The 72,089-nt window shown below is 40.3% G+C and overlaps 4 protein-coding genes across 4 annotated transcripts; 2 read left to right on the top strand and 2 right to left on the bottom strand.

The window, feature by feature from the left end:
• Positions 1-36,796: 36,796 nt before the first annotated feature.
• LOC120948060 (zinc finger protein 14-like) lies at positions 36,797-47,147 on the bottom strand. Its single transcript, XM_049605224.1, has 3 exons — positions 47,051-47,147; positions 44,622-46,963; positions 36,797-37,618 (listed from the first exon to the last, which is right to left on the bottom strand). The coding sequence occupies exons 1-3, from the start codon at positions 47,059-47,061 to the stop codon at positions 37,344-37,346; spliced, it is 2,628 nt and encodes an 875-aa protein (XP_049461181.1). The 5' UTR covers positions 47,062-47,147; the 3' UTR covers positions 36,797-37,343.
• Positions 47,148-50,935: 3,788 nt separating this feature from the next.
• LOC120948056 (spindle assembly abnormal protein 6 homolog) lies at positions 50,936-53,044 on the top strand. Its single transcript, XM_049605243.1, has 3 exons — positions 50,936-51,218; positions 51,308-52,475; positions 52,587-53,044. Exons 1-3 carry the CDS (start codon positions 51,048-51,050, stop codon positions 52,670-52,672), a joined length of 1,425 nt encoding a protein of 474 aa, XP_049461200.1. The 5' UTR covers positions 50,936-51,047; the 3' UTR covers positions 52,673-53,044.
• Positions 53,038-53,808, bottom strand: LOC120948063 (coiled-coil domain-containing protein 12). Its single transcript, XM_040364041.2, has 2 exons — positions 53,487-53,808; positions 53,038-53,427 (listed from the first exon to the last, which is right to left on the bottom strand). The coding sequence occupies exons 1-2, from the start codon at positions 53,618-53,620 to the stop codon at positions 53,070-53,072; spliced, it is 492 nt and encodes a 163-aa protein (XP_040219975.2). The 5' UTR covers positions 53,621-53,808; the 3' UTR covers positions 53,038-53,069.
• A 5,396-nt stretch (positions 53,809-59,204) lies between these two features.
• LOC125906445 (uncharacterized) lies at positions 59,205-64,599 on the top strand. The gene has a single exon (XM_049605251.1). It carries the CDS (start codon positions 63,111-63,113, stop codon positions 64,230-64,232), a length of 1,122 nt encoding a protein of 373 aa, XP_049461208.1. The 5' UTR covers positions 59,205-63,110; the 3' UTR covers positions 64,233-64,599.
• Positions 64,600-72,089: the final 7,490 nt, after the last annotated feature.

The following is a 72,089-nucleotide window of genomic DNA, read 5'->3' as shown; positions in this document are numbered from 1 at the left end:
TGCTCAAAGAAATGTCAAATTTTGAAAACCGCGTATCTCCGAATCCGCGTATAAGAGGTACCGTGTATCTCGGACATATAATCTTGAAAATTTATGCGCTATCTTGGCGCAATCTGAAAATGTATGGAAATGACGTTTATAGCTCAGGGTTGGCTACGCGAAATGACTTATGTTTTGATAAAACGAATATATGCGCAATCTGAGATTGCGCATCGTGTATTAATACGGTAATAACATCGACAAACCGACGTGACGCCAGGACTCCACAGAGCATAACACGGAGCGCAACATAACAACTGACAGCTGCCAAACGCTTCAGAAAACGCTTTATTGCTGGTATCATATTTTGAACATCCTTAGTAGGCCACTCATTGCTCGTAGAAAAATTACCAGCCTACTGCGATGACCGAAAGTTAATGAAACGCTTTACCTCCTTTCCCAAGCGTTTTGGGAAGCGTTTGGCAGCTGTCAGTTGTTATGTTGCGCTCCGTGTTATGCTCTGTGGAGTCCTGGCGTGACACTTCGAACAAAATGAGCTTCAAAAGTTGTCTCCTGATTTCAAATGAAAATACGTTAAACACTAGCGCCATCTCTATAATGATTCGCTTACTACACTGACACAGAGAAGAAACTGCTAAACCCCCTTTTTGTTTTTCTTCGCAAATTCCAATGCGTATTTTTTTATGTACTTCTCACATCTTTTGCATTGATTTGAAAACTTATAAAATGATTTTCCTGTGTGTTTTGTCCAATTATTCTCACAAAATCTTGCCTCACACTTTCTTCGCCATTTGTATTTAGAAAAGTTGTTTACATCGAAGCAGCAGTGAACAGAGCTTACTTTGACAGAAGTGTTCGCCTCACTGGTAAATGACAGTACTTTCGTGTGGGACACTTTTGTAACGCCAGTGTCACGTCGGTTTGTCGGTGGTAATAAGTCCCCTGCAAGGGTAATAAGAAGTCCCCTGCGAGGGTAATAAGAAATCCCCTGTGAGGGTAACAAGAAGTCCCCTGCAAGATAATAAGAAGTCCCCTGCGAGGGTAATAAGAAATTCTCTGTGAGGGTAATAAGAAGTCCCCTGTGAGGGCAAAAAATAATAATAATAATAATAAATAATAAAAAAAAAGTCCCCTAAGAGAGTAATAAGAAGTCCCCTACGAGGGTAATAAGAAATCCCCTGTGAGGGTAATAAAAAGTCCCCTGCAGGGGTAATAAGAAGTCCCCTGAGAGGGTAATAAGAAGTCACCTGGGAGGGTGATAAGAAGTCCCCTGTGAGGGTAAAAAGGAGTTCCTTGTGAGGATAGTAAGAAGAAAGTAACCGTATCCAAGGAATGACAATCGATGGTGTGAGTTCTAGGTCTATTCCCAAGCGAAATTTTTCGGGGATAATGAACATAAACTCATGCCATCTCTTTCTATTCATCAGCTCTACTCTCTCACACGCATCGATGAACTTTTACACATCTCTTTGTTCATTGTGCTATATTTGAAGGGCTTAAAACTGATAGATGACGATTCATGTTCATGAACTAGTAGTGGTCAAATGGTAATGGTGTAATGTTTGCACCATGGTCGACATGAGTTCAATTCCATTTTTATTGTTTTCATCGATGATTTAAAGTTTTGATTTCTTTTTAAAACATGCAGCTCCAGTAACTTCAGACCCCTTTACTCATTGTTAGAAATGCGTGTTTAATAGTCAATCTATTATTTTTATTGTTTTATTTATTTCTTTTAATTCATTTTGTATCAGTACCCCTTCATACAACAAAACAAGCAAATAGCACGATCATGAATAATAATATGGTGGCGCAACTGGCAAAGTGATTCGAAGTAGAATTAGCGATGTGGTTGGTAGCATCAAGGATGAAGCATGAGCATGAATTGGAATATGAGGGAAGGGAATGAATCCGAATGTTCATTTCTATTTTTAGCTCTTTTTTGCATGGGTTCATCCTTCACGTGTGTTCACTATCCCCGAAAATGATCTGTATTTCGCTGGTCTTTTCGGGGATAATTCGTTAACGAATTATCCCCGAAAAGACCAGCGAAAACCAGCGTGGTCGGGAGCTTGGGTTGTTCTCCATCTTCCGTTAGTTAAAACTTGTATGAGTGTGTGTGCGTACGAGCCATATATATGCGCGTGTGTGTCGTACGTGCGCGTGTGTACATTTATATAGATATATAATAACAAGTGGCACGTACGGCTCAATTGTAATGAACAAATGCTTACCATCATATCACATGAACGTTAGAAAAAAGCGGAACAAAAAGCCCACACAGTCACACAAAGCATCCCCAAGCTCCCGACCACGCTGGTTTTCGCTGGTCTTTTCGGGGATAATTCGTTAACGAATTATCCCCGAAAAGACCAGCGAAATACAGATCATTTTCGGGGATAGTGAACACACGTGAAGGATGAACCCATGCAAAAAAGAGCTAAAAATAGAAATGAACATTCGGATTCATTCCCTTCCCTCATATTCCAATTCATGCTCATGCTTCATCCTTGATGCTACCAACCACATCGCTAATTCTACTTCGAATCACTTTGCCAGTTGCGCCACCATATTATTATTCATGATCGTGCTATTTGCTTGTTTTGTTGTATGAAGGGGTACTGATACTAAATGAATTAAAAGAAATAAATAAAACAATAAAAATAATAGATTGACTATTAAACACGCATTTCTAACAATGAGTAAAGGGGTCTGAAGTTACTGGAGCTGCATGTTTTAAAAAGAAATCAAAAATTTAAATCATCGATGAAAACAATAAAAATGGAATTGAACTCATGTCGACCATGGTGCAAACATTACACCATTACCATTTGACCACTACTAGTTCATGAACATGAATCGTCATCTATCAGTTTTAAGCCCTTCAAATATAGCACAATGAACAAAGAGATGTGTAAAAGTTCATCGATGCGTGTGAGAGAGTAGAGCTGATGAATAGAAAGAGATGGCATGAGTTTATGTTCATTATCCCCGAAAAATTTCGCTTGGGATCTTGATGCCGTTGAGAAACGGCGTTGATTTCGATTATCCGTGTTTTCGGCCGCGCTTAACCCGGCGCTCTAGCACCAATCGAACACGACATCGAACATGAAAAATGTATGGGATTTGACATGTTTGTCTTGTTTGTTTGTTTGTGTCTGACAGTGCACCTCCATATGATTATATGGGTTTGTTCGAGTCGATTGTCGTGTTCGATTGGTGCCAGAGCGCAGCCTAAGGCGGCGCTCTACCAGCAATCCAACACGATATCCGACACGAACAACAGAGTGACCAGAAATACCGATTTATCTGTATTCATACCGATTTTTTATATGCCTACCGATTCACAGATGACCGCCCTTAAACTACCGATTTTCCATTTATCCTACCGAAAATCACAGATATTTGATTTTTCAGTCGTTTTAGCTTAATCTGTGGGGCTTGGGATGCTATTTCAAGGATTGCTAACCTCATTTGTTACTTATCGCGCTGATGCACGTTTGTTTGCCTGGCACTTTATATTTTTATCCGTTAAAATTTAATGTTCATAATAAGTAGAAAATGTCAGTTGCGTGGATTCCGAGAATTGCTCATCAAAGAAAATCATTAAAAACTCAGCCAAACAATTAAATCAGTCTAAATAATCCAGCAAAAATCAAATGACACCACGTACGATTAAATCGTATCCAATGGAGCACTGCTGCGGCCCTAAGCGGTCGCGTGGAGCCTCGAGAAAAAGAACTTGTCACCACTGAGAAAAAATGTGCATCTTAGAATTGGCTTAGAATTCCAATTTTCAGATCGACACTTCAGAAAAATCTTCATTTGTGTAATCGCTGAACCAAATCTAATCCATATCCTAGATAAAGGATGCATATTCTCGTGAGATGGAACTTTCATTTTGCGCATTAGCACCCCCCCCCCCCCCCCCCCATCTCGCTTAACACTTCTTTCGCTTTTACTTCTTTAAAGTTTCGAGTTTTAACCTACCGAAAACTACCGATAAAATTTTGATGCGCCTACCGAAAACCGCCAAAATAATCTGGCCACACTGACGAACAAACCCATATACAGGCGGTCCCCGAGATACACGGTACCTCTTATACGCGGATTCCGAGATACGTGGTTTTCCAAATTTGACAGTTCTTTGAGCAAATTGTACTGATTTGACACATCCATTGTGAAATACCAAATAATTTCCGTATTGATCGAATGTAAAATACCATTTAAAAAGGTTTAAAACTGTTCAATTCATCAGAAACATATCAAATAATTAATTTGGTGGCTAAAACTAGCCCCTACTTGCAAAATTGCACGAAAATTAGTGATATTTTGGCTGGAAATCACGAGATTCGACTTACGCGGAAATTCGAGATACGCGGTATTTTGCGGCCGTTTTCGGTCCCCAATAACCGTGTATCTCGGGGACCGCCTGTAATCATATGGAGGTGCACTGTCAGACACAAACCAACAAACAAGACAAACATGTCATATACCACGTCACACGAGGCGTAAACTCAAAAAGTTTACGCTTGATTTGTATGGGAGAGCGTAAACTTCCTGTCAAAAGATTTCAGGGTTGTATGGCTGAAATCCAGTTTACGCCAAAGTTTACGCTTCGTGTGACGTCCGTATAATACATTTTCACGTTCGATGTCGGTGCTTATCCGTAGAGTTAATTCAAACTTACAAGAATTGAACCAAAAGTTATGGGGTTTTAAAGTTGACAACCTAAAGGTTAACGAGAGCCGCACGACGTAACGCCAGGACTCCACACAGCATAACACGGAGCGCAACATAACAACTGACAGCTGCTAAACGCTTCATAAAACGCTTTATTGCCGGTACCATGTTTTGAATATCCTTAGTAGGCCGCTCATTTTTCGTTGAAAAGCTACCAACCTACTGCGATGACCGATAGTTAATGAAACGCTTAACCTCCTTTCGCAAGCGTTTTCTCAAGCGTTTGGCAGCTGTCAGTTGTTATGTTGCGCTCCGTGTTATGCTCTGTGGAGTCCTGGCGTAAGAAAAAAATCCTTATGAGTTGAGCTTACTACCAGTGAGCTGGGAGGGTTCGAGCAGTGCACAAAATTAGGATTACTTAGTGACATAAAAGTTAACAAGGGGAATACACTTGGAAATGGAAAGAATCATTAAAAAAAAGTCTTTTCTGATTTTTGCTATTTAAGTTTGCTATTTAAGTTTAGAGTATGTGCTAAGCGGAATATTTTTCATAGATTTTATCTTCATGAAATTGTAGGTGGTATTTTTTTAAAGGACCATAGACGTGTCAATTATTACTAGCATTCCGTTTTTATCCTTATTTATATTTTTTTTACCATTTCCGACAAATTTTAACAAATAAATATATTAAAATAATTTTAAATATTAATAATAATTGTTGGAAAAACAAAGTAGACCATTGCATATACGACGGGTATAAAAGAAGCAGCTAGCTTCAGTGATGTAGTAGTTTAGTATAATAAACTGTAGAGACACATTCTAAACTCTTTTGGTTATGGGCTCTCCACGTCTCTAACTAGTGTGTCGCGGATATAAAAGGGATTCATTGAAGATCATTTTATTGTTCGTGGTCGTGTTCATTCCGGTCGATATTATCGAAGTACTCTGGAAAAATCAACATGGAGGAAGAACGAATGCAACGCGTGTATCTTTTTGATGGAACGAATTTTTCGAATTGGAGTTTTCGTATGGAATTATACCTGGAAGAATTGGGGTTACTCCATTGTATCGAAAAGACTCTGGAAGAAGAAGATTTTTTTCAAGTGAATCCGACGACAGTTATTGAAGCGCTAAATGAAGAAAAACGGCTAAAACGGAAGCAACAAGATGCGAAGTGTAAATCGGTTTCAATTCATAAAATAGCCGATAATCAACTGGAATATGTTCGAGGAAAAACATCTCCAAGAGCAATTTGGTTGACGTTAAAGGAAAATTTCGAGAAGAAAGGAGTTTCCGGAGTGTTTTACTTGCTGAAACAGCTATCTACGATGAAGTTCGATGAAAAGCGAACATTGCAAGAACATATTTTATCATTTGAAAAGCTCGTCAGGGAACTTGAATCGGCTAACATCAAGTTGGATAAGTCAGTATTAGTATTTTTTTGCTACAATCGATGCCGAAATCATTTGAACATCTGATTACGGTATTGGAAACGTTGCCGGTTGAACAGTGCTCGATGGAATTTGTCAAAGCACGTTTGCTGAATGAAGCCGTTAAACAACAATTCAACGTGGAAACAGTCGAAACCAGCACAGCCTTTTCTGGAAGAGTTGGAAAAGCTGGAAATACTGGAAGATTTGTTTTCAAATGTCATGCTTGCGGAAAACCTGGTCATAAGCGTATAAATTGTCCGGAAAACAAAGGAAATGAAAGACACGTAAAGGCGGAAAATCAGAAGGAGAAAAGTACGGCACATTATGCGGAAAACCAAGACGACACGGCTTTTATAACTGGTGATGTGAATTTACATGAAAATTTCCAATGGATACTCGATGGTGGTGCATCGGAACATATGATTAACAACAAAAAGTTACTGCAGAATATTCGAAAACTGAAATCACCGATTGTTACAAATGTGGCCAAGTCGGGAGTATCACTAACCAGTGATGTAATTGAAGATATTTGTGAAAACTCAAGACAAGCAGTTGCCATATACAATACACGATGCATTGTATGTACCTGGACTTTTTGCGAATTTGTTCTCCGTGAAACGAGTCGTTGAACGAGGAATGGAAGTAAAATTCAGCAAAAATGGTGCAAAAATCATGCGTGGATCTAAAGTTTTGTGCACTGCAAGTCGAAAAGGTCGATTATATGAATTGGATATTTTAACACCAAATATCGAATCTGCCATGGTTACTGATTCTCAAGATTTGCTGACAATATGGCATCGTCGGTATGGTCATATTGGAAACACGGGTCTAGTGAAGCTCATCCAAGCTGAAATGGTTGAAGGAATCGACAACTGTGGAAATGTGAAACCGCACGCAGGAGTCTGTGAATCGTGTATGATGGGAAAACAAACAAGGCTACCATTTGAAACAGTTCCTCGACCTCGATCATCGCGACCATTGGAATTGATCCATTCCGATGTTTGTGGACCGTTCACACCAGCTTCCTGGGATGGTAAGAAGATGTTCGTTACCTTTATTGATGATTACACGCATTTTACAGCAGTGTAGTGCTGAAATCAAAGGCGGAAGTCTTCGACGCTTTTGTTAAGTACACAGCGATTGGCTACAGCTCATTTTGATCGTCGAATATCCCGAGTAAGATGCGATAATGGCCGTGAATATATCAACTCAAATTTTACACATTTTTGTGAGGAAAAGGGCATTGTAATGGAACCAACCGTTCCATATACACCGCAGCAAAATGAAGTTGCTGAACGTATGAACAGGACGATTATGGAACGTGCACGAGCTATTTTGGACGATTCGAAATTCAAACGATCGATGTGGAATGAAGCGGTTTTGACGGCAGTACATCTGATCAATCGAAGTCCGTCCTCATCTTTAAGTATGAGCAAAACTCCATACGAATTGTGGTTCGGGCACAAGCCAAATGTGTCTCGTTTCAGAATATTCGGAAGCAAGGTATTTTGTCACATACCGAAAGAGAAGCGAACGAAGCTTGATGTCAAGAGTCAAGTAGGATTTCTTGTTGGCTACGGAATCAATGGCTATCGTGTGTGGGATCCTGTACATCGGAAGATTATCGTTGCTCGTGATGTTGTAATCGAAGAATTAATGTCGAATCGTCGTTTGGAAGAATCCACTTTTGGCCAAGAAAGGATGCTACCAGAACAGGTTAGTGAAACAAATCGTGATATTGAATTTACTGTTCGACATCTAGAAGATTTTGGCGATTATTTGAACACATCGACTGAGGGCATTAAAAACGTGAAAAATACAAATATTGAAACTACGAATAGATCGGCTGATATTGTTGGAAATATGGAAGAAACATGTCATGAAAACTCGATGTTATTGACAACACAGAACATAACGAAGTAGCAGTTCGTCGTAGTGAAAGGCTTCGAAATCCACCTGTGCGCTTTAGTGATTATGAAGCTAATGTCGCATTTGCACTGAACGCGGAAAATTACGTGGAAGATTTACCCGATACGATTGATGCACTTCGGAAACGTGACGATTGGCCTGAATGGAAACAAGCGATCAATGAGGAGATGCAAGCGCTCGAGAAAAATAAAACATGGGATCTAGTAGAACTTCCTATTGGCGCGAGAGCAGTTCCTTGTAAATGGGTATTCAAAATCAAATACTCGGAGAATGGTACTGTGAACAGATACAAGGCGCGGCTCGTTGCTAAAGGATGTTCTTGTTGGAATTTTCTAATAAAACAATGGACACAACTTAAACTGTTCTGTATCCTTTTAAGTGACACAGAAAACTAAAACCTTTTATTCTATACTATAGTCTACTTTGATTCAACAACACAACGTTGTATACTATGATATCCAACACTCCTCCTCAACGCTGTGTTCTTACTTGCAATATTCACTATGCAAATACTAAACCACACAATTGTCTCAGAGTCTGGATGCGGATTCTCGATATTGGTTTCATTAACATGTCAGCAAGCATTTCTTCAGTCGGGCAATACACAAATTTCACCATGCCAAGTTTCTTCAAATGTTTCGTAAAGTGGTACCTAGTATCAATGTGTTTCGTCCGATTGCTATATTTCTCTGATTCTAACATCTGCAAACAGCTTTGATTATCTTCATACACGATAATGTTAAAATGTTCTTCTCCAAGATTTTTCAACAACTTTTGTAGCCAAATTGCCTCTAGTGACGCTTCAGATAACGCAATAAATTCTGCTTCTGCAGTTGATAACGCAACACAGGTCTGTTTTCTACAACTCCAAGATATTGTTCCACCACAAAATTTAAATATGTATCCGCTGTTTCATTTCCGATCAACTCTGCATTCCGCCCAATCTGCATCTGCGTAACCAAAAAGTCCAGAATCTGTATTGCAATCGGAAAGACGTAACTTTAGATCAGTTGTTCCTTTGAGATACCTTACTATCCTTTTCAGTTCTATCCAATCATTTTTCGTGGGTTTCGAAATTTTTTGGCTCAGGATCGATACAGGGGCTGATTTATCTGGCCTAGTATTGGTTGAAATGTACAGCAATTGTCCTACTAACTTACGATATAATTCGTTATCTTCTAGAAATTCTCCTAGTTCGTGTTTTCCGTATCCCGTATCCAATGGAATATTCGAAGGTTTTGCTTGTTCTAATCCACTTGATGCAACTACTTCGTTAATATATTTTTTCTGATTTATATAAAAATCACCAGATTCATTTCGCTCAACTTCAATTCCAAGATAATAATGAATGTCACCCAAACTTCTTATTTCAAACGATCTTGAAAGTGTTTGAGCTACTTGATTGATAATTGTCTCATCTTTACAAGCAATTAGCAGATCATCAACATAAACTAACACATAACAGTGTATGTCATCCGTCAACTTTTGAAATAAACATGGATCTGCATCGCAAGCACTGAATCCTTCCTGCTGTAAAACTGTATTCAAACGATCGTTCCAAATTCTAGCTGCTTGCCTTAATCCATAAATATTTTTCTTCAAATGGCATACCTTATTTTCTTCACCTTTAATTATAAAGCCAGGTGGCTGTTCCATATGAATCTCCTCCTTAAGGTTGCCATGTAGAAAAGCTGTTTTTACGTCGTATTGCTTTACAAGCATTCGTCTTTTTCCGGCAATGCACAAGAATGTCCTAAAAGTAGTTTGCCGAACGACTGGTGCAAAAACTTCATCATAATCTACTCCATAACGCTGACTAAAACCTTTTGCCACCAATCGTGCTTTGTATCGACAAATGTTTCCTTTCTCATCTCGTTTTATCTTATATACCCACTTGCAACCAATTGGACGTCTTCTGTTTGGTGATTCAACTAAATCCCAAGTGTCGTTAGTTTTCAATGCATTTAGTTCTTCTAGCATTGCTTTTCTCCATTCTTCTTTGTCATCACTTTCAAGAGCTTCTTTTAAATTTCGTGGTTCTTTTTCTTCTGGTTTCACTGTACATGCGTATCGTGCTGGAGGTAGTCCACGTGTAACTCTTGTAGATCGACGCAATTGTTCTTCATTCGACGTTTCATCTGAATAATTTTCTTCCGATTCGGATATAGTATCATAATCTGTCTCGCTATCAGTTAGTATTACATCCCGTTGAGCTTCATCATCTTCATTAGGTTGAAATTTAGTTTCTTCAGAATTATCGAGTAGTGACACAACTACTTCATTACATTTTTTTGATTTTTCTAAATTGGGTTGAGGTATTTGGTAATTGTGCGATTCTATAAATTTAACATCACGACTTATAGTAATCTTACCAGTTGTAGTGTCTATTAAACCGCCTAGTGTAGTGTCTATTAACTTTACCGCCTTATCATGCAATTTACCACGATGCATACTTGGTACATGACAATATACCTCTGTTCCGAATGCTCACACGTGTCCAAGATCAGGTTTTCGTCCAAACCACCTATAGTACGGGGTATCCTCTATAGCTTTACTTGGTAGGCGATTCTGTAAATAGTTTGCTGTATTAATTGTTTCACCCCAATAACATTCGTTCAAACCTGCATCAATAAGCATACATTTTGCCATTTCAACTAACGTGCGATTCTTTCTTTCCGCTACTCCATTTTGCTGCGGGGAATAAGGGGCTGTTAGTTGCTGAATTATTCCCTGATTTGCAAGAAAATCCTTGAAAATCTTTCCAGTAAATTCACCACCGCGATCAGATCGTAATATTTTGGGTTTCTTGTCAAATTGAGTCTTGACCAGTTCAACATATTGTTCAAATTTTTTTATTGCCTCGGATTTTTTATGTAACATATAGATGACTGTATATCTGCTATAGTCATCTATAAATGTTAATAAATACCTTTTTCCTCCCAAAGTGGCATTGCGCATAGGTCCACATATATCTGTATGAACTAGATCCATCACTGCATTGGTTTTACGTTCAGATTGCTTCGGGAACGGAATACGCTGCATTTTTCCTTTCAGACAAATTTCACAAATATCCGAACAAGTACAATTCTTGAATATAATTCCTCTTGATAGTTCCGTCATTTTTGAAATACTGTGACATCCAACATGTCCCAAACGACGATGCCAAACGTGTATACAATCAGTTGAATTAACCATAGCTACTGAATTTTCTTCTCTTCCTAGGCATAATACGAACAAATTACCAAAAATCTTAGCTACTGCACCAATTATTCCACCACGTTGGATTTGTGCACCAGCCTGGTTAAATGTAATGGTGTATCCTTCTAGTACTAGACGTTTCACTGATATTAGATTTGATTTCATACTCGGCACGAATAGCACATCCTTTAACGTCACAATTCGTTCATTTCCGCTTCCATCCAGCACGATCAGCCTACCTGATCCACATCCTTTTGATTTTGATTTCATTCCATTCGCTACGCTTACTTCTTCATCGAAAGTTTCATCCAAAATCTCAAAAAAACTTCTTTCATTCGAGATGTGACAAGTAGCGCCCGAATCTAGTAGCCACAGTTTCTCTGATAGAGATATTTTTCTGGTTGTAAATGCCCAATTTTCTCCGCTATCTTCCTCTGATATAATTGAAACAACATTGGCTTTTTCTCTGTCACTAACCTGCTGATTTTGCTTTGCTGATTTGAAGTGCTGTTTCCGTTAATTCAAAATCAGCTCGATTTTTTTGTTTTTGCCACTCGTCAATAAGCTTTCCCTTCACTAAATTCAACGTCAAGTCTTCATCCGGACGAGCTTCTAATGCTGTTACAAGTACATCATACTCCTCGGGAAGACTACTAAATAAAATAGCAATCACCCATTGGTCATCAAGTATTTTTTCAGGAGACAAATTATTCAATTTTTCAAATAACTCCGTTAGTTTCGTATTGTGTGCATCCATATCGCCACTTTTTTCTAAACGCGAGCCACAGATTTTTCGCATTATCGATACCTTCGTCGTCATAGTTTTCTTCACATGGAAGTCTTCCAGTTTTTTCCATGCATCCGCTGCATTGCTCGCCTTTTTTATATGAATCAACTGGTTGTCTTCCACGCATAATCCAATATGAGCCATGGCCAGCTCATCCAGTTTACTCCAAGCTGCCGTTATTGGTTCCGGTTTCTCTTCTTTCACGACTGACCAACATCCTTCCTTTATGAGAAGAAGTTTCATTCTGAAACTCCAATTCTCGTAGTTGGTACCATTCAATCTTGCAAACCACACTTTATCAGCCATTTTTCCTCGAAAAATCCAATACCTTTATCAGCGTAGACGGTCTAGGCCCATAACCTTTTGGAATTTTCTAATAAAACAATGGACACAACTTAAACTGTTCTGTATCCTTTTAAGTTACACAGAAAACTAAAACCTTTTATTCTATACTATAGTCTACTTTGATTCAACAACACAACGTTGTATACTATGATATCCAACAGTTCTCAACGTCAAGGATATGACTATCAAGAAACGTATGCTCCAGTAGTCCGAATAACAACAGTGAGGAACCTACTGGCAGTAGCAGTGCAGAAGAAGTTCTATCTTCATCAGATGGATGTGCGGACCGCCTTTCTGAACGGAAATCTTTCAGAAACAGTATACATGCTACAACCACCAGGATTTGAGAGGGGGAAGAAGGTATGTAAACTGAACAAACTGAACAAATCTTTGTATGGTTTAAAACAGGCACCGCGGAGCTGGAATGAAATGTTCCACAATTATATGTTGACACTGGAATTTGTACGGTCAGCATATGACAGTTGTTTGTACACTCGGAAATCTACGAAAGCTGTGATGTATCTAATCCTATACGTCGATAATATAGTTTTGGCATCCACTCTTTGGAGGAAATTCGGTTGGTAAAGGAACAATTGAAAAGGAAATTCGAAATGGACGATATGCAAGAAATAAGCAACTTCCTTGGAATGAAAATTGATTACGGCATGGCTCAAGGTACGTTAAAAATTAATCAATCAAAGTACGTGAAGGACTTGTTAAAAAGATTTGGTATGGAAGATTGCAAACCATCGTTAGTACCCCTAGAAACCAATTTGAAGTTAACACGCACCCTAAACATCGAGGGAACAACACAGCATCCGTACTGTGAACTTGTAGGATGTTTAACCTATTTGATGATTACGCCCGCTTGGCAAAGAGTAACTCATTTTGATGCCTCTCGCTACCCCTGGCCCTAGTTTTAAAGGAATTATGCGACACACTCGCACTCCACTACCCCATCCCATGGAAAAACGCTCCCACCATCGAGGTGTTGATCAAAATTTCGCTGTGTGCATGAGACACACACTCGCACTCCTCCAGCCCTGCACAGCTGAACGCTCCCACCGTTGCGAAGATGCGAGAATTTTTGCTATGAGCGTGAGACCCTGATGCGCAAGAGATGACACTATGTGTAAAGACGATCATAATTCGATATGGTCAAAATGCGTGGATTGTCGTTTCATTTATCTGGTAATGATGATTTCACTTCATTAAAATTTTAAACATTAACAACTAGGCTGATAACAATATTTGAAATGTAAATCAGAATAAAATCAATTCATTTGAAGTAAAATAAATACCATTATACTCTATTTTGTCCATATGATCAACACTTGTACATAGTGCCATTTACTTTGTGTACGCGCTGTGTGGTGATCGTTCGAAACTCATCGCCAGAACGAATGCAAATTTCATATGGGAAGGATTGGTGCCGGTAGATGCGAAAATTATTAAATGTGAATAGAAAAGTGGTTAAGTAAATCGTGAAAGATGTCAACGCAGGCGTAAATGCAGTATGTTTTGTTACATGATCTACGGGTAAGTGCATGCATAAGAAGAAGAATCTTCCAAATGATGTTTGTGTTCAAACAATCGTACTGCTTTCAATGTTTGTTTATTCTTCTATTATTTTCCATCACACCTAGCTATTTCATTACCAAAGCTCTTGATAACAGATCAAAGCAGATGGATCGGGCATACAGAGTCGCCGTTTAATTTAAAATATCTGCGTGATCGGTAAGTTTTAAATAGTACTAGTTTTGTTCACCATTCTAAGCAAAATTGTGTAGTGTGTGAATAGTATGAGTGTATATGTGTAAGAGTAGGCGTAAGTAGTTGTAAGTAGTAATAAGAGTATTGGTGTATAAGCAGGAAATACAGTCAGTCGCATACGAACAGTCGAACAGAAAAGAGCTTTTGTGTTGAGATATAACAGTTGGCGACGAGGATAATTCGGTCCGTGTGCTAAAGTCTATAGTCAGCAGAAAGTAAAATAGTCCAAAAATGTCGTTGATTGGTGAAATAGAATCCTTCGTCATGGGGGAAAGTATTCGGGAATATTTGGAAAGAATGGACATATTCTTTCAAGTGAACGAGATAGAGGCGCCTAAAAAGACAGTGATGCTGTTAACACTAGGAGGAGCGTCACTATACAGTCTGATATCGAAGATGGTATCACCGGAGGAGCCGAAATTGTGCAATTATGAAAAGCTGTGTATAAAGCTTAAAGAACAATTGGAGCAAAAAGTGAATGTGGTGGCTGAGCGTTACAATTTCCGTCACTGCATGCAGAAAGAACATTCCATTGCTGAGTACGTTGTGGAATTGAAGGCTAATGCACAAACATGCAAGTTCCAATCGTTTTTATCGGAGATGTTGCGTGATCAATTGGTGGCTGGTGTACGAGACGACGGTCTGAGGAAGCGCCTGCTAAGAGAGTCTGACCTGACTTTCGAGCAAGCCGAAAGCATCGCGAGAACGTGGGAAGCGGCGGAAGAGCAGAACGAGACTTTTGCAGTAAAGGTGCAGCCTAGAGAAATGGCGGCAATTAGGCACGCGCCAAGAAGTAGCGTCGGTGCGCAGCACTACAACCACGTCGGGAGCAGTTATCACCCACACAAGCAGAGCAACGTGCACGCAATCGAGAGAAAGTGTTACCGGTGTGGGAGACTACACAATACACAAACATGTCCAGCACGATCGTGGCAGTGTTTTATATGCAAGAAGATCGGGCATGTGTCGTCGTGTTGTAGAAATAAGAATATGCGAGTGCAAAGTTTGAAAACGTACGAGAGAGAGGTTTCGCTAGCACACATATCAAACGAATATAAGTTAAGTGAACCAGAAGAGTGTGTGTTAAACGTTAACGGTATCGATGTAGTATTCGAGATTGATTGCGGAGCGTGTAATACGGTGTTACCAGAGGACATTTACCTCGAGAAATTTAGAAATGTGAAGTTAGAACCAACACAATTACGTTTCATAACGGCGTCAGGGCAAAGGTTAATCCCCTTGGGTAAAATGGTAGTGGATGCGACACGAAATAATAAAACGGTTAAATTGCAAATTGTAATAATTCCAACTGGAGATAAAGGAAGTGCATTATTAGGGCGAGATGGTTTAGATGTCTTATTCCCGGAATGGAGAAAAACGTTTAAGTTAAACCAAATCGAAGAAAGTAATTGGAATAATGAAATGAGAGAGAAATTTCCTAGTTTGATTGATGGTAACCATAAAGAAACGATCGAAGATTTCGAAGCAAATTTGATATTAAAACCAAACTACACTCCAATATTTCATAAGGCATATGCGGTGCCGTACGCACTTGTGGCAAAGGTAGAAGAAAACATAGAGAATTTAGTGAAAGATGGAATATTGATACCAACCAGATCATCGGCTTGGGCAAGTCCGATAGTAGTGGTGGAAAAGAGCGATGGCTCGGTACGTATTTGTATTGATGGAAAAGCGACAATAAACCGATATCTTTCCGTTGAACACTATCCATTGCCTAAAATAGATGATATATTGGCTAAGATTGCAAACTGGAGAATATTTTGTAAGATAGATCTTACCGGAGCATATTTACAAGTGAGGTTATCAAAAAATGCGCAAGATATTTGTACCATAAATACACATAAAGGGTTGTATAAGTACACAAGGATGCCGTTCGGAGTGCAATCAGCTCCGGCTATATTTCAATCAATCATTGATCAAATACTTATACGAACACCAGGTATAGCATATATGGATGATATTTTGGTAGGAGGAAAAACGAAAAAAGAATGCATGGAAAATCTAATGGAAGTGTTAAAGAGGCTTGAAAAATACAAAGTTAAGATAAATGAAAAAAAATCGGAATTTTTCAAAACGAAGATAGAATACTTAGGTTACGTTATAACGGAAGACGGAATTACGCCAAACGCAGAGAAAGTTAAAGCGATTGATAATGCCCCAGCACCTGTAAACGTAATGCAATTACAAGCATATTTGGGGATGTTAAACTATTATGGAAGGTTTTTGCCAAATTTAGCAAATTTACTAAGACCATTACACGAATTGTTACGGAAAAATGTTAAATTTGAGTGGTCCAAAGAATGTCAGGAGTCTTTCGATAAAACGAAATCACTGCTAAAGGCAAATCACGTATTACAACCGTATGATCCTGAAAAACCGATAATATTAACGGTAGATGCTAGTCCCTATGGGGTAGGTGCGGTATTATCGCATGAAATAGGTGGACAAGAGAAGCCAATTTATTTTGCGTCTGCGACTCTAACACAAGCACAAAAAAACTATGCACAAGTTCAAAAAGAAGCGTTAGCGGTAATTTACGGAGTGCAAAAATTCCACAAGTATATTTACGGGGTAAAGTTTAAACTAGTAACGGATAATGCAGGAGTGAAGGAAATTTTTAAGCCTTCAAGAGCAACGTCATCAATAGCTGTGGCGAGATTAAGCCGTTGGGCATTAATATTAGCGAATTACGAGTATATAATTGAGCATAGACCGGGGAAAAATATGGGTCATGTAGATGCTATGAGTAGGTTACCATTAGCAGAAGAATCAATAATAGAAGAAGTAGAAGTTTCATTGAATGCACTATCATCAAATGAAATTTTAGACATTGAGATGATAAGAAAATATCAGCAGAACGATGTATTATTACAACAAGTTTATAAGAACGTAAAATACGGTTGGTCAAAAAATGAGTCAGTTCAGTTAAAAGAGTATTTTAAAATCAAAAACAATTTGGGAATCGAAAATGGAATACTTCTATTCAACGATCGAGTGATAGTCCCAGAAAAACTGAGAGAAGAAATAGTAAAATTGTTCCACGATAATCATGATGGTCTAGTGAGAATGAAAATGGCAGCAAGAAAATTAGTTTGGTGGAAAAACATGGATAAGGATTTTCATAATTTCATTACGTTGTGTCAAATTTGCCAGTCAAGACAGATCATTCCGAAGGAAGTAGTTACAACAAAATGGCCAAAAAGCTTACGTCCGTTTGAGAGAATTCATATTGATTTTTTTTATTTCGAAAATAGTACGTTAATGATAATGGTAGACAGTTTCTCGAAATTCATAGAAGTGAAAATTATGAAAAGTATAAGAGCAGAATATGTAATTGAAGTCATAGAAACATTTTTCGCATGTTTCGGAGTGCCAGAAGAGATAGTATCAGACAATGGGCCTCCCTTTAATTCAGAAAAGTTTGTCATGTTCTTAAAGTCAAAAGGTATTAAGGTCAGTAAATCACCACCGTATCATCCACAATCTAATGGATTAGCTGAAAGGGCAGTGCGAACGGTCAAAGATGCATTGAAGAAATATCTGTTAGATGCAAGATTTAAAGTACTAAATCTACAGAGGAAACTAAATCAATTTTTGTTAAACTATAGAAACAATCCATGCACAGTAACAAAAGCGACACCAAGCGGAAAAGTGTTTTGCTATGTACCACATACCATTATCGCAAAAATTAACCCTACAACAGCACACAAAAGAGAGATTAACGATGAATGCAAGGAGCAAACAAAAGATAGTGTAAAAAGAACTGTTGAAGATGCATTTCATGAAGAAGAAGAGGTATATTACAGGAATCATTTTAAAGAAATTCTGAGATGGATTCCAGCGGTAGTGAAAAAGCGAATAGGCGAAGTCGTGTACCTAATAAGCATTAATGGAATAATACGTAAAGTACACAAAAATCAATTAAGACGAAAAACAATGCATGATAAGTTTATAGTAAATAGAATACCTATATCAAACAAATGGTCTTACAAAAGAAAAAGAAGTGAGTCGAGTCCACCACCCGTACGAAGATCAAAAAGATTAGAAGGGCAACCGCGTTTTAAATACCCAAAATAAGTAAACTTCGTTTAAGGGGGAGAAGTGTAAAGATTGGATAGAAACTTCGTTAAGGGGGAGAATGTAGTGTGTGAATAGTATGAGTGTATATGTGTAAGAGTAGGCGTAAGTAGTTGTAAGTAGTAATAAGAGTATTGGTGTATAAGCAGGAAATACAGTCAGTCGCATACGAACAGTCGAACAGAAAAGAGCTTTTGTGTTGAGATATAACAAATTGTTCCTCAAGCAAACGCATCAAACAGCAAGTGTTTTTCTTCCAACAGCACGCACCATCGGTGGTGCAGCAGCTAACGTTTTGTTCGCCTAGCGCGCACCATCAAGAATTGATATTTTGCCAAACAGTACTGTGAATAAAAAACTGCACACTTACTGTAGGAATTTCCTGGAATTTTTTGGTCGGCCTACGCTCGCGGGAATGGTGGGTTCGTTGAGGAGAAGGAAAGAAAGGGTGGGAGCGAGGATTAACCAAAAACGCGGCATTGCCCTCCCGACAATGACACTCAAATTCTCTCATTTTCTCATGCCCTCTCTGTCACATTCGTAGCTCGATCTCCCTCTTCTGGGACTTAGCGTTCTGAGCATGCGGTTTTTGCAACGGCCATTTCGTACCGCTTCGATCTCATCACCTTCTCTCCCCTCCCATCTTCCTTTTTGATCCTCGCTTTGGGGCTTGCAAATTTTTGACATGTCAAATGAGAGCGAAGCCAAAATGTAAACAGCAAGTGTTTGCGTGTGCGGTGATTTTCTAAGTATTTTATGCAAATTTTATGATATTTATCATAAAAAAACGTTTTGTTTTGTAGAATAAACATAAAATCAACCACGGAAGCATGATTTAGTTGTGGTGGAAGCGAAAAAACAATGCTTGGAGCATGGAATAAAGCCGAATGAAATTTGTAACCTTCACGCACGACGCCGCCGCTAGGTAAGGTATGTTTATGTGTAGTTACGACCATTGTTCCATTTTAGGGTGTGATTTGTGCAGGTTTATAGGTTTATAGGTTTATAATGCAGGGATTTGGGGATTGAAGCAGACCGAAACGTACCGCAGAGCCGCTGTAAAGCAATGCGCGTGACGTCACGGATCGTTGCTCATTTCGCCTTGTTCTCTGAGTGACTGCCATACCATCAAGGCCAGATCAAGGCGAGAACAAGGCGAACGATTTCCATACAGATTCTCTCTGAGACTGTTGAGAGGGTGAGAATGAGGTGAGCGCTCAGCGCTCACGCTGCGACACTCACGATGCTTGAAATAAAATGTTAACAAGCATCGATTTCAAGCATGCATGTCGCGCGACATTTTGCCAAGCGGGCGTCTCGTCCAGACATTAGTATTGCAGTTAATTATCTTACCCGCTTGGCAAAATGTCGCGCGACATGCATGCTTGAAATCGATGCTTGTTAACATTTTATTTCAAGCATCGTGAGTGTCGCAGCGTGAGCGCTGAGCGCTCACCTCATTCTCAATGCCGCGTTTTTGGTTAATCCTCGCTCCCACCCTTTCTTTCCTTCTCCTCAACGAACCCACCATTCCCGCGAGCGTAGGCCGACCAAAAAATTCCAGGAAATTCCTACAGTAAGTGTGCAGTTTTTTATTCACAGTACTGTTTGGCAAAATATCAATTCTTGATGGTGCGCGCTAGGCGAACAAAACGTTAGCTGCTGCACCACCGATGGTGCGTGCTGTTGGAAGAAAAACACTTGCTGTTTGATGCGTTTGCTTGAGGAACAATTTTGCTTAGAATGGTGAACAAAACTAGTACTATTTAAAACTTACCGATCACGCAGATATTTTAAATTAAACGGCGACTCTGTATGCCCGATCCATCTGCTTTGATCTGTTATCAAGAGCTTTGGTAATGAAATAGCTAGGTGTGATGGAAAATAATAGAAGAATAAACAAACATTGAAAGCAGTACGATTGTTTGAACACAAACATCATTTGGAAGATTCTTCTTCTTATGCATGCACTTACCCGTAGATCATGTAACAAAACATACTGCATTTACGCCTGCGTTGACATCTTTCACGATTTACTTAACCACTTTTCTATTCACATTTAATAATTTTCGCATCTACCGGCACCAATCCTTCCCATATGAAATTTGCATTCGTTCTGGCGATGAGTTTCGAACGATCACCACACAGCGCGTACACAAAGTAAATGGCACTATGTACAAGTGTTGATCATATGGACAAAATAGAGTATAATGGTATTTATTTTACTTCAAATGAATTGATTTTATTCTGATTTACATTTCAAATATTGTTATCAGCCTAGTTGTTAATGTTTAAAATTTTAATGAAGTGAAATCATCATTACCAGATAAATGAAACGACAATCCACGCATTTTGACCATATCGAATTATGATCGTCTTTACACATAGTGTCATCTCTTGCGCATCAGGGTCTCACGCTCATAGCAAAAATTCTCGCATCTTCGCAACGGTGGGAGCGTTCAGCTGTGCAGGGCTGGAGGAGTGCGAGTGTGTGTCTCATGCACACAGCGAAATTTTGATCAACACCTCGATGGTGGGAGCGTTTTTCCATGGGATGGGGTAGTGGAGTGCGAGTGTGTCGCATAATTCCTTTAAAACTAGGGCCAGGGGTAGCGAGAGGCATCAAAATGAGTTACTCTTTGCCAAGCGGGTAGTCGCTTTCAGAGTGGTGCAACAGATGAACACTGGACACATCTAAAACGTGTACTAAGGTATTTACAAGGCACAAAGGATTATTTCCTAGAATATCGACTTAATCAAGAGGAGCCAATTGTAGGATTTGCTGATGCAGATTGGGGTAGCGACATGGAAAGTCGTCATTCCACAAGTGGCTACATATTTCAAATTTTTGGAAACACTGTTCTATGGACCACAAGAAAGCAAGGAACCATTGCATTGTCATCAACAGAAGCGGAATATGTTGCGTTAAGCCAATCATCCTGCGAAGCAATGTGGTTAGAAAATCTGCTTACCGGATTTGGCGTGCATTTGAATACTCCGTTAATTATATACGAAGACAACCAGTCGTGTATGTATATTGCCGAAGAGCCTCGCGAACAAAAACGGATGAAACATTTAGACATCAGATACAACTTCATACGAGAATGTATCCAGAACGGAAGAATCCAACTGAAGTATATTCCAAGCGAAAACCAACTTGCGGATATGTTTACGAAAGGGCTTTCTTCAGCAGTTTTTACGAAACATCGATTTGCGATAGGTCTAAGAGGGGGTGTTGGAAAAACAAAGTAGACCATTGCATATACGACGGATATAAAAGAAGCAGCTTCAGTGATGTAGTAGTTTAGTATAATAAACTGTAGAGACACATTCTAAACTCTTTAATAATAATTAAATCAATACAATAATAAATAAATAACATTAGATTCACCCAAATGATTCCCACACTTAGCGTTGCCCGAAACAGACGTGTTTTTTTGTTTGAGGAGCTCGAGTGGCGTATACAAATCGTTCAGAGTTGTAACAGTGTTAGTGTCCGTGCAGAACAAGGCACTACATTGCCGAGCTTTAAAAAAAAATCGCTCACCCGATCCATCGTCATGGATTGTGGTAAAAAGCGACGTGGAAGACCACCAAAAGCATCAACAATACGTCACAATATTGGCAACAACAATGTGACGGTAGAAACCAGAAATTCGTTCGAGTTACTAAGTGATAGTGAAGATCTTCCTCTCTCCTCGTACAATGCGAGAGCAAGTGTACGTAAAACCGAACGTGTACCTCCAATCGTCGTGACCGGCACATCTGTAGGCGATGTCCATCGTAAAATAACTGGTGTTGGTGTAGTTAATTACACAACAAATACTACCGTGAAAGGTATCGTAGTGCATGCTACAAACACGAGTGATTTTCGTAAAATAATCGAGGAATTCAAAAAAAACTTCGACGCACTTCTACACGCATCAGCTTGATGACGAAAAAACCACAAAAATTGTCATCTTTGGCCTCCCAGATTATCCTTTGGAAGAAATCAAAACAGCACTGGAAGAAGTGCATGTAAAACCAACGGCGATAAAAAAATTGCAAATTCGTAGAAAGAAATTCGACGATCAGATGATGTATCTATTACATTTTGTGAAGAGTTCAATAACCCTTAGTGAACTCAAAAATATTCGAGCAGTGAACCACCATCGCGTATTTTTTGAATATTACACATCTGCAAGCGGGCCAATGCAGTGTAAAAATTGCCAGCGTTATGGTCACGGTAACGCAAACTGCCACCGCCCACCTGTGTGCGTGAAATGCGCTGGTTCACACGCATCCAAATCCTGTCCGCTTAGCTAAACTACTACTAGCCCAGACGGTAAAATAGCGCCGACAAAGCTGCGCTGCGCTAATTGCGGTGATCACCACACAGCCAATTATTCAGGCTGTCCTACACGTGTAAGCGTAACTAAAGCAACTAAAGCGCCACCTAAGGCAGCGCTCTAGCAGCAATCGAACACGACATCGAACATGAAAAATATATGGGATTTGACATGTTCGATTTGATAAACAACAAATCGAACATGTCAAATCCCATACATTTTTCATGTTCGATGTCTTGTTCGATTGCTGCTAGAGCGCCGGGTAAGACGAAAGAATTCAAATACAACGAAAACAGTTTCCCCTCAATAGGAAATCCGCCCAAGCCACGCCAAGTGCCGATTAACTATTCAAATGTGTTCAATTCAAAGAAAAACACTTCTACAGGAGATTTCGACATAAATTTTGAAGAAATAGGCCAAATTGTCGAAGACGTATTTACACATTTAAGCGAATGTCGCAACAAAAAAGATTTAATTTCCGTAATAGTACAGATAACAGCTAAATATTGTTTCTCCAATGGCAAATAAAAAGGGTTTAAAAATCATGTATTGGAATGCCAATGGCATAGCCAGCAAACAACATGAATTTTTCAATTTCATGGATGCAAATAAGATACAAATAGCAGCTCTGAATGAAACATTCCTTAAATCTAATATGCGTTTTTCACATTGCAATTATATTATACATAGACTAGATAGAGAAACTACAACAAAAGGTGGTGTAGCTATAGTAGTCAGTAAAAATATCACCCATAAATTACTTCCTTCATTCAAATTGAAATCACTAGAAGCCATAGGCATACAGTTACAAACTGATAGAGGAAAAATAAGTATAATATCAGTATATAATCCTGGAGCAAACAGAGATTGTGAGAGTTTTAAAGCAGACGTTAACCTATTGAGTGCTATCCCAAACAGTTATTTCCTTTGTGGCGACTTTAACGCTAGACACAGGCTATGGAATTGCCAAAGTGCAAATCGGATGGGAAAAACCCTTTTTGAAACTTTACAAAGAGGAAATTTTTCGATTCACCATCCACATAACCCTACATACTTTCCCAGTGATGAAAATCGAAACCCATCCACTATTGATCTCGTTCTCACAAACAATTTACACCAGATAACATCACCACGAACAATAACCGAATTTACATCCGACCATCTTCCGGTTATCTTTGAAATTTCCTTAACCAATAGCTTTAAACCGTGTGGCAACAGTATTCCAAACTACTCCAAAGCAAATTGGACAGGGTATCAAAAATACATTTCCCAACAAATAGAGCTGTCAAACTTGAATTTAGCTAAAATTAACAATGATAATCCCTGAGGCTACACTAAACAAAATGAAATACAGAAACCAATTAAGGCGCCGATGGCAAAGAAATAGGTGGAACCATGCTTTAAAAAATGTGTACAAAACATTAGCAAAACAAGTTGAAGAGGAAATATCCCTGATCAGAAACAATGCTTGGTCTACCAACTTAGAAAAAATTAACAAAACACGTAATAATACTAGGCTATGGAGATTTGTTCGGATCATGAATGGAGACAGTAAAACTATACCCCCAATTAAAGAACATGAAAATTTCTTACTAACAAATCCTGAGAAATGTGAAGCCTTAAAAGCTCACTTTGAAAACGCTAACAATACCACAATACAAACAAAAAGCTCTCAGGAGCGCTTAGTTAAAAAAACACTAGATGAATTCAACAACTTTCACTCCTTACCAGCTAACTTAGGTAAAGAATTAATTAAACCAAAAAAACTTTGTCAAATAATTAAGAAACTACAATCAAAAGTATCAGTAGGTATTGATAACATTAATAACACAGCTATAAAGAAAATACCGATGTAGGGAATAATTTACTTGACATTTATCTTAAATGCATGCTTAAAATTATGCTACTTCCCTAATGATTGGAAAAAAGCAAAAATAATTCCTATTCCAAAACCAAACAAAGATTCCAGCGATACTAAAAACTATAGACCGATAAGCCTCTTGAGTTGCCTGGGAAAAATCTTTGAAAAACAAATTGCTGATCGCATAAAAAAACACATTGACATTCACAACATTATCCCAAAGTACCAATTTGGTTTCCAAGCTGGACTATCCACAACTTACCAATTACACAGATTAACAAACACTATAAAATCACAAAGAGACAATAAGAAGTCAACAGGATTAGCATTACTAGACCTAGAAAAGGCTTTTGATACGGTTTGGCATGAAGGATTGTTATTCAAACTTGTATCCTTCAATTTTCCTCCAAATCTGATTCGACTTATCACTTCATTTCTCAAAACGCGAACAGGCTCGGTTCACATAAATAATTTTACCTCCACACCGTTCTACCCATTAGCAGGTCTTCCTCAAGGAAGCGTACTGTCACCGATTCTGTTTAATATTTACACATGCGATATTCCAAAAATGAAAAATGTCAAACAATACTGTTTTGCCGATGGCTTTGCGATTAGTTCCTCTGCCAAATGTCCAAGAACAATTATAAAAAGCCTAAACAAAGGACTAAATGAGTATGCAAGATACTGCAAAACATGGAAGCTGAAAGTAAATGAATCTAAAACGGAAGCTATTTTTTTCTCGCGTTGCACAAGTAGAAGAAAATTGCCAGATAGAAAATTAAACATTAATAATAATGAAGTGGAATGGAAAAATGAAATTAAATATTTGGAAGTTACACTCGACAAAAGGTTAACATTCAAAAAACATATTGAAAATAGAATACTTTCTGCAACAAAAACCTCATTATCTCTATATAGCTTTACTACAGGAATTCAAAACTAAACTTAAAAAATAAGCTTTTGCTTTATAAACAAATCCTACGACCTATATTATTATATGCATACCCATTTTGGGAAAAAAGTGCCTCAACGCACTTAAAGAAAATCCAAGCATTCCAAAACAAATTTCTCAAACAAATCCTTAATTTACCACTTTGGCATAGTACTAGTAACATTCATCAAAGAACAAATATGATAAAAATAATACAATATGCTGATCTACTATTAGAAAAGTATAAAACAAATTTTACGTCCAGCCCGTGGCGATTTGTAAATAGGTTATATTAAAGTAAATAGACTAGATTATAAATTTATGTGATAGAGGAAAGATTAGTGTAGATAAGGTTGAGACTAGATTCTCTTTCGTTATCATTTTTTCTTAGACTATAAGTGCTCAATGTGACCAGGGTTTTTTCAAAAAAACGTTTCCCTGCAGAAGAACTCCACTCTAACGCGATGGCTGAAACATGATCTATATCATGACGTGTAAACTGTTAAATTTATCCAGTATATTGTGTAAAAGGCACAAAAGGTCTAATATCAATCAGAGCTCCACTATATTGTAATTAAAAATAGTAAACAATGAAAAAATAAATAATAATAAAAATGAAAGCGAAAAAAAAAGATTCACCCAATATTGGACACTTATCATACCTCAATATTGCTAGACAACCTATTAAAGTACAACGTTGAAATATTATACTCACATAAATCAAGTAGCCGAACTTAGTAACATATAGAGCAAAATATAACATATACATTGCGAATAGGATAGGTCCTAAATGAGTGGCACAACTATTCTCAGTGATGATTTTCATCAATTGCGGTGTTTTTTTTCTTTGGTGTACTGTTAACTAGTAAGTAATTAAATGCGCAAAAATCTGCAACTATAAAAAAGATCAATTACTGGAGACAGTCGTCGACGTTACATCCACACACGCTACAAACGCAAAGGTGCGAGCAATCGGCAGAAAGCAATCGGCAGTTCTTCGGAAGAGCGTGTCACTCGTCGATTTTTTAGATCGTGTGCGTGCCTGCGAGATTGAAAGCATAAATGAAGAGACATTCGCTATAAAACATCAACCAAACAAAATAGGAGAAATAGCGGCTGTGTCTTATGGATCTCGCTCAATTGATTCGTACAGAAAAGGATACCAACACAGTAATTCGTATCGGCGGAGCTACTCGACCAGGCAACCGACCAGCAGTTGGAACAAAGGAGGGTCATCACAACATACAACGGATCGTTTTTCTTCAAATCGTCGCGAGCGTTGTTGGAGATGCTCGGGAAATTATCATTTACCAGAGGATTGCCATGCAGCTAATAAAAGATGCCACAACTGCCAGGTCGTTGGCCACATCGAGAGAGCATGCCGGTTGAACCCGCAACACCTTGCAAAACGATGGGCGACGGAAACAACCGAACCAGCCCAGACAACGAAAATTCGGAAAGTTGCGGCTATTTCGGATAACAACTGTCTAGATGGGTCGGAACACGAAGAAGGAGCAACGAATTTTAACACCCAGCCTGAGAAACATAAATCCAATGAATTGACAGACTTGAAGTCAAACAAAATAAAGGAGCGAAGTGTTTTAATAAACACAATGGTACAAAAGGAGTATGACGAATGCTGCGTAGTAGGCTATTTGGCTGGAATGCCGATTAACTTTTTGATCGACTCCGGTGCAGACGTTAACACGATCGACAAGACCAACTTCGACTGCTTGATCGGAAGCAATCTCCGAAGAAACCTACTATACAGTAAAAAAACAGGCACTGATAGACTATTAAAAGCTTACGGTGTACAAGATGAAATTCCGGTAATCGCATCCTTTGTGGCGGAACTATATATTTCCGAGGATCGACCTCGTCTTATGGAAAAATTCTACGTGATCCCAAACGCAAGAGCATTGCTTAGCAGAGGCACTGCGATAAGGTATAGCGTATTGCAATTAGGTATGGAAGTACAAGTCCAGAACCGGGCAAGGAGTAACACTATAAATCTTCGGCCGGGTGAAATTTTAGCCGCGTTAAACGCGAGTGAATTCCCTAGTTTCAAGATCGCCCCCGTTATACTAAAATACGATAAGGAATTACCCCCGTCATGGAACGTCTTTACGAGCATACCCCCAGCGTTTAGAAACGAAACAGAAAGACGACTAAAAGACTTACTGTCGGCTGGCATAATAGAGCGCGTAACGGAACAGATGGATAGGTCATTTTGTTCCTCACTATTGGTGGTCCCAAAAGGAAAATCGGATATCCGACTCGTAGTTGACCTCAGAGGCCCTAATAGAAATATAATAAGGACACCATTCAGAATGCTCACACTAGAAGCTATCCTAGCAAAACTCAATGGATCACGCTGGTTTTCGACAATAGACCTAACAAGCGCATTCTTTCAAGTTGAGTTGCATGAATCTTGCCGACATTTAACGAACTTTTTCGCTGGAGACGGAACCTATAGGTTCAAGAGACTTCCGTTTGGCCTTTGCAACTCTCCGGATATTTTTCAAGAGATATTCGAAACTATCGTACTGGAAGGATGCAAGGGAACCATCAATTATCTGGACGATATATTAGTGTACGGAAAGAGTAAAGAGGATCACGACGAGAATCTGCAAAAAGTTCTCCAGCGTCTGAGTGATCACAACGTCCAGCTTAACACCACTAAATGCATATTTGGGACAAAGGCTGTTAAATTCTTGGGTTTCAACCTATCCGGTGACGGGTGGAGGGTCGAAGACGACAAAAAGAAAGCTATAGAAAACGCACGCAGACCTGAAACGATTGCGGAGGTAAAAAGCTTTCTAGGGTCGATGAACTTTACCGAACGGTTCATTCCCAACAGAGCAGATAAAACTACAAGGCTAAGATCTCTGGCTAAAGCAGATTGCTTTTACTGGGAGAAAGAAGACGAGGACGAATTTAACTACCTTAAAAAGGAAGCCCTAAACTCTATCACAAGACTCGGTTATTTCGATCACAAGGACGTCACTGAACTATTTGTAGATGCATCCCCAGTAGGCATTGGAGCAGTATTAGTTCAATTCTGTAATAGCGGTAAACCACAAATAATTGCATGTGCGTCCAAAGCCCTTACATCCACCGAGCAGAAATACCCTCAAACGCAAAAGGAAGCGCTCGCCATCGTTTGGGGTGTTGAAAGATTCTCGTACTACCTCATTAACATTTTCTTTACAATAAGGACTGATTCGGAAGCAAACGAGTTTATTTTTAGTGGTTCACATTGTATGGGGAAACGAGCTATCACACGAGCAGAAGCATGGGCGCTGCGCCTTCTGCCATATCAGTTTAAAATAGATCGAGTTCCTGGACATTGCAACGATGCTGACGCATTGTCTAGATTAATTCACAGATCACAGATAGACGACCCATTCGACGAAAGTAACGATAAACACGTTCTGTACTCACTGGACGCGGGGAGTATGAGTATCTCGTGGGCCGAACTCCAAGAGGCTTCAGAGAAGGACGAAGAACTTTCCGGAGTAAGATCGGAGATTCGCATTGGAAAATGGCGAAAAAACCTCATACGATACGAGTCAGAGGCAAAAAACCTGAGAGTTCTAGGTCCGTTGGTATTCAAAAATGATTTAGTCGTGCTACCTTCCACTCTTCGCCAAACAGCTCTCGAGGCCGCTCATCGGGGTCACATAGGATGTGGAGCTACAAAACGAATATTAAGAGAGTTTTTTTGGTGGCCTAACATGGCAAAAGAAGCAGTTAATTTTGTTAATAGCTGCGAAACATGTATTTCAATTTCAAGAAAGAATCCGCCTATACCATTAGCAAGTCGCGAGCTACCGGACGGACCCTGGGAAATTCTGCAGATTGACTTCTTGTCTCTTCAAGGCTGTGGGACAGGGGAATTCTTGTTAGTTGTCGACACATATTCCCGTTACTTGCAAATTTCGGAAATGAGATCAACAGATGCCAAGAATACTAATTCTGCCTTATTTAAGCTCTTTTCAGTCTGGGGTTTACCTTTGATCATCCAGAGTGATAACGGACCAGCATTTCAGAGCACAGAATTTATAGGATGCTGGGAAGATAAAGGGGTAAAATTCAAAAATCCATTCCCTTGAGTGCTCAGTCAAATGGGTTCATCGAGAGACAGAACCAAGGCATAATGAAGGCGATGGCGGCGGCGAAACAAGAGGGAAGAAATTGGAGATCAGCGATGAAGGAATACATACACGTGCATAACACACGACGGCATCATTCTCGGCTAGGCGTCACACCATTCGAGCTTCTAGTGGGCTGGCGCTACAGAGGAACTTTCCCTTGTTTATGGGACACTAAGGAAGCATTGGACCGAGTGACGGTACGCGAAGATGACGCGGCAGCAAAACTGGTCTGCAAACAATTCGCCGACGAACACCGAGGCGCAAGAGAGAGACACATCAGTGCAGGTGATCGCGTCGTTGTGGCTATCCCACAAAGAATAAAGACAGATCCAACGTTCACCAGCGAAGAGTATACCGTCCTTGATAGGAATGGAGCAAAAGTAGTTCTCGTTAGTGATATAGGCGTAAAGATAGCAAGGAATGTTAATTTTACGTCCGTAAGGTGATATATGCGAGAATGGACGTTATCTCTTGGACTGAGAGAGTATGGCTTGCGCTGTTATCACTCATATAGACAGAATGTGTGTGTGTGTGTGTCCATACTAGAAAGAAGCAAAAGAGAAGAGAACGCCGTTCTTTACCGGAACGAAAAGAACGCTGAGAGAAACAGGTTCAGACTTTACCTGCTTCCTTTGTACGTACCAAATCGGTCCATCGTATGAAAGAGAGCAGATGATCGTGCGTTCCAGACCGGATCGAAAAGAACGCTGAGAGAAACAGGTTTAAATTGAACCTGGATGATTTGTTTACAGCAAACCGGCTCATCAATACAAAGAGAGTAGAATGTCGTGCGTTCTAGGCCGGATCGCAAAGAGCACTGAGAGCAACCGGCCCAGCATAGATCACAAAGAACGCTGAGAGCAGCTGGTTCATATCGGATATGCTGATTCATCGATATGATCATTGATAACAGCCGGTTCAGGTCGGATCGCAAAGAACGGTGGGAGCAACAGGTTCAGTTTGAACCTGCTTGGGTTAAAAATAAGGATCGCGGTCCGGATGCTTGCATGCTGGAACGGATCGCACCTGGCAGGTTCGGAACGCAACGCGCATCACTAATACACACGCGAACATAAATACAGTTATAAACTTAACGGATGCTTTATAGCTAACTTGTGTACGCCGCGCTGCCCCGATGCGAAGTGTCCTCTGCTCTTCGCGCAGCAGCCGAACGATCCACCCCGACCGATCGCTCTCAGGCGCTCACGGCTCGTCAACTGCAGTAAGAGCGGCTTACTGCAGAGAGAGCACGCGAGCAGCTGGCTGCATTCTTTCATCTAACATCTCCCCCTCTTTTTAAAACCGACGGTACACGTCGAACCGACTGGGCGGTTTTCTAACTCTAGAAGACCGTCTTGGCACCTGGGCCGAAGCACACGATGGAACAGGTCGTGTCGTCGGGCGTGTGTATGTCGCTGGCGATGTAGCGGGAACATAAGGACCGTTGGTCTCGGATGACGGCTGATGAGGGGACACAGAGATGTCCACATGCTCGGGATCGACTGGCTGTGGTGGTATGCGGGACGTGCCAGTAGATGGTTGCGGTGTTAGCTGCCAGGTATCCAACAAAACATCTATCGGCAGCTTACGATGGGTGACCGAAGCCGGAACGTGATGATGCCTCTCGTAGCGCTTGCGTATCTGGTTAATATGAGATCTAAACATTTTCTGATCATCCGTTCCAATCATATACATGACATGACCTATTTGCTTAACAATTGTACCAGCTACCCATCTCCATCCGTTACCTGCGAAGCGTTTAAAATAGACTAGATCGTTGGGTTGGAACTGTCTGCTTGGTTTCGGTTCGTTTTCCATACTAATGGATTCAGGATGTGGTGGACGGAGCAGGTTTAAAGTTGTGCGCATTTGCCTTCCCAACATGATATCCGCCGGTGACAAGATTTTTGATAACCTGGATTTTTGCGGGATCAGGCCTTAGTCCACGACGATCAATTACGTGTCCGAGATATGTTATTTGCTGCATTTTAAATGCGCATTTATCAACACGAATCGTGAATCCAAAGTCTTGAATGCGTTGGAATACTTTGGCTAAAATCTCGTCGTGCTCTTTTTCTGAAGTGCCCCCGACTATAATGTCATCCAGGTATCCAGAAACGTTATTTAGACCGGCTAACATTTTGTCCATGATCATCTGGAACGCAGCTTGAGCGACCTTAACTCCTGGTGGAAGGCGGTTATAATGATATAACCCGCGATGCGTATTTATTGTAAGCAGTGGGCGGTACTGCGGCTCGACTTCCACTTGCAGAAAAGCATCGGTTAGGTCTATCTTGCTGAAAATTATTGAATTGGCCAACTTTGAAAATATGTCATCCGGTAAAGGCAACGGGTAATCATTTGGCTGTAGCGCATCGTTGAGGCCAGTGGAGTAATCTCCACATATGCGAATGGCACCATTTGCTTTTTTTACTACAACGACCGGTGCTGCCCATTGTGAAAACTTCACTGGAGTTATTACTCCTATGGCTTGAAGTCGATCTAGCTCTCGGTCTACTGCTTCTTGTACGGCGTAAGCCACTGGTCGTTTAGGGCGAAACACAGGGCGACTATTTTCTTTTATACCAAAAGAGACGTTTCCTTTCTTACAAAGTCCGGTTCCTTGGAATACTTTAGGAAAACGTTCTTGCCACGTTCTTTGCGACGTGAATTTAGTACCTTGTACTTGGCAGCAGAAATTATCTATTGGTAAAGACCAAAGAGCAAAAAGATCGATGAGGTCAGCACCTAAAAGCATTAAACGTGTCGGGGAAACAGTAATTGTAGCTTCTTTGGTCTGATTGCCTACACTGGCTTTGCATACAAATTCCCCGTCTAGTGCCAAATTAGTGCCAGAAGCTGATCGTGCAACCACTGCTGGTGGTGATAATGTCGGACTGCCAATCTTTTTCCAAGCTTCACGATCAATGACTGTGATGTCAGATGCCGTATCAAGCTGCAGACGGACGGGCGTGCCATTCATTGCAATAGTGACATATCTGCGGCGTTTCTGAACACTATGCACGTTCACCGTAACTACTCTGGTCTGCGTTTTGCCTTGCTTTTTATATTGCGGCTTATTATACTTCTGGCGATTTGCTGTTTTGCAGAAACCCTCTTTGTGTCCCGTTCTGGAACAGATCGTACACTGGTGCGCTTGATATCTGCAGTCACGCACCCAGTGTGTACCTCCGCAGAGCCAACATGGTTTGCTGGGATTCGCTTTTGAGGCATTTGGAAACTTTTTCTGAGGGTAGGGCGTTTTCAGGTTCACTGCCAAAACTCGATCATTTCCCGGTGTCTCGATCATCGCACTATCTTTTTTTTAATTTCCCAATCTACTGCATTCGGCGGCTAGCTGTTGCAACGTCATGCTATGGTCCTCTATTTTTGCCAGCAAGCGCGTTCGTATGTCTGCATCAGTCTCGTCCTTCATACCACAGACGAATAGCAAGCACTTGAAGTCCTCCTCGTTGAGCTTGCCGAGCTTGAATTCAACGGCCGCCTTGTTGATTCGACAGGCATAACTTGGATGGTCTTCGTTCCGCTTCTTCACTAACTGCAGGCATCTGAATCGCTTACTCAACAGCGATTCCTGGTAGTCGTAGAGGGTTGACAGCTTTTCCACCGTTTGCTCGAGCGAAAAATCGGACGGGCGGCTTGGCAGGATGAAACTCAAATAACGGTCATGCTCGGCAGCTCCCAGTTTCCGCAGCAATAACCGGACTTTCGCAGCATCGTCGATCCTAGCAGCATCTTTCTGGAACAAGTCTACGTAGCGTGAGTACCAGTTTTTGAACGTGATTCCCGTGACCGTATCGAACCGGAACTCTGAAATATTTCGAGACAAGGAATCAATTGTTTGTTCATGACTAAAACTGGTTGTTGCAGCGCCGTGACTTATAAGGCGTTGCTGCAAAAACTCATTCACAATCTTCTGTTGCTGGGCCATTTGCTGTTGAAGCAAATTTAACGTTTTCAGCATCGGGTCATCATGCTGCTCCAGACGTTGCGCCTGCGATGGCGCGGGCGCCTGCGATGGCGCGGGCGCCTGCGATGGCGCGGGCGCTTGCGATGGCGCTGGAGTGAAAAACGATGGCGCTGGACCTGGCAGCGATGGCGGCGGCGCGAATGCAGTTCCTTCCCGGCGTCCACTATACTGCTCCTGGGTCGAGAAAACTCCTTGCAGCAGGCCGCTTGGATGCGCGGCTTGGACAGGAACGGGAACACGGCCTTGCGACAATCGTCGTTGATCGGCATCTCCAAAAAGCTCACCAGAGTTCATTTCGTCCGTCTCCATCCTTCGACGTTTCCGACGCGGTGAAGGTATTTTAACACACGCACATACGATACGCGATCACACAATACGAATAAACGAACACGTTAAAAGGTCCCGATTGACACACGAGATAAAATGCACACCTTAAAATTGGGTTATAAACACGCAAACTAGCGGTATATTATAAAACTTTATCCTCGTCGCCACTTTTACGTCCGTTAGGTGATATATGCGAGAATGGACAATACACACACGAACATAAATACAGTTATAAACTTAACGGATGCTTTATTGCTAACTTGTGTACGCCGCGCTGCCCCGATGCGATGTGTCCTCTGCTCTTCGCGCAGCAGCCGAACGATCCACCCCGACCGATCGCTCTCAGGCGCTCACGGCTCGTCAACTGCAGTAAGAGCGGCTTACTGCAGAGAGAGCACGCGAGCAGCTGGCTGCATTCCATCATCTAACAGTTAACGACGTTAAGCTGAAGGTAGATCGATTCAGGCACTACTCTCAACGTGACTCGGAGGAAGAACAATCGCTTACGCCTTCTATGCCAATAAAAGATACAGATAAGGAGGTTAGAGAACTAGACAGACCAAAAAGGCTCGTGCGGATACCAGATAGATTCAAGGATTCAGTTATGTACAACATCACATAGGTTAGGAGATCGTTTATTTCTAGAATTAAATTGCGTATAACGTCAAAAGTGATATTTTTACTATTTACATAAATTCCTTAAGATACCATTCACTATTTTTAAAAACATAGTTTTTAAGCAAACACTTGAAGAGTAAGAAAGGGGAAAGATGTAGGAGTTGAGAGGCGTATAGCAGGAATTAAATATCCAAGCGTCGCGGAAAGGTCAGAAAATAGGAGACGGGAGGAAACTGTATTACCTAACGGGCAGCGCATAGAGATTTGAAATAAGGCGAAAGACGGAGAGAGAGAGAGAGAGAGAGAGAGAGAGAGAGAGAGAGACCAAACAAAAGGAAAGAGACCGAGAGAGAAGCGAGCGAAAACAAAAAAACGCGGCATGCGGAATCTGACAGGAAGAGTTCAGGCAGTCTTGTGATTAATTGCGTAGAGGAAAGATCGGCAAGTGCAAACGAAAAAATAAAATTGTAAAAATGAGCGAAAATCACGACAGACGCCACTACGCACGCCGTCACCACAACAACGATCATACGTCATCATCATCGTGCTATTAAGGTAAGATCCAACCTTTTACGACTAACTGCGAACATTCTGCAGCGATAAAAAATGATGTGCTACCCCAACGTCAATGGGAAACCGCCGCCGACCGCCGACCATGCGGTACATCGCAACCGACCGATAACCGACCTCGCATCCGGACCGCCGAAGACGACTACCTTTTAGTCCGCGCCAGGCACCCAAGCTTTCTATTAGCTTTCGAACAACCTACCGACCACTACCTATTCGGTCAGGAGGCATTAACTGCCGGTCTCTTTGCTCGTGCCACCATGGACCGCAACGAGGCAGTACGCAATCGACTTCCTCACCACGAACCATCGAAAACTCTCGACGATTAGTATCAACGGAAAATAATCGCCTTGCCACGTTTCTTCGTCGCTACCGATGCCGACACCTAAGCGATTTATCGAATCGATACCGAATCTGCCGCACAGCGGCCCAACCGAAAATGCTACACGCTACGTATGCCGACCTCGAAGCAAAATCCCAACATCGACCGCAACTCAACCCCTAAAGCGAAATCCTACGCCAAACCGATGACTCTACGATTCGTAAGGCAGGACCGCAAGGGGGACCAGGATTCGTCTGCTTTTATCATTCACTTGCCCAGACATCACCGGATACTTTTCCGCTCAGCCAGGGTAACCGCTACCGACGAGCACCAATCTGCTTACCTGCTGACCCGAACGATATCAAACCGAATCGTATCGACACTTGTTTCAACGTTCCTACAGGACACCGTCTGGCACTTTGACCGATTGGAACAGTTGTTCGCCCATAGCAACATATCATTCGACGTATCACGCTTCATACCAAGCACTTACACGAATTTTCGAAGTCGTTTCAGATCTTTGTAACGGACAGCTAGGCTAATCTCCGTTAACCGCCTGAAACCAACCCAAACAACGAACGACCACGACCATATCGGCCTCGTGACACCGTCACTCGATCGCCCGCCAATGACCGGACGCGCACATAACTCCGATGTCCCAACTGCCATCGCCCGAACAACCGTTGACGAGCCGGCAAAACACGACTTCGATGTCCCCGCCGTCGACACCGACCTGAACGCCGAAAGCCCGAAAGTGCACTTAATCGATTTCGCATGCACCGTCGCTACCTGCAGCTACGTCGACCGCCAGCAGCATCGACCGCCAGCTGCACCAACCGCCAGCTGCACCCCACCACCACCTATCCAACGACATATGGAATCGATCATATCGACCGGTGTTAGCAGTAACACCGCTCTAGGAGGGGAATCCTGTAGCGACCAGAGCGCCATCTGGTGCGCACACGTAGAACTACCGACCAAAATGTTAAACGGGCTAGTTAGGCAGGGACTGCACACAAAGCTAGAGCAGGACAAACAGTGGTAGCATGCTTCACCGCAGCTATAAAAACGGTGGCTTGCTCCATACACGTTCTCTCGCGTCCTAAACGTTTCAACACCGACACGCGCATATCCGCCCGGCTTAACCAATACACTCTCTTCTCCGGCAACTCTCGATCGAGCAACAGCAATTTTCGCGTCTCTCCCGAACTCACCGTTCCGCGGCTTAGTAAAAAAACGAATAAACCGAATTCTAGTGAAACGTAAACGTAGTTCGCAAAGCGTGTTGCGTATCATTTCTTTAAAAAAATAGGGACCACATTTGTGGCGCCCCTAAAGGTTAAATCTAACATTCTTAGTGGCTTGCAATTAACTTATAACCGGTAGTCTCAGTTTACTTAAAGTTTAAAAGTTATCTGTTAATTTTATTAAAAAAATTCTGTTACACATGTGGTTTTGGTTAGATTTATTTATAAAGATTAGTAATACGAATGAATTTTAAACGTTTACGCTGGCAATCGCTGTCTGGTGAGAGGATGGAGTAGATGCTGTGGTCCAAAAGTTGAAACTGCATAGTGGATTGTCGGATTTGTCCAAAACGAAGTCGTGATGGAATTCTCTAGTCTTGGTGTGGTCTCTCTGTGGTGGAGTTGAGGTCTTGATAGTTCTCAGGAAAGAGCGACCACTGCTAACCCAATAACCAACTTTCGGCGATGATGATTTTACTAAGGCAAATTAAGTCTCGGCGTGGAAGTGTTATGGCAGCAGGCCGGGTTATTACGCCCTGCGTTGGTTAGTCAGTCTGCTATTTCGTTTCCCTGAATACCAGTGTGACCAGGACTCCAGCAGAATGTGACTTGAGGTGAATTCGATATATTGCAGAGTTGTTGGATGTTCGGGTTGCGGGTAGTTCTAGATTCAAGTGCTTGAAGGACACTTGCACTCTCGGTGAATATCACGTTGGGTTTGTGACTGCATAGGCCTTCGTCACTGTAGTTACGGTGTACCTTCATCTTTAGGCATAGTAATTGAAAATTTAGTTAATGCTGGAGAATTTTCCGTGGCAATAGGTACACTCGATGATTTGGATGAAATGTTTCGGCATAAGTAATGTGTTTTATGGCGTTTATAACTGCTTCCATCCAAAAATCTGTCACCACAATTTTCACATGTAAACGGACGCTCTCCAGTGTGTATACGCCTATGAACAGTCAATTGGCCACCCTGACTAAATCTTTTATCGCAGAATTCGCAAACATATTTTTTTTCCCCTGAAAAATAATTAGAAACAAACTTAATCAATTGATTACATACTCAACATCATATAAGCTTATATTTTAAACTCCGTACATGAATTTATGATTCGTTGAATTTAAGGTACAACAAGACCACATCATATAACAAAGACCACATCCAAAAATTGTTGACAAATTCAAAAGTGAACTTAACCAAGTATTCCTTAGGGTTTCGATTCATATGATGGATTAGTTAACGAGAATAGGAATGTTTCAAACCGCTAGTGGAATCGTGCGAGCATTATGCGGATGTTTGCAATCTTACAACGAAGTGTTGCAACTGAATAAAGGAATTTTGCAAGTGAAGCTCCATTTTTCCATTATACAATTTCGAATCATAGAAACCCTGTATCAATGTTCATTCATGTGATTAGCTGATCTTTGCATACCACCTTTGTTTAATGCTTGTTTAATTTTGGCTCAACAACCGTTAAGGCCTGCCTGTACCACTTGTGGGGCTGGCTTTCAGTGACTTTTGGATTACCCCCCATAGCAGGATAGTCAGTCCTACGTTTGGCGGCACGGTATATTTGCGGCTTGTACCCATGACGGGCATGTTGATAAGTCGTGCGAGTTGACAACTCTATCATGAGATCGGCTCTGGCGAATTTGCTTAATTAGCTTTGACATTTGTTTAACCGTAGTGTCTATGACCAAAAAAATACACGTTGTTCTACGACCGCCTAGCCGGGTAGGACCATACACTTTGTATGGGAGATTGCTGTTTCACGGATTCTAAAGAATTTCTTATGATCTGCTCGTCGAATTATTATTGCATGAAATTATTATCAAAGCTGCATCTTCTTGTTGGTTTACTGAAAACATTTTTCTGGAATTTTGAAAATTGTCTCAAAGTATTTCTACGACCGCCTATCCGGACATTCAAAAAGATTCTGATAATCGGACCAACAGCACGGTTAGCAATGTACTTGCATCACCATCAGAACCGTTTTTCATCCAGCCATCTTCCTGGTCCTGCATAAATATGTCTATCTTTCCAGAAATGTTTCTTTGGCTTAGGATATCGTATCGTCATCAAATTGATCATTCTATTCCACATCACATCTTCTTCTTCTTCTATTTGGCGTAACGTCATACGCGGACATACCGGCCTATTAAGACATTCGAGACTTAATTCATTACCACACATCCGGATAATCAATCCGTCCATTCTACGGTCTACGGAGACGGTCCATTATAGGTTTGCCCATGACGGGCATGTTATTGAGTCGTAGGAGCAGACGACTGTACCACGAGACCGCCCCTTTACATAACATGTGATGTTTAATATGCTACGCATATAAAAACAAAATCGGTTATGTTTGCTAGAGTTTCGGCTGCATTTTCGATGTACTTATAAAATTACGACCAATGATCAACTCTGACGAAAAAACGGCTGAGAGCAACATCTCCATCTCCAATTTATTTGAAACGAATTGGGTATGTAAGGAGTTGGATTGGAATAACACCTGTTTACGACGTTTTAGTAGATTCTCGTTCCCCGTTGCTTCCAATCGCGTATCGTCACTTGCGAATCGATAATAACGTGCGATAAAATGCGGAGCATTCGACGGACCAAATGACGGACTATTTGGTTACGTAGTACATAAAAAATTGCGAGATAGTTTTAAGACCGGCATTCCAAAAAAATGAAACATTTTATTTTGCGTTGCGTAGCAACAATTAAACTCCCCCTCTCCTCTATGTAGCAAATCGTATCGTTTGACAACACCCCCTCGCCCTCTCCCCTAACAGCGTTACATAGTTGATGGAAGACGCCTTACCCGAGTACAGACGGCGCCAACAGTCCTGCCCACGCCCGAATGCAGAGCCGATGGCATACGATTCTTTCTTCACCACTCACACACACACACACACACACACACAAACACACACACACACACACACACACACACACACACACACACACACACACACACACACACACACACACACACACACACACACACACACACACACACACACACACACACAAACACACACACACACACACACACACACACACACACACACACACACACACACACACACACACACACACACACACACACACACACACACACACACACACACACACACACACACACACACACACACACACACACACACACACACACACACACACACACACACACACACACACACACACACACACACACACACACACACACACACACACACACACACACACACACACACACACACACACACACACACACACACACACACACACACGCACACACACACACACACACACACACACACACACACACACACACACACACACACACACACACACACTGGGTGGCAGATAAGACCAAGAACGCTGCAATATGGGTGACAGGCAGGTACCCAATACAACAAGTACCCAATATCTAACACCTTCGAGGGTTTCTGCATAGCTGAAGTAAATGGAATGTTTTTCTGCAGCTGCTATGCTCCTCCAAGCTGGGAAACACCGGCACAACCCCCACGTTCAGCAGAAACGAAAGGACATTAATCATTGATATTACGTTCTGCAGTCCCACCCTCTCGGAGAGATTAAACTGGCGAGTTAGTGATGCACTCACTCTCAGTGACCATAATGTTGTCAGATACGCCATCAACCAAGTGATACGCTAACATCATCATCAGTGCATGGGTCAGGAGTTCCGTTTCGATTCAATTTTAGCTTTCGGAGATTTCGGTGAAGCCGTAAGCGCCTCTCAAATCGTGATAACCCTAACCAAAGCCTGTGATGGCGCAATGCCAAGAAGGAAACTTCCTAACGGACGACGACCACCCGTGTATTGGTGGAACGCGTCGATTAAAAGACAACGGGCTGAATGCGTAGCAGCATGGCGCAAAATGCAGCGAGCAAGATGACCTAAAATCAAACAGCAACTCAGGATCGTATACATTGCGGCTGGGTCAAAGCTTAAAAGAGCAATTAAAGCCAGTAAAAGGCAACACTTACTCGAGCTATACGACGGAACCGCTCGGAAGCCCTGGGGACTTGTCTTCAATACACTCATGAACAAGGTAAAGTCTTTAGATCTGTAGAACAGTGTCCTGTAAAGCTGAAGAGCATTAATGAAACCCTGTTTCCAACACATGCACCACCGAACCTCAGTCCTACGATCAACAAGCCAGAGACTGACCCTGTGCCTATAACGAGACAGGAGATTATTAACCTGGCTAATTGTTTAAAATGTGACAAAGCTCCTGGGATTGATGGCATCCCCAATAAGGCGATCAAGGCGGCTATGTTGGCTTACCCTGATGTGTTCAAAAACGTTCTAATGAACACCTTGACTACCGGCCAGTTTCCGTCAATGTGGAAAAGACAGAAAATAGTCTTGATACCGAAGCCAGGTAAGCCGCCAGGCCACCCGTCAGCTTTGAGGCCCTTGGGACTTGTGGATAACCTGGCTAAAATGCAAGAGATGGTGATTTTGGACCGCCTAACAAAATACACTGAGGGACCGCACGGTCTGTCTGATCGTCAATTTGGCTCCCGGACAAAACGATCTACGGTAGACGCGATACTGGCGGTACTGGAGAAAGGTAATGCGGCGTTTCAACGGAAGCGATGTGGAGCTCGATACTGTGCGCTCATCACCATTGACGTGAAGAATGCCTTCAACAGTGCTAGTTGGGAGGCAATTGCGGTAGCGGTAGAGCGCATGAAGATTTCCCCGCATTTGTGCAGGCTGTTGAGGAATTATCTTGACGGTCGCGTGCTGCCATCACCGCAGGCGTACCCCAGGGATCAGTGCTTAGTCCCACCCTGTGGAACGTCATGTATGATGGAGTACTGACCCTCGCCGTCCCTCGTGGAGTCGAAATCACTGATTTTGCAGACGACATCGCTCTCACTGTCTCAGCTGTGTCTATCAGTCACAAGGTGTACCAAAAAGCATCGATAATGGCAGGAACTATACAAGTCGAGTCCACCAGATCGCTAAAGTATCTTGGGGTTGTCATTGATGACCGACTTAAATTTAAGAGCTACCTTGAGAAAGCCTGCAAAAAGGCCACGAAAGCAGTAAATGCACTAGCGGCATTCACTCCAAACATTGGCGGACCGAATAGCAGTATCTAACTGCGCCATCTCGGTGTTGAGGTACGGAGCGCCGGTTTGGGCCCATATACTAAAGGAAAAGCAACACCAGAACACCCTGAATAAGGTGCACATAAAGCTGGCCATGCGTGTTACTAGCGCGTACCGTACCATTTCGTGCGAAGCGAGGAGGACTCGAAGAACTTCCGGAAATCGCGTGCGGGGGAAACTTTCACCGAGACTGCAAAGAAAGCCTCAAGGGAAGCATCGATGAGGCAAAGGCAGAACGAGTGGAGTAGCTCGTTGAACGGAAGATGAACCTATTTACTGATCCCCGACGTTGCAGCATGGCTAGAAAGAAAACATGGTGATGTGGACTACTTTGTCACCCAGGTTCTTTCCGGCCAAGGCTGTTTTATTTGTATATTTGTATATTAAAGTGTCGTTTAGTGCCTAGTATTTCGCGTCGTCGTCATGACCAATTTTTGTGTTTGCGTGATACCTGTCAATCAGTCTCGCGAACTTTGATTCATCGTGCAATAGCTAGGATGAAATGCTAATGCATAAGCCCTTCCCCAAGAACCATACCGAAAGGTGAACCCATAGCGAAGGGTATATGGCCCAAGGAGGGAGTATACTGGATAAGAATCCCATGTCAACACCCGTGCGACAACGGGAGTCTTTCGAAGATTCCCCCTCCTTGTAAAACAAAAAAACACACACACACACAGCCCGGGGAAAGTGACCGTCCACTATATCATGTCTTGACGGTAGATCATGTCAGTACGTCATGTCAGTACGGTAGATCCGAGAGCAACAAAGTCAAGAAAAACTCTTTCCCGGTACGGATGGCAATCCAAAGTTCTTTTCTTGTTATTATTGTTATTTGCGTAATGGCCGACGCGATCATGCCGGTCTTTTCAGGACTTGAGTACCAGGTAGCCGAATAGTCAGCCCTTGCTACGGCAGACGGTTCATACGCGGTTAGAACCCACGACGGGCATGCTGTTAAGATGTGCGGAATGATGGCGGTCGCTGGCCCGCTCCTATCCAGCGGGCAACTTGCATACTGCCACACTGTATCCTGCTCGATGCATACGCTGCAGGCAGGGGGAAGGATGCAGCTCCACAATAAAAAAACACCGTCATGAACACCTTCCTTTCTTTGACCGATGGATCATAACATTCCGGAAGAATACACATTTGGCGACAGTGTTGCACACACACGCACACTCACACCCTTGCGCAGACGGCTCAGCCTATCTATGTAATCTACGACATACGAAAGGAAAAGCATAGTGTCACATAAAGTTATGCTTAATGCAATTAGGTTTAAGCTTTCCTATGCACGGCCATGGCCACCTGTGTTGCGTGCGCTACTTCGAAATAGGGTTCTGCGCGTTGCACAGCAAACCCTCCAGCGTGAGCTAGCGATTCGTTAGTTATTTTTACATTGCAGCGATTGAACTCATTGCGCTGTTTTGGTTTGATTTGTGAAAATTCTATTTCATTTCCGCAATGTTTGTTAACGGTTTTTTTAAGCACCACAACAGCTCGCGAGCATTGACCACACGCGAGAAAGAGATCGACTCTCTTCATTCCAGAAAAATACGATTCGCCCGCTCGCATACAAAAATATAAAAAAGCTCGTTTAAAACTAGTTGCCTTGAGAAAAAAAAATAATCAAAATCTATAATACTGTTGGTCTTATACGGAAAGTAAATAGCCGCAACTCAAATTAACGTTTTATTTTAAAAAAACATAAACAAGCTACTGTCGTCGACCCACACTGCCTATTCAAAATACACGTATAAAACATCGTAGAGCGCGAGCGCTTCGTATGTGCAAAACACACAGAGAAAAACAGCCTGGCTTGCAAGCGCACTGCTTGTACAAAATACGTAGCGAGTAGATCAGGGTAGCTCGCGACCGGCCTGTATACTTAAAATCCATGCAGAAAAAAACTGCCTAGCTCGCGAGCGCACTGCCTATCCAAAATCCATGCAGAAAAAAACAGCCTAGCTCGCGAGCGCACTGCCCATCCAAAATACGTAGCGAGAAGAACAGAAACGAGAAGAACTCGCTCGTGATTCGCAGTTAGCAAAAGAGCCAGCTCGCTCGAATCGTCACAAAGAATCATTTTGCCCATGTCTAATCCAAACCTCGACAGCACGCTCAGGCGAGGGGTATGAGGCGGAGCAAGGGACGGGTAGCTTGACAAGCTGCTTGACAATTTTGCCGTAGGAGGGAAAAAGAAGGCATGAGAAAATGCGCGAAAGGCAATGAGTTCTTGCATCGCTTTGCCAAGCGGGATAGTGAAATCGCATATACCGCGTATATAGGGGAATATCTGTATTCATTAGTGATGGGGAAAATGAAGTTTTTGACACAATCAATTCCGACTAGTTCCGCAGTTTTCTTGAATCGATTCCGGATAGTAGGTCAGGGATCAGTTTCCGGAATCGATTCCGGATTCGGCTCGGGAATCGGAATCGGATCCCAAATTGGTTCCAAAATTGGCTCCATAATTGATTCCGGAGTTGGCTGGAAATTAGAATCGGCTTCCAAACGGAGTCAGTTTTGGCATCGCCATAAAAATAGGCGTTTGGCGTTTTGATAACGGCAAAAAATTAAAAAAAAAATACTTGTAAAAGATCCATTCTCATGGCGATTCCCGGACTGATTTAGCTTCTAACACTTCTTTTTTCAATTCAAGAACTAATTCACATTCCGGAACTAATTCTATTTCTGGAGTCAATTATGATTCCGTTATCGGAGCAAATTGCGATTCCCAGGTCAATTCCGATTCCGGAGTCAATTCTGATCGCGGAATCGATTGCAGAGCCGACTCGGGCCGACCGATTCCCTGTTCGGAATCAATTCCAGAGCCGATTCCGCACATTTCTAGGTACTTACCTGTATGAGTAGTAAGATGCTTTGCGAGATTCGAACTAGATGTAAATTGCCGATTGCATATCTTGCAATTATACGTTTTGTACTTCTTACCAGTGGGACCAGCTTCTGGTGGGATTGCTATTGCATGAGCGTTCGGTATGTATAATTTACTTTGGGGATTAAAGTGGGATGTGTAGTGTCGACGCATTTCCTTCTTATCAACAAACCCTTTCTGGCATAGCTGGCATGAGAATGGACGTTCACCAGTATGTATGCGACGATGTATCGTCAGCGATCCTTTTTGTGTAAATGTCTTTCCACACAAATCACACATATATGGTACAGGTTGGTCGGCATGCATTTTAATATGGCGAATGAGATTTTTGTGATGTTTAAAAATACGATTGCAAACCTTACATGTAATGATACCATGTATTGTATGACGAAACTCATGTTCAACCAACGATTCTGCCTCCCGAAATATCAAATCACAATAACGACACTTTTTATCCGTTATGTTCGATTCGTGAGAATTCTTTACGTGTTCCAGAGCAATAGAAAGATTATCGAAAGTTTGCGCACAGAGCACACAGTAGCATGGTTGACTAGCTTCTGCACCAAGACAGTTTAGTTTATGTTCGCGCAATACCTGTTGCGCTCGGAAGGATTTTCCACACACCTCACAAATAAACGGTTTACCTCTATTGTGTGTAAGATGGTAATCAATAAATTCGTCTGTTTGTTTTAGTGGGTTTCCACAAACATTACAACCATACACACTATTCTCTTTTTGATTTCTTTTTTCATTCATTATCAGTGTGGTAGATTTTTTGCGCACTTCACCACAATATTTACATTCTAATTGATTTTCCTGCTCATGTATGGCCTGATGACGCCGTAGGGTACTAAGCATTGTGTAAGATCGATCACAGATCGGACATATAAATCGTTTGTGCCCTTCTATTACCCTAGTATTGTGTATTTCAGATTGTGTTTCAGCTTCTTGATGTTCGTCTTGCTGGTTCCCTTGAGAATGTACCTGTCCTTCATGGTGCTGACAGTCCGCTAGCGCCACAAAACGCTTCTCACAGTAAAAGCATTTGATAGCTAAGCCTTCCGCATGTTGACGAAGATGGTCTTGAAGCACTCTTATCGAGCTAATCATTTTGTCATCACACTTACCGCACTGAAACGGCAGCGAATCGGAATGCAATACGAGATGATTATTAAGGTCTTGATGCGATTTTCCAATGAAGTCGTTACATATGTAACAAATCATCTTACGATTTTCTTTTTTTTTAATTTTTTGTACGTGATGTTTTTTTTCGTGTTTATCTAGATCAATTTGATTCGAAAATGTTGTTGCACAGTATCGACACACAAACCGTCTACCCTTATCGGCATCGATATCGTATTTCTGCTCATGTAAATTACGCATATGTCTGCTTACAGCTTGTCCACAAGAAAAGCGGGCGGGACAATAAAGGCAGCGTCGGTTTAACGCTAGATCATGCTGCTGATGATGCATATTTAAACGATGCAAATTAGTAATCGTTTCCGATACACATATATTACAGTTGAATGGAATGTCTTTCGCATGCTCATTTTGGAGGTGTTGACGCAAATCCATGCGAAACCGGAATCTTTTTCTACAAATATAACACTGCGTTATATTGTTCGTTTTCATATCATCTGTCTCTTCATTTCCGTTTGTATTTTTACGGTTTAAACATGCCATCTTCGACATTTTGTTCATTTCCAAGCTTTCCTTCCGTAGTCTGCTGACATTTTTCCGTTTTAAACTTTGTTGCAACAACTTCTTTAAGTCTGTCGAATTGTACTCTTCGCTAATATCAGTTTCAAATGTACATTTTTGATGATCATTTGCACTATCATGTTCGGTTCGGGCCGGATAGGTTTTACATTCTACATACTCCGATTGATCTTCACTTTGATCTTGTCTATCATATTCCATCGACGAATATTTTTTTACACGCTCTGAGTTGCCTTGAAAAGCGCACGTTATTAGAGAGGCTGTGTTATCGCCTAGTATTCCTGAAGTATAATATTTATTATTTGCACGCCATTCGACGTTCCGTGCGTTTTGTTCTACTCTTTCCGTAGGTTCCTCTTTTGATTCATTAGTATGATTCAAGATGTCACTGTGTTCCGCACCACTATTATTGCTGTAATGAGCATTTCCAGAATCAACTTTGATTTCCACATTTTCGTTCACAAATACTGCTGAAAGACATTCTGAGCTACTTCCAGAATCTATAGGCTTGTTGTCAAAATCCTGTAAATTATCATCTTTTTTAACAATATAGATCTCTTCTACATCGTTATTCGATGGGATGATATGACTGAAATAATAATTTAAAAATATATTGATTTATTAATAGATAATTTGGAAGACGTGAATTTAAACAGTATAATGTATTATTATTTACCGAAGCAACATTTTTTCCTGTTTACAGTAAGGTACATGAATGTAATAACGCGATCGGAATAAATTGACACTATACGGCTCAATCAAGGTGGATTAAAAATATCAGGTGGAGGAAAAGGATTTTCGGGGGTTCGCCATTATTTAAAAACTGTCATTTAAAAACCGTTAAAGCGGCGCTCTGCGACCAATTGAACGAGACAAACAAACACGACTCTGTCTATAGCAAAGTGAGTGTATATATCAGGTGGGCTTAAAGTGTTTTTCCTCACATCGACACACAGTTAGATAGAATTAGAAAAAAAACTGTATTGAACAATCATCAAAGCACCCAGTTTGTTATGGATCTAACTGTCAAACCAGGTTTTCTTCCTATTTTCGTTTTAAGACGTCAAATTGCACTGGATAAGCCCACCTGATAAATCAACTCACTTTTATCTATAGGCTCTGTCAGCTGTTCGATGTCTTTTAAACCTGTCATAATGCAAGGAAATAGGCCTATTTTTTCATCTGGAAAATGAAGCATTTTCATAGTTTAAATGCATATCCATCTGCAGGAGGAAGATTCAACTCATAATTTACCTGTTATTCTCATCAATAATAAAATAAAAATCTTTCAAATTTAACATTGAAAAATTAAAACAAACGTCCGTGCCAAAACACATACAGTGCATACACATGTATTATGTACACGTAATAGTTTTTTACGTTTCAAACCTGTATATTTCATATTGTAATTCATTGTGAAGCATTACCGTAATTATTGATAGTGTAGAAATTAAAAATTCGAATTTGTTTATACCTCACACATACACCTTGACATCCTCACACATACACCTTTTCTTTATGTACATCTTGTTTGTGCGATCACACCTAGGATTAAAGTATCTCAGGCAATACTGTCCAATAGAGATGTCATTCGTGATTGAGCGCTAAAACTGGAAACACGCAATTCTTCAGCATTCAATTACAGTAGAACGTCGATTATCCGGGGGCGGATTGACCGGCGGGCGGCTTAACCGTGCGCATAAATGTGACAGCTGTTCAAACGTACGGCGAACATTTGCAGCGATAGTCATGTGGGCAACCAGTTTTTTGTGCAGCTCTGTAGTGTCTAGTGGTGTATTCGAAATTTCCCAAATAGCCAGCTCGTACTTTATAGCTGATTTAGGGCTGCTTAACGAAAAATCGTTCCTATGTCGTACTTTGTGGCTGATTAAGAGATAGACGGTACTTTACGGAACTATGGAGCTTTTTAACAGGCACATGGTACTCTTTGGAACTTTGCGGTTGATTAGCACTATGCGTAGGGTTCCTGATGGAACTTGAAGGCTTGTTAAGAAAGGGTACTGAACTTGGTGGAACTTTATAGCTTTTTAATGCATGACATCGGTACAAGGTGGCTCTTGTCAAAGTGTCAAAGACGGACTCCGGCAATAATCTCATTGCTGCTGCACAAGTTAGATTCGTTAATTGAAGAATGAATATTGAGTGAAGTGATTGTGAATTATCATTAAATTGTGTCAAATTTTGTGTAATCATCAATACAAAAGATTTAAAAATATACATATGTGTTTAAACGAAACAAATCTTGTTGTTTATTTCATCGATGACGCTTGCTTGAAAATAAAACACAAAGAAAAATAATCCCTGGCATCGTGGCATAAGGAAGCTGCTTAGGCGCTGTTTGAAAGACCCACATAGAACTTTGATGCTGTTTATCTACTGCAAAAGGCGAATTAGAGCAGCGATCTTTAGCGTGCCAAAATGAGCTGCTTAAGCAATTCTGGCTATTTGGGTTATTTTTGTTCATGAACAGTTGTTAAACCTATAGTTATTAATTACAGTAGAACGTCGATTATCCGGGCAGCTCGAGACCGGGCGGATGCCGGTTAATCGATTTCCACGGATAATGGTTCAAGAAATGTCAAATTCATATAAAATTGTAAAATTTACTGGTTTTACTAAAAATTCATTTTAAATCAATCAATTGATCACTGATAGAATAGTTTTTGAAGCAATAACAATAGATTTAACAATTGTTTTTCATCAAAAATGAAATTAAAAAATATCACTAGACTCTAGATAGCTCCACAACACATGTTTTTACAAAGCTGATCATCGCAGAAAATATTCGCCACGATTGGCCAACTGTCAAATTCATGCGCACGGTTAAGCCGCCCGCCGGTTAATCCGTCCCCGGATAATCGACGTTCTACTGTAAAATAATATTCTTCTAACGATTTTTCGATGGATTCAAGGGGAATTTATCATAAAACTAGTGGATTATTTAATTTTTATATGAATTTGACATTTCTTGGACCATTATCCGTGCAAATCGATTAACCGGCAAACGCCCAGTCCCGAGCTGCCCGGATAATCGACGTTCCATTGTATTTTCATTATTTTTTATTTTCTACACATTGGAAATGTTACTCCAATTAAAAGCTTTAAGGATGTTTACGAAATTCTAACTTAAAGACCATTTTTCATAAACCATAGTGCAACAATGAAAAATATTAAACTTGTGTTTTAATTATAATTTAATAACCCAAGTGCCACAAATCCAATAAACGACCACTAAACGGCTTCTAAACGACTCAAGTTCTCTACCTAAACGGAATATAGAAAGACTTCGTTTAGCAGACGGCAAACGACTCATGCATTCTAAAAATAGCGAAAAAGCTGGTGGCGCTATCTGTTGGTGGGATACCCCAACCAGTTGACCTTCATCGCTTGGAGGAAAGCTTTCTCATTTCCTCTGTACTATTGTATGGTTTTGTATTACGATTACGATACGATTGTTTAAATACTAAACTCCAACCGAAACCACCAGTACTGAAGCAAGTGAGATTTGAGGAATGGTCGTTGGTGTTGATACCCACGTATCTGACCGCACGACCATTCATATAGATTTTTGCTCAGAAAGTAAGAAGCCTATATAGGTCATGATAAGATGAAACTTGTCGAAACACATTGCAAGAAAAGGATAGCAATATAATGATGAGTTGTAATACGCCATCTATTGATCAAACCAATGAAGCTGTGGAGCTTTCATTTTTTTTCTATGGATATTCAATTTTCCAGTCGTTTAAGCTTAATCTGTGGCGCTTGGGTATTGAACTGTCATTTATCAACAGCACGGATAAACGGAAAGCCGGATAAAAGGTACACGGATATACGGCGCTCCACTGTAATGTGTTTATTTACCGAACTGTTGGTAAAACAGGATAATGAAATTTTTTAAAATATTTATTAACCTCATTTATCGCTTTAAAAAGGAGCCCTAGCATCAAAAGTAATTTTCATTCAAAATGGCCAGAAACACAAATTGAATAGATAAAAATTTTATATCATTGAAATAATTTATTTATGTATATTTTCATTATTAGGCCGAAAATACACGGACCGGAATTTCGCGGCCGCGGAATTCCGCCTGCTGTCAAACCCATATACAAAGTGTCAACAGCAACTTTCCCGAACTGTCATATCAATATATTTTTCGGCAAGCGGAATTCCGCGGCCGCGAAATTCCGGTCCGTGTATTTTCGGCCTTATATATTTTCTACACATGGAAAATGTTACTACAGTTAAAAGCTTTAAGGATGTTTACGAACTTCTAACTTTAAGACCATTTTTCATAAACCATACTGCAAAAATGAAAAATATTAAACTTTATTTTATGTTTGTTATGTGTTTTAATTATAATTGCAATTTCGCCTTTCTGTGGTCTAAATTTATTTTGGAATATTTCAGCACACAAATCACATTTTTTAGACAATCTCGACGATACAGTAGAAAAATGACTTTCAAACGCGATATGTTCGATGCCGCTCCATAGTGCAATGTCACCCAGCAGAAGCGGTAAAAAGAACCTTCTAAATGCGTACACCTTGATCGCATCTATTTCACGACCTTGAACGATTCTACCTGATCTACATACACTTTGCTTATACGTAAACAAATAATTCTATCTTTTCTCTTTTAATATTTTCTTAACAATGCATAAAGCATCACAAATTGATCTTAAATTTATTGACAGTCATCACAGACGATGTGTGAAAGTGTTATTTCCTGTGGTACCATTACCGATTAACGTTGAGAATGTAGGAGTACGCAGTCAACAATATTTTTACATGATTGTTGAACAAATAGATCTCCAACACCTTATTGTATGTTTGAGTTTGAAGTATCTTTAGTTGAATTTAAGTTCTGTGTTTTTAAATGACTGATGGATTAACCATATATTTAATTCTTCTAGCAAATCCGAATGATTCAAGTAAACGATCAATCTAAAATGCTCATCAGTACCATTGACAACGCGGCATACGAACGCATAAGAGCAGAACAATCACTGCACGTTACATTCCAAGGGTTTGTCGACCATTTGATCAAAATTCTCGACAGTTGCAAGCGGGAAGAATTGCATTTAGCACTTTTATCTGAAAACAACTGTTATATGTTGCAAATATTCGAGAAAAGTTCATTTAAGAATTTAACCCATTTGTTTGTTCCGATGGAAAAAGCAACAACCGATATCGTACTCTTTCATATAAATCAATCGCTCCAAGCTCTGCAAGAACAGGCAACAACACACTCATCTCAGGTACAGCAGTTTCAGATGGAGATAGATAAGAAAAACAATACAATCGACAAACTAAAAAAAGAAGTGAAATCCTTAAGTGGCAAAATGGAGGAACAAGAAAATTTAATATTTAACAGAAATACGGAAGAAGTTAATCGCCTGTTGCAAACAATTAAAATGCTCAATGAAAACAAGGACACTGAAGAGTGTCGACTTAAATCAATCATCAGTAGCATGCAAGAGAAAATAGACCAGTTAACGAAGGAAACCTATGAGCGCACAGAACGCATAGTTCAAGAATCAAAGCGTTTTGAAGCATATCGCGAAGAAAATGTAAAGCTACGGGGACAAACTGTTCAATTGAAAGAAGAATTAGATCGGTTACAAGCTAATATTACATCACAACAGTGTCGAGAATCCCGATCCGAGATAGTAGTAACGGATTTAAAACGACAATTGATTGAAATGCAGAGTAAACTAAAGATAGCCGAGAAGCAACGGTCCGAATTAGAGGCAGAATTGGAAGCGGAAAAGAATATATGTCAAACAAAAAAGCATGCTCTACAACTGACGACTGATGAACTGGCAAATGCTTCTTTAGTGATAAATAATCTTAACAAGGAGAATATTAAATTAAAAAGCAAACTCGATTTGCGAACAGATATCGCAAAGCGTCAAGAAAAATTGTTGCTTGAAAAGGATAAAAGAATAACGGAATTGAGCAATACTGTAACAGCTATACAACAAGAACATATGAGAAACAAATCTTGCAATGAAGAATATGCTGAAATTGTTGGGCGCATTAAAGAAACTACAAATATAATAGAAGAAAAATATCGCAAAAGTAAGTATTTCCATGCCTATTCAATAGTTATGCATTATATAAATGCTTTTATTACTGTAACTTTAATTTTCTTATAATGAACATAATTTTGTTTCTTTTTTCACTTTACAGAAATTAACGATATGATACTCATGCTGTCCAATAATCCTAACGTAGAAACAGCGCCCTGTGTAGCATGTAAATATGATGATGAGTAGCTCATCATGGAATAGAAGAAATGTTGTTGTTTTATTCAACGATAAATAATGTGATGCTCATGATTGATGCCTTACACATTTAGAGACCGTTCAGGCTTTAGGCCACGTAACCGGCTTACTTGGGCCCGTAAGTCCGTTCAGACACGAGATGACGATGAAGATGGTAATCACACTACGTCCTAATTATTCAGGAACTCCATCGTGGCTGAATTGTAATGTTACACAGTAGGAGTAATATGATGACACATGTAATATATTCAGTATCTGTTAACTTAAGAAATTGCAACACTTACATTGTCACTCAATCCTATCGATAAAAAATTATGTTGTTTAGGGCCAAAATAAATACTTAACTTAATGCATCATTTACAAGGCAACAATTTAAACTGTTCCTTTATTAATTGTCAGTATGATTTTCATTTAATGCAACGGAGGGGGCTGAGGTAGCCACATTTACTGCTTTTAGTATATCCTGCTCTTGCCCGGCTATGAGCCGATCGCGTATAATTTCTGCAATGGCTTTTTGTGTTTTACGATCTAATTTTTCCAACTTTTTAGAAACATCTCTTTTCAAATCCCAGTCGGGTTTACGCGGGGCAAGGTTAACAATGTCAATCTCATCAATGACAATAGGTGTTGTCATCATCTCAAGCTGTACGTCGATTTGTTTTTCAACAATTCCAGCTTGATTAGCGATAGCTGAGGATTCCTGGATTTCATATTCAGTTACATGTTTATAATTCCGAAAAACGGGCCTATAAAACAAAATACTGTTAGTTGTCTAGTTAAAATGTGCCAAATAAAAGGTACTCACTTTGGTATATTAGCACTCACTTCGTTGACCATTATCTGCTGTAGTTCTTCGTGATTTCGTTTGTGGCGCAATTCCTTTAATCGATTCTTGCGCTTGAGTGCTTCTTCCTGAAGCCTTCCAATTACATTGGCCATTTCAAATGTTATTTCATTTAACTATCATTTCATGAGAACTTATTTTCAAAATAATAGCAACACTGCTTGAACTCAGCTTACAACCAAAGTGGGAAGGAGCTTCAGTAAATTGTACATTTCACCAAGGTGGAATATAGAGGAGGTATCTTCTTAGCGTTTGGCGTGTTGCCATCAAGATTTTTGGATATTAGGAGGTGAAGTGCTTCAGAGCAAATTGACATTTCACCGTCCAAATAGACATATAGCGACAACCGCGCGCGCGACGAAAAATAGCTCAAAATTTAACTCGGTGTAGATCAAAGTAGCTCATTTGACTCAGTCAACTAACTTGTTTTTTATTTGAAAACACACAAAAATAGGTTAAAATGTGTTCAAATCTATTTGTTGCGTTTGGCTTTAATCTGGATTGTAAGCAAAGTAGAAAATTCGATTATTTAGGATGAAGCAAAAATGTCGCGCGAGACGAGTAGCTATGTTTGCAAAATTGAGCTACTTTTTGTCGCGCGCGACGTTTTCGCTGTATGTCTATTTGGACGGTCAAATAGTTCATTTCGCTGTATATTTCACCTCACCATCCAAATAGACATGCAGCGAAAACGTCGCGCGCAGAAAAAAGTAGCTCAATTTTGCAAACAGAGCTACTCGTCGCGCGCGGCAATTTTGCTTCATCCGAAATAATCGAATTATCTACTTTGCTTACAATCCAGATTAATGCCAAACGCAACAAATAGATTTGAACACATTTTAACCTATTTTTGTGTGTTTTCAAATAAAAAACAAGTTGGTTGACTGAGTCAAATGAGCTACTTTTATCTACACAGAGTTAAATTTTGAGCTATTTTTCGTCGCGCGCGCGGTTGTCACTCTATGTTTATTTGAACGGTGACAGCCCAAGCGAAATTTTTCGGAGATAATGAACATAAACTCATGCCATCTCTTTCTATTCATCATCTATTCATCTCTTTGTCTACTCTCTCACACGCATCGATGCACCCAAGCGAAATTTTTCGGGGATAATGAACATAAACTCATGCCATCTCTTTTTATTCATCATCTATTCATCTCTTTGTCTACTCTCTCACACGCATCGATGAACCCAAGCGAAATTTTTCGGGGATAATGAACATAAACTCATGCCATCTCTTTCTATTCATCATCTATTCATCTCTTTGTCTACTCTATCACACGCATCGATGAATCCAAGCGAAATTTTTCGGGGATAATGAACATAATCTCATGCCATCTCTTTCAATTCATCAGCTCTACTCTCTCACACGCATCGATGAACTTTTACACATCTCTTTGTTCATTGTGCTATATTTGAAGGGTTTAAAACTGATAGATAACGATTCATGTTCATGAACAAGTAATGGTCAAATGGTAATGGTGTAATGTTTGTTCCATGGTCGACATGAGTTCAATTCCATTTGTATTGTTTTCATTGATGATTAAAAGTTTTGATTTCTTTTTAAAACATGCAGCTCCAGTAACTTCAGACCCCTTTACTCATTGTTAGAAATGCGTGTTTAATAGTCAATGTGTTATTTTTATTGTTTTATTTATTTCTTTTAATTCATTTAGTATCAGTACCCCTTCATACAACAAAACAAGCAAATAGCACGATCATGAATAATAATATGATGGCGCAACTGGCAAAGTGATTCGAAGTAGAATTAGCGATGTGGTTGGTAGCATCAAGGATGAAGCATGAGCATAAATTGGAATATGAGGGAAGGGAATGAATCCGAATGTTCATTTCTATTTTTAGCTCTTTTTTGCATGGGTTCATCCTTCACGTGTGTTCACTATCCCCGAAAATGATTTGTATTTCGCTAGAACTAGAACGGCGATACGATTGTTTAAATACTAAACTCCAACGGAAACCACCAGCACTGAAGCAAGTGAGATTTGAGTAATGGTCGTTGGTGTTGATACCCACTAGTGATGGGAATAGTTCCGAAAATTGAGGAACGGAACGAACCTGCTAATCTGGAGAAAAAGAACGGAACGCGGAACGCAGGTTCAAGATGACCTGCGATGGTTCCCAAATAGCCAGAATTGCTTAAGCAGCTCATTTTGGCACGCTAAAGATCGCTGCTCTAATTCGCCTTTTGCAGTAGATAAACAGCATCAAAGTTCTATGTGGGACTTTCAAACAGCGCCTAAGCAGCTTCCTTATGCCACGATGCCAGGGATTATTTTTCTTTGTGTTTTATTTTCAAGCAAGCGTCATCGATGAAATAAACAACAAAATTTGTTTGGTTTAAACACATATGTATTTTTTTTTTATCTTTTGTATTGATGAATTACAAAAATTTTACACAATTTACTGATAATTCACAATCACTTCCCTCAATATTCATTCTTCAATTAACGAATCTAACTTGTGCAGCAGCAATGAGATTATTGCCGTCGTCCGTCTTTGACACTTTGACAAGAGCCACCTTGAACCGATGTCATGCATTAAAAAGCTATAAAGTTCCACCAAGTTCAGTACCGTTTCTTAACAAGCCTTCAAGTTCCATCGTGAACCCTACACATAGTGGTAATCAGCCGCAAAGTTCCAAAGAGTACCATGTGCCTGTTAAAAAGCTCCATAGTTCCGCAAAGTACCGTCTATCTCTTAATCAGCCACAAAGTACGACATCGGAACGATTTTTCGTTAAACAGCCCTAAATCAGCTATAAAGTACGAGCTGGCTATTTGGGAGGTGGATTAATTATATCAGGTAGTGGATAAGGGCCTTTGGGGGGTCGCCATAGTTAAGGGACTTTACGTCATTTTAAAACCGTTAAACAATGGTTTCCGCACACAAAGCATAGCAAATAGAAAAGATTTCTTTGTTACTACGTGCATGTTTGTGTTTCTTTTGATTTAATCGAAAAAATGAGATATATTAACAAAAGATTTGACGATTTATTTATGCACGAAATGTAAAATCATGTGAGTATGAGTTCTAATCTTATGTAAATTGTCCACACGACTCGTATATAATGAAGAATTAGGCCCGTGGCAACGCTCATCGGATGCGATTTTATCGGACGAGATTTATATGGGATTTGACAGATAACGTCGGACGTGCGATTTCGTCGTCCGACGTTATCTGTCAAATCTCATACAAGTCTCGTCCGATAAAATCGCATCCGATGAGCGTTGCCACCGCCCTTAATGCGACAATTGAAAAAAAGTAATTCATTAGTTTTTATCCTCAAAAATGTCGCAAACACAATGAATTATAGAATAATTTTACGAAATAACACAAAATAACACACTTAAATCTATATTTTAATGTTAAATAAGAACTCGCAAAGCCCAACATATATTTTTAAAGAATATTTAATCGAGAAAAAGTGGTAGAAAAATTAAATGAACCATTTAAAAAAATGTAAACAATGTTTGAACCCTGGAGACCTGACGTCAAGTGACGAATTGTCAAAATACTCTAGATTCCACCACCTGATATTTTTAAATCCACTTTGGGCTCTGGTATAAAAATCGTGGAGGGTTGGTGCGGGGTAATGAAATTTGTATGTAGAAGGTGCCAGATATCTCCCACAATGTCGCCCAGCAAAAGCGTTAAAAATCAACCTACTAAATACATTATCCTTGAATTTGACTGATAACGTCGGACGACGAAATCGCACGTCCGACGTTTTCTGTCAAATCCCATATAAATCTCGTCCGATAAAATCGCATCCGATGAGCGTTGCCACCGCCCTAATACACCTTGGTTTTGAAGTAGGGCTTATTTCACGCATAAACTATGTCATACCAATCATTACCCTCGTTGCCTCAAACTCTATTACTTGGTCAAAAGACGTTCACGTAAAATCAAGTATTTTTTAGTATTGACCAACAATTACGCTGATGTACGTATTTTGTGAAGTCTGTCACGAACAACGAACCGCTGGAATGTTGGATTTCTACATAACATCCTGTAGTCATATATTTTGCCGAAAGTGCGCTCGGAACTCAGAGGATTGTACCATTTGTGGGAAACTGTGCTATACTATGCAAATGAATCAGGATTTACCATTGAATGTTAAAGAATACTTTTTGAACCATGCACATCAACTTGGGAAAATTGGAAGAATCTACCAATTCCAAAATGGCAAAATGGATCATTTTATAAAAAACAATTGCTCTATCTTCAAAGAGTATGAAGCAAGAAAGCATCGAATTCAGAAGCTGAAGCAAATGTATGAAGCATACAAGAAAGGGATCGCCGATGAACAACATCTAATCATTCAGTTGCTGCAAAAGAAGAAAAAAGCTATGCAGTACACTTCCCCAATTTATTTACAAGACACAGTGGAAGAAGATTTTCTGCATAATACGTCCATATAAGGATTATAGCGTTATTTTTATCTTTGATAATTGATATGAACAATACACTTTAGTAAAATATGCTCGTATTGCGACTTAATCTGCCTGGAATTAAATTAAATTAAATATTAGACCAAAAAGAAGGATACGCGAAAAACTGTTTTCACATAAAAGTAATTATTTTGAAGTTCGGTAGTTTATTAATTCACTAGCCAAAGCCTCGTTGGCTCTAACGGGCGCAAGCCATTTTCGAATTATTCTTAAACTAAAAACTAACTCGAACAACTTATTTTTCCTATGCACTATACCAATGATCTCCTAACTTGAGTTAGCGGGGGCCCCATTGCTTCGTATTCATCAGTGTTGAAGGCCATGTTGCCATCCGTTGACTTTCGCTAATTATTATAAATCAGTTATTCTTCGACGGGCCATACTTTCTGAATAAGATGGGTAACAGTTTAAAATTCACATAGCAAAATCAAGCCTACCACTACAGTTCACAGCGGCCACGACAGAAGTCGGAGACAAATTAAATTTACACGTTCGATCCGGTGAACTTTCCCGTACGCCGGTGACAGGCCCTGGGTTGCTGTTGTTTGGATAGTTTATAGAGGCTTTGGCTCCAACGGAGTTCTTTCGCCTCTTAAACAGGCACTGGGGCCTGCCATTGGTCTTTTGCTAGTGAAACATACAACATTGCGAACAACTGTACTGTTCTCGCATGAATAGCAGCAGTGGGTAAGTAAAAGAATGCTGTTCTAAGAATTACAGTCTTTCCCCGAGTTACGCGAATAATGCGTTCCGGAGACATTCGCGTAACTCGGATTTTCGCGTAAGTCGAATATCACATGTTACAGCAAAAATATACTTTATTTATCATAATTTTTGATTGAAGTTAGTTCATTTATGTAATTTAATACTTATTTGATGCAATTGGTGTACAAAATTTGGTTATTTATCGGTAATTATTTTTCATTTGACAATTGATGGAGAAAATTGTACTGATTTGACATCTGAACTGTCAAAAATAAAAATTCGCGTAACTCGAATTCGCGTAACTCGAGTGTCGCGTAACTCGGGGAAAGACTGTATTGCGGTTGATGAAAACCTCATCCCTCATCACATAACAGTATTGATGAATAAAGTAGAGTTGAAATTACAGTGGAGCGCCGTTTATCCGGGCTTCTCCGTACTTGACTTCGCCCGGATAAGCGAATAACACGGATAATGAGTCAAATGACATACAGTGGAGCGCCGTTTATCCGGGCTTCTCGAGACTTGACCTTGTCCGGAGAAGCGAATATCACGGATAATGAGTCAAATGATATACAGTGGAGCGCCGTTTATCCGGGTACCTTTTTTCCGACTTTCCGTTTATCCGTGCTGTTGAGAAATGACAGTTCAATACAAAAGTGACATTGCGTTATGAGGAGGATATTTAAAAAAGCGGTTATAAGAGCACATTGTCATTACAAAAACACTATAATGCATGGCAAATTTTAAATATTCTCTTTGGAAAAACATGAAGTTAGTAAAAACTGGGTTATTTTTATCAAAAAATAAGAAAAATTCCAAATCATAACCATGAATTGGTGATAAAATATATCATTTTACTCATTATCCGTGTTATTCGCTTATCCGGGCGAGGTCAAGTCCCGAGAAGCCCGGATAAACGGCGCTCCACTGTATTTTATCACCAATTTCTGGTTATGTTTTGGAAATTTATCTTATATTTTGATAAAAATAACTCAGTTTTTATTAACTTCATATTTTTACAAAGCGAATACTTAAAATTTGCCATTAATTATAGTGGTTTTTGTTATGACAATGTGCTCTTTTAACCGCTTTTTCAAATATCCTCCTCATAACGCAATATCACTTTTGTATTGAACTGTCATTTCTCAACAGCACGGATAAACGGAAAACCGGATAAAAGGTATCCGGATAAACGGCGCTCCACTGTATTTTATCACCAATTCCTGGTTATTTTTTGGAAATTTTTCTTATTTTTTGATAAAAATAACCCAGTTTTTATTAACTTCATGTTTTTCGAAAAAGAATTTTAAAAATTTGCCATGAATTACAGTGTTTTTGTTATGACAATGTGCTTTTATAACCGCTTTTTCAAATATAGCTCCTCATAGCCCAATGTCATTTTTGTATTGAACTGTCATTTCTCAATAGCACGGATAAACGGAAAGCCGGATAAAAAATTTCCGGATAAACGGCGCTGCACTGTATACCCAGCTGACATTATATAGCACGAATAATCGGGAATTCGAGCAAATTTCCTTAAACTGGAGCCTTAAACTTCCCTTAAACTGCACCAGTTTAAGGGAATTTCGAAAAAGTCCTTTAAAATCAAATGTGATGCGGCTGTTTCGTTACTTTCTTATATATTCGCCTGGAAACGATGTTTGCTATCGTTATAGTTGGTCATGTACCCATTTTATACTTAAATAATACCCATTTTTATAGAATAGTGTCACATAAAATTAGCTTTTGTTTTTCATCAAAAAACCATAGTCATGAATGAAAAATGAGCTCGATGGCATCGTCCATCGATAGAGGAACGTCTAATCTACGATCACAGCAAATCTTGGCGCTTTCAACACACTTGATCACACACAAATCCACAATTTCAGGCGTATCGATTACTAATCGAGCAGATATGGGAAAACAATTTCGGGCTAATGTCACTTGGGCATTTTATACTTAAATAATACCCATTTTTATAGAATAACGTCACATAAAATTAGCTTTTGTTTTTAATCAAAAAACCATAGCTATGAATGAGAAATGAGCTCGACGGCATCGTTCATCGATAGAGGAACGTCTAATTTACGATCACGCCAAATCTTGGCGCTTTCAACACACTTGATCACACACAAATCCACATTTTCAGGCGTATCGAGCACTAATCGAGCAGATATGGTAAAACGATTTCGAGCAAATGTCACTTGGGTAGCGAAAAAAAACTCATTTTTTGTATAGTCTGTTCCCGAGTTACGCGGTTTCTGTGTTCCCGGCGAATCCGCGTAACTCGAATATCCGCGTATGTCGAATTTCTCATTTTTTGAATAAAATACTATTCAATACTCAAAGTTTTTGATTTTATTTAGCACTTTTATACACTTACTCATTTATTTCATATGATTTGTGCGAAAAATCTAATATTGGGGGCCTTCACGATTCTAGTTAGTTTTTTGTATGGAGTTTGACAGTTGGAGGCTGAAATCATGTAAACACTCTGTGGCGACCACGTTATAGCCTCACCACAGTCCGGAGCTGACGTCAACCGTCAATTCAAAATATCGGGCACTCTAATTCGAACACCCTAATTCAAGCACCCTAATTCGAGCACCCTAATGAATATGAATATGAACCTTATTCGAGCACCTTTTTTTTTTTTTTTTTTTTGTTAACGAAGAGTGAGCATATTCCATCCCCCTCTCCGACTCACCCAACTCGGCCGGTACGCTTGTGGTGCGTATTACTTCATGCGGAGTCGTGTGTGCGGTTGCACCCTGGGTCACGACGCATCTTCTGCGGCGATCTGGTCTGCTGATTCTGCTTATTACGCTGCTTTCCGTGGTGCGACGCGGTCCCTTTGGTCCTATCGCCCACGCTTCGGGTGGGCAATGGGGTGTCTGCATCGTTGGTCACCACTCCAAGCCCGTAAGGCAGTTCTCCTGAAACGAAATTTTGATAGAGGAAACAAGAAGAAGGAGAAAGAGATAGAAGAAAGCTGGAAATAGATGAGAGAAGAGATATAGAAAGCTGGAAAGAAACGAAAAGAAAAGTTATTCGAGCACCCTAATTCGAGCAATAGTTATCAACTTAGCCAGACTAAACTATTTCCCGTTAAAAAGATTATAAAAAGCCGTCGTTCCCACCACGCGTTCTCTTCTCTTTTCGTTCTCATCCGCTAGTGGACGTGCTCCCGTAACTGCGTAACGCGTGATAAAGACATTGTAAAACATTGTATTTTGTGACATCTTGGGAATCCAAATAAAAAGTGGTCTACCCACGAGGTAGCCAAAACTCCATACAAAACCACACAAAAAACTAGCCTGCGATTTTCAGTCTAGAAAATTTTAGCCTAAAAGCTAAAATTAGATTCAAGTACCTGCTCGAAAACACGGTGTTGTTTATCGTTTATCCCAAGGTGCATCAAAGAGATCAGGTGGTGGAATGTGGAATCAAAGTGTATGTAGTCCAGGTGGTCTCATAGAATTTTTTCATAACCAATTTTGAACATCACTTTTTGACAGAACGAGTGAAAACTTTTGCTGCAACAAGCTTTCTGGAGGCTTGACTAATACTCAAAATACTCTTACAATCTTCATTCAGAAGCAGAAGCGATAAAAATCAGCCTTCTAAATTCATACACCTTGGGATAAGCCCACCTGTATACCCAAGCGCCACAGATTAAGCTTAAACGACTGGAAAATTGAATATCCATAGAAAAAAATGAAAGCTCCACAGCTTTATTGGTTTGATCAATAGATGGCGTATTACAACTCATCATTATATTGCTATCCTTTTCTTGCAATGTGTTTCGACAAGTTTTATCTTATCATGACCTATATAGCCTTCTGACTTTCCGAGCAAAAATCTATATTGTTGTGGGCAGCCGTGCCGACCCCTGGACTTGCCGTGGTAGTTGTGCTGCCACTGGTCAATGTCCAGGGGACGACAGTGTGTCACGCACACTGTCGTACGCACACTAAGCGCGGGCCGCTTAGTGTGTGTTGTGCGCTCGGACAAGCAAGTGTTGCGAGCAGCCGGTCGAGCAAGGCTCCCGGCAGGGCACGGTACGGCTGGCGCGCGGCCGAGTATATATAGTGTGTATTGTGCTTGTTATTATTTATGATGTGTACTGTTTGTCATAACCAGCACGTACAGCAAGTTATCGTATGAGCCAACCTGACAGGAGGTAGCTGTCAAGAACCGTCAAACGGGGGAATGGGAGAAAAGTGCGCCAAGAAAAGAAGCGTCACTTTGCACACACGAAGAACGTTTGTAAGCAGAATACCACGGAAATAAAAGTTCATACATCATAATTACGATAAATTGGCGACGAGGAAGAACGAGCATTACGCGTGCTACATTGCTCATAGAACAAAGCCGTACAAATCGAAACTGTGCTGTGTTTGTATTCATGGCATCTCCACCAAGGGAAGCTGGTTCTGCTGCTTATTCAATCATCACCCGCTCCGCTGCAAAGGCTGCTGATGCTGATAACTCTACAGAAACTCTTCCGCCGATAAATCCAGCGGGCATTGGTTGTTCTTTTGCTGCTGCTGCGGCTGCTGCTGTTGCTACTGCTACTGTTGATCCTTCTAATACTGGCCTTACAAGATCCGACAATACTGCTGAAATAACAACTGCTACTGCTACAAAGAAGATGTCGGGAATGTTCGTGTTTGAACCATTCGACCCAACAAACTGCAAAATCCAAAGATGGCTAGAAAGACTACAGATTGCTTTCAAAATTCATCGTGTTCCCGAAGAAGACAAACGCGATTACCTCCTTCATTACATGGGTAGTACGACCTACGATGTATTGTGCAACAAGCTAAAGAATGATGAACCGCAAACAAAAACGTTCGAAGAAATTGTTGCCATCCTCAAAGAGCATTTTAATCCAAATCCATTGGAAATTTTGGAAAATTTCAAGTTTGCAAACCGAAAACAACGCGAAAATGAATCACTGAGCACATATTTGATGGAATTAGAAAAGCTTGCTCAAACTTGTAGTTTTGGCGATTACCTTGACAAAGCCTTGCGAAATCAATTCATGTTCGGACTTCAAAACCGTGCGATACAATCGCGGCTGCTCGAGATACGTGACCTGACATTGGCTAAAGCAAAGGACATAGCTTTCGGCATGGAAATGTCTAACCGAGGTACAGATGAGATACAAGGCACCGTTACTCCATATCCAGTTCAGCACATCATTGCTGCGAATAAAAAGAAAAGCAAGCCGGCGTCAACTCAACGGAAAGTATCTTGCTATCGGTGTGGGGATGGAGACCATCTTGCGGATAAGTGCCGACACTTGAAGACAATTTGCAATCATTGCAATAAGATGGGGCATCTTGCAAAAGTATGCCGGACAAAAGTAAATCGTTCGAGTGTACACACACTAGAATGCAGCTCTGAGCTTCCCGCAGACGATGACGCCAACATCGTGCACGTGTTCGACATGAGAACAATACAAAATATGGCTGGTATGTTTTTGCTAGAAATGGAGATTTCCGACAGAAAACTTATTTTTTAGGTGGACACTGGCTCTCCAGTATCCCTTATTAGTAACAGGGATAGATTAAATTATTTTCCTAACATAATAACAAAAAAAAGTAACGTCAAATTGAAAAGTTATTGTGATGGTTAGTGGCGGATTTAACGGTGCGCGGACTGAGCGGCCGCGGGGGGCCCCGTCAATGTAGGGGCCCCGTGTATGGTAATTCCTGCATATAGAAGAGTGTGTACAGTAGTCTCAGCGAGATCTTCTGTGCTAGATAGGGGCCTCATGGATGAAGGGACTCATAAACTATAGGGACCCAGTACAGGGATTCTGAGCCCCCCCCCCCCGCCAACAAATCATTAAAGTGTGTTTGATTCAAAACTTAATGCAGCATTATGCACCCCCCCCCCCCCCCCCCCCCCCCCCGCTCGACACCAACCGTGGGGCCTCCACTGCTTTTAACGCTTAGGGCCCCCAACACCCTAAATCCGCCACTGGTGATGGTGTGATAAATGTGCTAGGTGAAACCAAGGTGAAGGCTATAATTAATAGTGTAGAAACTTTTTTACCACTACTTGTTACGGAATCAGAAAGGAATCCTCTGCTTGGGCGTAACTGGATAAAGACTATAAATTTAAACCTAAACGAATTTCTAAAAACCAACTATGAAGTATCCTATTGCTCCTCGGAAAAATCTACTACAAGCTCAAATTTAGAAAACCTATTCAACAAATATCCCAAAGTCTTTAGTTCAGGATTAGGAAAAATTGAAAATTTACAAGCTTCATTAGCTCTACGTCAAGATGCAAAGCCAGTTTTATTCAAGGCTAGGCCTGTCGCATTTGCGGTGCGGGATGCTGTGAGCAAAGAAATTGATAAACTAGTTTCAGAAAATGTCCTGGAAAAAGTGGATCATTCCGAATGGGCTACTCCTATTGTCCCAGTAAAAAAATCGGGAGGGAATGTTAGATTATGCGGGGATTATAAAATCACGGTAAACCCAAATTTAATAATTGACGAACACCCGCTTCCGACTGTAGAAGAATTATTTGCAAATGTGGCCGGGGGAGACAAATTTTCAAAAATAGATCTCTCCCAAGCTTATCTTCAATTGGAGGTAAACCCTTGTTGTCGCGAAATATTAACATTATCGACACATAAAGGACTATTTCGCCCCACTAGATTGATGTATGGAGTAGCATCGGCTCCAGCAATATTTCAAAGGTTGATTGAGCAAATCCTCCAAGGCATACCAGGGGTGACTGCATTCATTGATGATATTCGGATTACAGGCCCAAATGACGAAATGCATTTACAAAGATTGGAAGAAGTTTTGAAAAGATTGGAAAAATACAATTTAAGAGTAAATAATGTTGCTTTTTCGAAGACCAGATAGAATATTGCGGATATGTAGTAGATAAGCATGGCATACATAAACTGAATACGAAAATTAAAGCCATACAAGATATGCCTATCCCAAGAAACAAAGATCAGTTACGTTCGTTCCTGGGATTAATTAACTATTATGGTCGTTTCTTCCCACATTTAAGTACAGTTATTTATCCTCTGAATAATCTCTTAAAGGATGAAATACCTTATGTATGGGACGAGCATTGCAATAAAGCATTTACCCATGTGAAAAAGGAAATGCAAACTGAAAGAGTGTTAGTTCATTATAACCCTAATCTTCCTATCGTATTAGCTACAGATGCATCACCTTATGGAGTGGGTGCTGTGTTAAGCCATCAATTCCCTGATGGATCTGAAAGACCCTTGCAATACGCTTCCCAAACCTTAAATAAAACACAACAACGTTATTCACAAATTGATAAAGAGGCATACGCAATCATGTTTGGAGTCCGTAAATTTCACCAATACTTATATGGACGGAAATTTACACTCATAACCGACAACAAGCCGTTGGCACAAATCTTTGCAGAAAATAAAGGATTGCCAACGATGTCAGCAATGAGAATGCAGCATTACGCAGTTTTTTTGCAAGGATTCGAATACAATATTCACCATCGTAAATCAGCAAACCACTACAACGCAGATGCGTTTTCAAGGCTGCCCTTACCATCAGTGGACTCGGAAACCAAAATAGAAGAGTCTGATGTAGTGGAGATAAACACTATTCAAACATTACCACTTACAGTGCTCGAATTAGGAAAGGCTACGACAACCGATGCAGAAGTTGAAGAGCTATTACGAGCTCTCATAACGGGAAAAAACATCCTTCCAAAGTATTGTTTTGGCATTGATCAAAAAGAATTTTCCTTACAGAGCGACTGTATAATGCGAGGCAGTAGAGTGTATATACCCCCCATTTTAAGGGAGAAAGTATTACAGGAACTTCATTCCTCTCACTTTGGAATATCGAAAAGTCATTAGCAAGAAGTTATTGCTGGTGGCCTAATACAGATAAGGACATAGAAAATATGGTTATCAACTGCCAATCTTGTCAAGAAACAAGAGCAAACCCACCCAAATAACCGATCCATTGTTGGGAGAAAGCTGAAGGTCCTTTTCAAAGAGTGCATGTAGATTATGCAGGTCCTTTCATGGGAAGCTATTTTTTTATACTAGTAGACGCATTTTCAAAATGGCCTGAAGTCCGAATAGTAAATAACATCACAACCGAAACCACGATTAATACATGCAGGGACATATTTAGTACTTTCGGAGTTCCTATAATTTTGGTGAGTGATAATGGCACTCAATTTTCATCAACAGAATTTGCTCACTTCTTAAAGTTTAACGGCGTAATTCATAAATTTAGCGCCCCATACCATCCTGCCACAAATGGACAAGCCGAGCGATTCATTCAAACATTTAAAGCAAAGCTGAAAGCTATGAAGTGTGGTCGTTTAGAAATTCCAGGAGTATTGAGCAATATTTTAATGTCTTATCGAAAAATGATACACCCAAGTACGGGATTCTCACCGTCCATGTTAGTTTTTGGACGGCAAATACGAAGTTGTATCGACTTGATGATTCCATCAACGAGTACAACTTCCAAAGAAGTGACCTTAAAAATCAAAGAATTTCAAAATGGTCAAAGGGTAGCAGCCAGAGAGTACATTAAGGATAATAAGTGGGAATTTGGTAAAGTAAAAGAAAGGTTAGGCAAATTACACTACTTGATAGAATTAGATGATGGAAGAACTTGGAAACGTCACATTGACCAAATGCGATCCGTAGGTAATAACCCAAACAGTACCAATGATTTGTATATTTTTGGCAAGGGTAAAGATTCACATAATTTGCTATCGGAAAAAGCTATCAAACAAAACAACATTTCACAAAAAGTAACTAAAGATTCATCATCTAGGTCAATAGAAAAATCACTATCCAACCCAACACCTCCAAGTTTTCGGTCGGAGCCTCCATGTCTAGCAGAGATAACACCAGATGCGGAGTTGCGGCGATCTACGAGGACGATAAAACCAGTAAAACGTCTAGATATATAGAGTTATTAATAAAAACTATTTTCGGGGGGAAGAGCTGTCATAACCAGCACGTACAGCAAGTTATCGTATGAGCCAACCTGACAGGAGGTAGCTGTCAAGAACCGTCAAACGGGGGAATGGGAGAAAAGTGCGCCAAGAAAAGAAGCGTCACTTTGCACACACGAAGAACGTTTGTAAGCAGAATACCACGGAAATAAAAGTTCATACATCATAATTACGATACTGTTATATCAGTGTTTGAATAAAGTACCTGAGAAAGCCAAAGACACAACATATATGAATGGTCGTGTGGTCGGATACGTGGGTATCAACACCAACGACCATTACGCAAATCTCACTTGCTTCAGTGCTGGTGGTTTCCGTTGGAGTTCAGTATTTAAACAATCGTATCGCCGTTCTAGTTCTAGCGATGCATAACTTCAATGCGAAACCATACAACAGTACAGAGGAAATGAGAAAGCTCTCCTCCAAGTGATGAAGCTCAACTGGTTGGGGTATCCCATCAACAGAGAGCGCCACCAGTTTTTTTTGCTGTTTTTTAGAATGCATGAGTCGTTTGCCGTCTGCTAAACGAAGTCTTTCTATATTCCGTTTAGGTAGAGAATTTGAGTCGTTTAGAAGCCGTTTAGTGGTCGTTTAGTGGATTTGTGGTACTTGGGTAATGCCAATATAATTTCTTTTACATAAAAGTTCATCTTTTTAATCACACGATTTACAACTAGTTTTAATAACACTGTGCAGCGTACAAATTGGCTTTTTACAAGTAGAACAAATTTTCTCGTTGATCGTTTTTTTTACACATAGATAGCAATTGCCTTTGTGTTTGATTCGTCCGGACACATCACGTTCTTCTGCATCTTTAGTAGTATTTTTTTTAGATAATGCTATTGTAACGAACGTCAAAACACGAATGTCGTGTTAACGGTAATTTTGAAAACTATCCACCTTGCAACGATCCAACTTTGCCGTGAATATGAACTACAGAGAATTGATAGAAGAGAGCCAGGAACCCGGCGCTCTAGCAGCAATCGAACACGACATCGAACATGAAAAATGTATGGGATTTGACATGTTCGATTTGTTGGTTATCAAATCGAACATGTCAAATCGCATATATTTTTCATGTTCGATGTCGTGTTCGATTGCTGCTAGAGCGCTGCCGAAGGATGAGACCAAGGTGTTATAAATGAGCGTTTCTACATACACCGAGAATGCAGCTGAGAAAATAACTGACAGCATGCTTTGACAGCGACTGACAGCATTTTCGGTGAGAGAATTCTCCTCGGCATGCAAAGAACGATGGAGCTGAGAAAAAATTGAATTGGCAGTTTATAGCGATCGATCAATTATAGTTTGCATTTTTGCCGTCTAATAATCGTAGAAATATTATTAAAAAGTAAAAGAAACTTTTTTGATTTCATTTTAGCGATTAAAATGGATTTTTTCAACATCATTTTAAAAGTCTCATCTCGGCGCTTTTCAGAGCTTCTACACACACCAGCGTGAGAAACCGGTTGTCAATTCTCTCACAGCCATCTCTCAGCTGCATTCTCGGTGTATGTAGAAACGCTCAATGGTGAAGTTGTTCAGAGCAAAATGACATTTCTCGACTTGACATATCTCTTCCGGGGGCTCCGGTATAAAAATCGGGGAGGGCTGGTGCGGGGTATTGAAATTTGTATGCAGAGAGTGACAGATGTCCCCCAGCAAAAGCGATAAAAATCAACCTTCTAAATACATTACCGTATTAATACACGATGCGCAATCTCAGATTGGTTGGCTTCTTATTACGTGGACTCAGCTATTCGGTCTACGTAACTCCTCGGGGGGGTGAAGAAGAGCGTGTCCTCATGCGTCCGCTATTTTCGGTAGAACGTCTGCGATGGTCCGTATCGATCGTTTGTAGAACGTGAAAACGAAGATCGCCAGGGATAACGTGAAGATTGTTGAGACCAATACTCCTCCAAGTAGGCTCCAATTCCATGCGCTGTTGAACTGCTGGAGATAAGAATGCTGCATCGTTCCAATGTTCTCGAAAGCGTCTTGCCTTATCATCGGTTTATGGTGTTGCCATCTGACTTCGGTGATGGATACTGCTCCCCAATATGGCTCTACTGTGCTGGAGATAGTCTTAGAAGAAAATGTTTGATTCATTATCGTTACCTCGCAATCGTTGAAGCGTATCAGAAGATTTCCGGAGACGAGTTTATCATCGGGTCCACAGCTTGAACTCAGGGCTGCTCCTTTTGCGTTGTCGACAATGATAAGTCCATCGGATATTAGCTTTATCGTCGTGTTGTTCTTTCTTGCAGTAGAACAATCGCTTTTTCTCCCTAGGATGATATTGGATGTGCATTTATCGATGTACTCCCTGTATTGGTTTTGGATGTATTCATCAGGTTTGGCTGGTTTGAACACTTTGTTCCGTGTTTTTATAAGGTGCGTCGGAGTCTCTACTATGATTCTGTTATCGATACTGAGAGGAAATACTTCAAGCATTGTTGCTTCTTCATCAGCTAGCTGAGGGATCTTCAGTATGTAGAGTATCGAATTCGAGTTGATCGCGATAATTGGTTGTACTAGCTTTAGCGCTTCATCTGGTAAGTCGACTTTTACTCCTTGGTCTTCTAGTATGGTTTTGATGGAGTTTATCTCTGGTGATGATAGAATCTTGTTGCTAACTACTGATACTTTAGTCCAACTGATTGCTTCTTGAATTTCTTCTAAAACATGGTTGATGATATCGATGTTCATTATGGTTTTAATGGTTTCTAGTTCATTCAGCATTACTTGTTCTCGTTCTTTTGTCAATTGATTTATGGTGTCAGTGAGGGTTCGTAGCCTGTGATCGAACTGTTTGTTGATTCGGTACTGTTTGTTGTTGTTCTCGGTTAGCTCGTTCATTGTGGTGTTGATGATTCTGAGGTCGTCGGCGTCAGGACTTCCTCCTATCCATTTCCAAGCTGTTCCTAAGATTTCTAGACTTCTAGCTGTTCTATGTTTAGGTTTTAATTGTTGGAAGTTTGAGTACAATAATTTTACTTTTAGTCTGACAATTTCTTTAAGTTCGTTATTAATGTTTTCGTACGAAAAGTGTGTAATGGTGTTAATAGCATTTTCAAGGGTTAACATGTTTATAGGATGTATGAATTTTATGCTTCCTGTTTGTAATCTACAAGTTCTGGTTTTAAGAAAAAATATCGGTTGCCTGTTCAAATCTATGATTTCTAATTCTTTACTTTGCGAGAGTTGTGTAAGCAGGATTAGCATGAATGTTATCGGAAAGTATTGCATTTTCGATCTCCAAGCCTGGGAAAGATAAAGAAAACGGAAAGAACGTATTACTGGGACTTGATTCTCCTTAACTTGTTTTTGTTCCTCTTGATATTTCTTGCCATTGTAACTGTTTTATCATTCGCATTAAGACAAGTTTTTTCGTTGAATCGCGGGTCTAATTTTTTCCTAACGCCTTTCTTTACAAATATCTGTTTACCTGTCTCTATTTCCGGTGGTGTTTCTTTTTCATCGTTATATTTCTGCATGTTTCTACTTGCATTGTGGAGCTTTTGGGATACTTTTTCGTAAATGTTTCTAGTGGTTTGAATTATTTGTTCTGGATTCCGATTGCTAGTTCTGTTAAAAATGATTTCGTTGGGCGTGTATCCTGTTGAGGAGTGAACTGTTTCGTTGTATAGTGCTGTCACTACTTTTATGATCTCCGGAGAGCTTAAATCTCTGAACTTGTGTTTATTGGTGTTGAACAATTCTATAATTGTACTGTGTGTTCGCTCTACCTGTCCATTGGTTTCGGAGGATGAAGAAAATTCTAATTCTGTTCCTACATTGGCTAAAAATGATTGAAGTTGAAGACTTCTAAATGTGGTTTCGTGATCGCAAATAATTTTTCTCGGTGCGCCAAACGTTGTAATAAAATGAGCAAGAGCTTTTGTTATGTCTGTCAAGTTCCTGGACGGAATTTCTATGGTTTGTAAAAATTTTGAAAAAGCACATACGAACGTCAAGTAGTTGTGTTTGTCGATTCCAAAGATGTCGATGTGAACGCGACTGAAAGGGGTTGTTTCAATAGGTCGGGGTGTGATTTTGATGTTATACGGTTTGCGTTCATACTTGTGTACGTTACAGATCTTGCAAATATTAATTAGTTTTTTAATTTTTGTCATCATGTGTGGAAAGAAATAGCATCTTGTTAGTTGATTATGAACTTCGTGAATACCTCTATGGGCGCGTTCGTGTTCTTTAGCTATGATGATGTCTTGGCGTTGTTCGTTACTAACGTCTTCTACTTGTAAGTGTGTAAGAACAAAATGTCCATGTTGGTTGAAGTATTGTCGATAAACGGATTGAATGAGTGAAATAGTTGATTCATCCGGTGCCATAATCGCGGTTTGTTTGTTATTGT

The sequence above is a fragment of the Anopheles coluzzii genome, chromosome 2 (assembly GCF_943734685.1).
Source record: "Anopheles coluzzii chromosome 2, AcolN3, whole genome shotgun sequence".
In the NCBI taxonomy this organism is placed as follows: domain Eukaryota; kingdom Metazoa; phylum Arthropoda; class Insecta; order Diptera; family Culicidae; genus Anopheles; species Anopheles coluzzii.
Note: the sequence above shows the minus strand (reverse complement) of the source record. Positions and strands in the feature narration are given on the sequence as shown.

Excerpts from the sequence above, each read along its gene's own strand:
- LOC120948060 (XM_049605224.1), bottom strand. Across the intron at positions 37,619-44,621 it reads GCATCTTACTACTCATACAG|GGGAAAAAAAATATGTTTGC; the intron begins GTAAGTACCTAG and ends ATTATTTTTCAG.
- LOC120948056 (XM_049605243.1), top strand. The coding sequence starts at position 51,048 with ATGCATAAAGCATCACAAATTGATCTTAAATTTATTGACAGTCATCAC. Across the intron at positions 51,219-51,307 it reads TAGATCTCCAACACCTTATT|CAAATCCGAATGATTCAAGT; the intron begins GTATGTTTGAGT and ends TAATTCTTCTAG. Across the intron at positions 52,476-52,586 it reads AGAAGAAAAATATCGCAAAA|AAATTAACGATATGATACTC; the intron begins GTAAGTATTTCC and ends TTCACTTTACAG.
- LOC120948063 (XM_040364041.2), bottom strand. The coding sequence starts at position 53,620 with ATGGCCAATGTAATTGGAAGGCTTCAGGAAGAAGCACTCAAGCGCAAG. Across the intron at positions 53,428-53,486 it reads GTGAGTGCTAATATACCAAA|GCCCGTTTTTCGGAATTATA; the intron begins GTGAGTACCTTT and ends TTTGTTTTATAG.
- LOC125906445 (XM_049605251.1), top strand. The coding sequence starts at position 63,111 with ATGGCATCTCCACCAAGGGAAGCTGGTTCTGCTGCTTATTCAATCATC.